Consider the following 72089-nt stretch of genomic DNA (forward strand, 5'->3'; position numbering starts at 1 on the left):
CAGCCCTAGATCTCGGGACGAGATCCTCTCGTAGTGGTGGAGTGTTGTAACACCCCGGATGTAACTTTCCATATTTGTAACTCCAACTCTTGCCATTTTCGGCTATGTGTTATGATATTCCCTCCGTGGTTGGGTTTTGTCTTTCGTTTTGCATTTTTTTCATGTCATGCATCTCATATCATGTCATCATGTGCATCTCATTTGCATACATGTTCGTCTCTTGCATCCGAGCATTTTCCCCGTTGTCCGTTTTGCAATCCGACACTCCCACATGCACCGGCGCACCCCTCTTGTCTCTTTTCGTGAGCGGGTGTTAAACGTTCTCGGAATGGACCGAGGTTTGTCAAGTGGCCTTGGTACACCACCGGTAGACCACCTGTCAAGTTTCGTCCCATTTGGAGGTCGTTTGATGCTCCAACGGTTAACCGGGTAACCGCAAGGTCCTTTTGTGTGTTGCAGCAAAACCCCCTCCAAACAGTCCAATAACCCCTCTAAGTCCCCTCCATGCTCTCCGTCGTCGGATCACGATCGTGTGGGCGAAAACCGCACTCTATTTGGAGTCTCCTAGCTCCCTCTACCTATAAATATGTGCTTCCTCCTCCAAATTCCGGGTCCCGAAACCCTAGCCTCGTTCCCTCCGCGCACCGGACACGTCCGCCCGGCGCCGAACGAAACCCGCCGCCGCGCCCGACCAACCAGGAGCCGCCACGTGGCGCGCCACCGTTCCCCGCGTCACCGGCCCGCTCGGCCCGCGCTCGGCCCCCCGAGCCCATCTTCGCCGCCTCCACCCGCAGGAGCCGGCGCCAGAGCGCGCCTCGGCCCCGCCGCCTGCCGGACCCCGCCACCGAAGCTCCCGCCGTCCGCCGCTCTGGCGACCTCGCCCGGCGCGCCGCCGCCCGTCCGCCTCCACGCCCGCGCCTCCGCCTCCCTCTCCGGTCGCCGGATCCGCCTCCCTCCTCTCCAACTCCGCCGACCGCCGCCGCCCTCTTCCGCCTCTTCTCCGGCGAGCAGCAGCTCCCTCTCCGGCGAGCCGCGCCAGATCTCGATCTGGATCCGCGAGGTTGACCTCTCCCCTCCCCTCGATTTTCTCCGTCCTAAAAATATTGCACTCTGTTGCCATGTTCTCTACATCATAACTCCTTGTACATAGCTCCGTTTTGTGTGTGTAATATATCGAAATGTTCACTACGAGATGCTCTTCATTTTGTTCCATTGTGTCATGCTCGTTTGAGTCCATCTTGATGCCCAAATCTCTGGTGCAAGAGTGCTATGTGATGTTTACTGCTGTTACTTATCAGAACTTGGTGATTTGTTATTTTTGTTGCAATTGATATGTGCATCTTATGAGCATGAGCTCTACAGGTGTTTTGATCTATGCTATGCCATCTTTACAGAGGTGTATGCCATGTATTTTTGTGATCTATGTGGTGACTAGCACAAGCATGCAAACTAGGCTTCGTGATGTTTCTGTTTTCAGGGACTTAGGATTTTCACCAAGTCTGTTACTGCTGTTATTTTGTTGCCATGTATCCATGTGGCTACAGTGAGGTCCATTCTTCTTTTGGGCATGTTAAGTAAGGATGTTTTGTAGATATAGTTGTGCGCTATCCATCCATGCCCCTGTTTGCAATTATGGAGTCCCATAGCATGTCTTAATCTTGCTCTACTTTTGCTATAAAATATTTCTGGCAGAATGTCAACATGATATTCAATTTTGCCAAGGTTGTTGTAGTTGATCCATACATGCTATGAACTTGCTCTTTCCATGGATAGCTTCATAAACATGCCATCTTGCTGTAGGTATGCTTTTTTTGTCATGCATTGCTTTGTGTTGACTGAATCAAGCTCACCAAGATGCCTTCATAATTCTGTTTACTGCCATGCTCTGTTTTCTGCCAAGTCTGAAACCTGTTAACGAAACTTGCTATGTTTACTTGGGTGTCATCATATCTTCTGGTCCTTTTTGGCTCATGATCAGTAAGGGATTTTTGTTCTATGCATTTAGTAGAGTCATGCCATGCCTTGTTTTGCTATGATAAGTTCGTGTAGCATGTGTTTTGCTTGCTCTGAACATTGCTACCTGATGTTGTTTATGCCATGTCCAGTAATTTCACTGTCTGTGATCCTGATATCTTTTGCACTTTTGCCATGCTTGTTTGAACCTGTTATTGTGTGATCTAGCCGTAGCTCAGTGTTCATCTTTTGTCAAGCATCTCCTGTAGATTACTGCCATATGCTTTGTTGCTATGTTGGGGTGCTGTATGGTTACTTGATGTATTCTAAGTGCTATCATGGTGTTAATCGCAGAATCGTGTCATTCTTGTTTTGCTCGCCATTTGCAAACCGTGCATCCGTTTCCGGTGATCTTTATATCGATTTCGACCGAAATCATCTCATATTTCCAGTGGCATACTTGGTTTTCCAAGCTACTGCCTTGTTCATCCTTTTTCTTCCGAAGCACGCATACGCATTGAATATCATGTCTCGCATATCATGCATGTAGTGCATCATGTTGCTTGTACTTTTCCCGTGATTGATTGTGGTTCCATTACTTGTTTTCTTGTTGTGGGTAGAGCCGGGAGACGAGTTCGTGAACGAGGTACCTGTTGAGTACGCTTATGAGGATCAAGCTTTCGACAACTCTGAGAACCTTGCAGGCAAGATGACCATACCCTCGAAATCACTTCTATCTTTGCTTTGCTAGTTGTTCGTTCTATTGCCATGCTGCGCTACCTACCACTTGCTATATCATGCCTCCCATATTGCCATGTCAAGCCTCTAACCATCCTTTCCTAGCAAACCGTTGTTTGGCTAAGTTACCGCTTTTGCTCAGCCCTTCTTATAGCGTTGCTAGTTGCAGGTGAAGTTGAAGTTGGTTCCATGTTGGAACATGGATATTTTGGAATATCACAATATATCTTATTTTAATTAATGCATCTATATATTTGGTAAAAGGTGGAAGGCTCGGCCTTATGCCTGGTGTTTTGTTCCACTCTTGCCGCCCTAGTTTTCCGTCATACCGGTATTATGTTCCTTGAGTTTGCGTTCCTTACGCGGTTGGGTGATTTATGGGACCCCCTTGACAGTTCGCCTTGAATAAAACTCCTCCAGCAAGGCCCAAACTTGGTTTTACCATTTGCCACCTAAGCCTTCTTCCCTCGGGTTTTCGCGAGCCCGAGGGTCATCTTTATTTTAACCCCCGGGCCAGTGCTCCTCTGAGTGCTGGTCCAAACTAGAGCCACTTGCAGCGCCACCTCGGGGAAACTCGAGGGCTGGTTTTAGTTGTACGTAGTGTTCATCCGGTGTGCCCTGAGAACGAGATATGTGCAGCTCCTATCGGGATTTGTCGGCACATCTGGCGGCTTTGCTGGTCTTGTTTTACCATTGTCGAAATGTCTTGTAAACCGGGATTCCGAGACTGATCGGGTCTTCCCGGGAGAAGGTTTATCCTTTGTTGACCGTGAGAGCTTATAATGGGCTAAGTTGGGACACCCCTGCAGGGTATTATCTTTCGAAAGCCGTGCCCGCGGTTATGAGGCAGATGGGAATTTGTTAATGTCCGGTTGTAGAGAACTTGACACTTGACTTATTTAAAATACATCAACCGTGTGTGTAGCCGTGATGGTCTCTTCTCGGCGGAGTCCGGGAAGTGAACACGGTTTGAGTTATGAATGAACATAAGTAGTTTCAGGATCACTTCTTGATCATTTCTAGCTTCGCGACCGTTGCGTTGCTTCTCTTCTCGCTCTCATTTGCGTATGTTAGCCACCATATATGCTTAGTGCTTGCTGCAGCTCCACCTTTACACCATCCTTTCCTATAAGCTTAAATAGTCCTGATCTCGCGGGTGTGAGATTGCTGAGTCCTCGTGACTCACAGATTCTACCAAAACAGTTGCAGGTGCCGACGATACCAGTGCAGATGATGCAACCGAGCTCAAGTGGGAGTTCGACGACGAACGTGGTCGTTACTATGTTTCTTTTCCGGATGATCAGTAGTGGAGCCCAGTTGGGACGATCGGGGATCTAGCATTTGGGGTTATCTTATTTTCATTTGGATTTGACCGTAGTTGGTCCATGTGTGGATTTTGGATGATGTATGAATTAATTTATGTATTGTGTGAAGTGGCAATTGTAAGCCAATTCTCATTATCCCATTCTTGTTCATTACATGGGATTGTGTGAAGATGACCCTTCTTGCGACAATACCTACAATGCGGTTATGCCTCTAAGTCGTGCCTCGACACGTGGGAGATATAGCCGCATCGTGGGCGTTACAGATGCTAGTGCTCATCCAAGGCCCTAAGCAACCCGACAACGACATTAGTTGAAGAACTCTTACAACTGTGGAATGGAACAGGTGTACGTACGTGGGATGAGCACGGATAGCAAGTATTTGACCTAAAGGTGTTGCTGTTCGTGACCATCAATGATTGGCCTGCTCTCAGTAACCTTTCAGGACAGACAAACAAGGGATACCGCGCATGCACGCACTGTTTGGATGATACCGACAGTATATATTTGGATAATTGTAGGAAGAATGTGTACCTGGGACATCGTCGATTTCTTCCGAGCAGGCATCCCGTAAGAAAGAAAGGCAAGAATTTCAAAGGTGAGGCGGATCACCGGACGAAGCCTCGCCACCGTACTGGTGCTGATGTACATGATATGGTCAAGGATTTGAAGGTAGTCTTTGGAAAGGGTCCTGGCGGACAACCTGTTCCGAATGACGCTGACGGACGCGCACCCATGTGGAAGAAGAAATCTATATTTTGGGACCTGCCCTATTGGAAATACCTAGAGGTCCGCTCCGCAATCGACGTGATGCACGTGACGAAGAATCTTTGCGTGACCCTGCTTGGCTTCTTGGGCATGTATGGGAAGACAAAAGATACACAAGAGGCACAGGAGGACCAGCAACGTATGCACGGAAAAGACGGCATACATCAGGGTCATGCCAGCTACGCTCTAACCAAAGAAGAGAAGGAAATCTTCTTTGAATGCCTGCTCAGTATTAAGGTACCGTCTGGCTTCTCGTCGAATATAAAGGGAATAGTAAATATGGTAGAGAAAAAGTTCCAGAACCTAAAGTCTCATGACTTCCACGTCATTATGACGCAACTGCTTCCGGTTGCATTGAGGGGGCTTCTACCGGAAAACATTCGATTAGCCATTGTGAAGCTATGTGCATTCCTCAATATAATCTCTCAGAACGTAATCAATCCAGAAATCATACCAAGGTTAGAAATGATTTGGTGCAATGTCTTATCAGTTTCGAGTTGGTGTTTCCACCATCCTTCTTCAACATCATGACGCACGTCCTAGTTCACCTATGCGAAGAGATTAACGTTTTGGGTCCTGTATTTCTACACAACATGTTCCCCTTTCAGAGGTTCATGGGAGTCTTAAAGAAATATGTTCATAACCGTGCTAGGCCAGAAGGAAGCATCTCCAAGGGCCATGAAAATGAGGAGGTCATTGAGTTTTGTATTGACTTTATTGCTGACCTTAAGCCGATTGGTGTTCCTGAATCGCGGCATAAGGGTAGACTGGCTGGAAAAGGCACGCTAGGAGGGGATCAAATAATATGTATGGACGGACATTCTCTCACTCAAGCACACTACACAGTTTTACAGAATTCCGCCTTGGTGGCTCCGTATATGGACGAACACAAGAATTTTCTACGCTCCAAACACCCGGGGCGGTCTGATGACTGGATTACACGTGAACAAACGGGGACTTTCGCCGGCTAGTTGCAGACACGTGCCATGCATGACGCCGCTATTGAAGATGAACTGTAATCACTATCCCAGTTACCATCTTCGAATATAATGACTTTCAAAGGGTACGAGATAAATGGAAATACATTTTACACGATCGCCCAAGATAAGAAGAGCACCAACTAAAACAGTGGTGTCCGCTTTGATGCAGCGACCAAGACGGGAAAGGAAACATATTATGGTTACATAGAGGACATATGGGAACTTGACTATGGACGTGGTTTGAAGGTCCCTTTGTTTCGGTGCAAATGGGTCAATATGACACGAGGCGGGGTAACGGAAGCCCCGCAGTACGGAATGACAACAATGGATCTCAACAATCTTGCTTATGCAGATGAACCATTCGTCCTAGCCAATGATGTGGCACAGGTTTTCTATGTGAAGGACATGTCTACCAAGCCGAGAAAAAGAAAATATAAGGAAGCGAATGCATCATACGATGAGCCAAAGCGCCACATAGTTTTTTCTGGGAAGAGAAACATCATGGTAGTGGATGACAAGACAGACATGTCAGAAGATTATGAAAAGTTTGATGAAATTGCTCCATTCACAGTGAATATTGACCCGAGCATCCAGTTAAATGATGAAGATTTTCCATGGTTACGGCACAAAGGGACACACACGAAGAAAAAGTTTCACACCCAAAGATCTGGGATGTGATCGGCTTCACTATCATCACTTTCTTCTGTGTTTCAAACCCAGGAGGGAATCCCTGTAATAGTTAGGGTAGTTATGTGTTTTGGCATTTGAAACGCAAAGAAATTTTATTTGCAAACAAATTCTTTCATGCATTTACTGATTTTTTCAGCTAAATGACCCTGAAATTGAAAAACACTTCAAATGAACTCCGAAAAGGTTGAAAGTTGGCATGGTATCATAATTTCACCCACATAGCTTGTGCAAAAAAGTAGAGAGGGTTACGGCAAAAACTGGATGCACTTCGTGTACAAAATGGGCAATCTCTTTCGAAGTATGAGGGTTTCGAACGAAAACTCATCTGTTACAAAGGCATTTCATTTTTTAAATAACCTAAGTATTACCAAATTGAATATAATGATAAAACACACTAATATTAAACATAAGAAAAAAGAATCACTGGAAAATCTATTTTTAAAGTTAAGTTATTCACAAACTAGTGATTCACACAAATTTCAAATAATTCAAAATTTAAACTATTCAAATTTAAAAACTACCAGCACTAATAGAAAGTTTGTAATTTTTTGTACCTAAAGCAAAAATATTCACAAAGAAACTCTAAATACAGCAAAAAACAACTAAAAAATAAATAAAACAAAATAAATAAAGCAGAAAAGAAAAAAGAAAAAAACTAAATAAAGAAATCCCACCTACTGGGCCACAGCGGCCTGCATACGACTAGAAACCCATATTCTACTTGGGCCAGGATGCAGGCCCGCTAGACCAGTAGGCCCAACAGGGCATCGCAACAAAGGTAGGCCTAGAAGGCCTGCTTTAGAGAGGAGCTCGAGACAGCAGCGGCGACGGGGCTTATAAGCAAGTGCGAGCACCCCTCGGCTAGCGAGGTGGGACTAAACTTCTGCGCCCCTCGCCTGGCAGCGCACCCCTTTTAGTATCGGGTCGTGGCTCCAACCGGTACTAAAGGGGGGTCTTTAGTACCGGTTGGAGCCACCACCCGGTACTAAAGGCCTGCCCTTCCCGCCGCTTGGCCTGGCCAAAACAGGCCTTTAGTACCGGTTGGTGGCTCCAACCGGTACTAAAGGTGCCTCCTATATAAGAAACAGTTCGAAAAATTTCAGTTTCTCATCTCCCACTTCTCTCGGCCGCCGCCCCGTCCCGCGTCGTCGCTGCCCCTGTCGCGCCGCCCCCGTCCTCATCGCGTCGTCCCCGTCGCCGGCCTGTCCCGTCGCCGCCCCCTCACCTCGCCGTCGCCTTGGACCGACCTCGCCTCGCCGTCGCCTCGACCTTGCCCGCGCGCACTGTGAGCCCCTCCCCCGGCCCCTCTCCTCCCTCCAATCGATCTAAGCCACCGCGCCGCCGGCGCCGGCCGTAGCTCTGCACACACGCGCGCACACACACACTACACACACGCGCGCGCACACACACAATTTTTTAGTTTTTAGTTTTTAGTTTTTTCTGTTTTTCTGTTTTGCATACAAAGTTTTAGATGAATTAATTAATTAGATTAGATTAATGTCAAATAGTATATAGAAATGTTAGTTATAATATATATAATGTCAAAGGTTTTTCTGTTTTTTATACAAATATTATAAATGTTATAGAAATGTTAGTTATATAGAAATGTTAGAAATTTTAGAAGTGTTAGTTTTAGCTAGATGAATTAGATTAATTTCAAATTGTTAGACGATGATCGATGTTTTTTTAGTTTCTTATAATTTTAGTTATAGAAATTTAGAATTTGTATATAAGAAATCACAATCCAATAATTTAAAAAATGTTACATTTGCATATAGTATTTGTTTTCGACGATGCCCAGCCCACATCCTCGTCGTCGACCCGTTCGTGACGACGTCCTGCTTCAGAGGACCCATGTCCGGGACTGGGCTCCGCCGGGCTGGCACTGGTAGCTGCTACCTTCAGGGGCGCGCCGCTTGGTGAGGAACCCGGCCCCGGGTCCCGTCGTCGACCCTGATCTCCTTTGGTGGCGTTCGCGTGGGCCACGTTCAGTGCAGAGGGAGCCGGCCCCGCCGGAGGTGGTGTGTCGCCGTGTCAGGGAGGAGGACGAGCATGTCCGTCGCTACATGGCTGCTATGGACGTCAGGTTCTCCAATACCTGGCAGGTTCTTTGGGAAGATGACCGGAGCTATGATCCTGTGATGGTTCCTTCTCTTTGGGTGTCCACCACCCGCGCCTTAGGAACCGCGAGTGGCCTAGATTCTTCTGTAGTATTTGATCTTTATTAGCTAGCTAGCTAGTGATGTATTCGATATATAATATTCGAGACGATGTATTCGAGATTATATATTATTGGAGACGATGTATTCGAGATTATATATTATTCGAGACGATGCATATTATGTACTATGATTCAGTTTTTCCTTATTGATTGCATCCATGCATTGTAATCTGAATACTAAATTGTTTCATATTTCTTCTGGATTAGTTAAATAAAAGCTATGGCGGACAATACCGGCAGAGAGGGAGAAGAGACCCTATTCGAGATCATACGCAGCCCTCGCGGGCCAGATGATCAGAATGAAGAAGATGACGGCTCCCAATATCTGAACAATACCGGGGAGGGTGATGATATGATATTCGATCGCGACGACCGAATTGATGAAGTCATGAACTATGATTATGATTATGATGACGCCAACAATGTTGATCTTGAAATAATAGAGACCGGCGAGATATATTTATATAAGCAGGCATCTCGTGATCATCACATGTTTTTTTATTTGAAGATATATTAAGGAATCGATCTTTCTTCTTTCAGCCCTCCGGATCGAGCAAATCTGCATCTACAGGCAGCAGGACAGTGCGAGGCCTGAGCAAAAAGTTGGAGGGCGTGAAGTACAACATCAATGCCATCAAAACTAATGGCGAACCACTAGCGCCTAAGAACATTGCGAACAAGTTTGTTCGTCAGTGCGGAGTTCTTGTGAAGGACCAACTCCCGATCTCCCTTCAAGAATGGAAAGAGCCAGCAAAGAAACGTCCAGATCTTACTTGGGTCGACGACAGAGCAAAAAAACGCTTTGGGAATCTCTCATGGAACATTTCACCCTACCAGATCATTTCACTGATGCAGATGTGGAGAAAGTCAAGGACGCTGCTCTTAGGAAGATGGCAATTGCATTCAACACCCACAATAAAACTATATGGGCCAAGTACGTCGAAGGAGGAAAGAAGACTCTAGAATTCAAGGGAACACTGGAGAAGCAAAGAGAACACTGGCCCGCTTTCGTGAAATTCAAGGAATCAGAATTATCTAAGGAACGGTCGAGAAAAAACAAGGCCAATGCCACAAAAAAGGAGCAGTTCCATAGGCTGGGGCCAGGTGGCTATGCGGTAGCAATGCCTAAGTGGGATAAGTCTGAGCAAGGATGCTGGATGCAGAGGTCACTCCAGTTACTAGGAGCTGGCCCCTAGGTGCAGAACTTGGTTCTATGCGCATGGGGGCGTTGGACCCGAAGATAGACCTGGTTTCGAAGAAGGCAAGTCTATAAGGAGCCGAAGATAAGTTACTTCAAGCAATAGAAGATGCTCGAAAGGGGGTGTTCACACCCAACAGAGAGAACGACGAGCTTACGCGCGCCCTGGGAAATCCTGAACACGCGGGAAGAACACGAGGCAAGGGCGTTGTTCCGTGGTATGAGGGCTTTTCGGACTGGAACGCCGACTACAGAAGCCGTGCAAGAAGGAAGATGGAGGAGGAGGAGGAGAAGAAGCTGGAGGAAGAGCACAGGAAGCAGGAAGCAGAACGCCTTCAAGGCCTAGAATCAGCGCACGCGGACTTGGCACTCAAATTCCAGCTGCAGCAGCAGCAGATCGACTCACTTAGCCAGGAAAGGGGGTCTCAGCAGTGGCAGCAGCTAGCGGATGATCCAGCATTGGATAGCACCGTCCCATCCATGCCGAGAAGCAGTGTTGGTTCCGCCCCGGACGACGCACTGCTGGATAGATACCCTGTGGATGACATCATGGAGAGCACTAACTGTGAGCTACACTTGTAAATGAAGAACATATCCATGAAGGTGGCGGACGCCATTGCTTATACAAATTCCCCCGATGCAACCTTCCATTGCAACCCAATTCCAGCCGGCTATGCTCGTGTCGTGGTTGATGAGGTGGCGGACCAATATTCGGGGCTAGAGCTTGACATTCCTGGAGGTGACGAGGAGCACACACTGGGAGAGGCCAAACATCGTATCATCCTATGGAGAAAGGATTGCATCATATTTCGAAGGCCACCGACACCGCGTCAGCCGACTCCTCCTCGAAGTCCGCCACCGCGTCAGCAGACTCCCGCTCCTCCAAGTCCACCAATGCGTCAGGCCACTCCTCCTCCTCCAAGTCCGACACAGCGTCAGGCCACTCCTCCTGCTTCAAGTCCGGCACAGCGTCAGACCACTCCTCCTACTTCAAGTCCGGCACAGCGTCAGACCACTCCTCCTGCTTCAAGTCCGGCACACCGTCAGGCCACTCCTCCTGCTCCAACTCAGCCACGTCAGCTGTCTCCGCCGCCTCAGCAATTGGGGAAGAGAGCCGTCGCAGCTATGGTGCGTAGCGGTACGAGGTGAGGTAGTACATGAGGTACAGGCGGAGGCAAGCGATATAAATATGGTCCAAGCCTCGCTCCTCTTCCTCAGAGGCCTTATGACATGACCAAGGAGCAAAACGCAGCCATAGTGAAGGCCCATTTTGGACCGAAACCGGCACCGCCGCCAAGGGAGAAAGTGCCTGAGGAAAAGATTGACCACTTTATTTGTATGGCTAGACCACCAGCTCCTAAGCCTGTTGACTCAGACTATGAGCGCCAAATCAGGAAGGCACATCGAGCACGAGTACAGAAGGAGTCGAGCTCGAGCTCGAGCCAAGCAGCTGGCAAAAAATGCGGGAAAACCGTTCCCCAGCTAGGAGAACAGGCGGCGCAATCGATCCCCCGCTTGTTGTGCCAACACATGAGAGTACCGGCGCCCTATATATATGTGGGCAAACCGTTCCTCAGCTGGGCAATCTGGTAATAACCGAGGAGCATATAAGGCATGCTGAAATGCTCGGTATCACTGTTGGACAACTCCTCGAGATCGAGCCCATGTCTTCGCTTAGAGAGGAGGAAATAAAACGGAAATATGTCCGCGGCCAACCTTTGGTCGAGCCCGAGGAGGTCAAGAACCTCGCAACGAGAATGTATGAATTGCATGATTGGTACATGAAAATTACCAAGAGTTCCAATCGAGAGTCCCTCATGGTGAATGTCAAGTAAGAGCATTACTTTCATAAGCTAGCACTGTCCGTTGAGTATTCGGAACTATTTCAGTTATTCAATCAAGATGCACTCGACAAATCTCTCGTCAGTTGCTATTGTCTGTAAGTGATTTCTTTCTGTAATTTAAGTCTCAAGCTAGCTTTAGTGCTCATTGATCGATCATTACCTGTAATTATCCTCACTATATTCTTTTTTGTGGTATTATGCAGGATGAAGATGTATAAAATGAAAAAAGCTGGACGCTATGGCATTGGGTTCATCCCAAATACCATTAATGAACACACATGGAAATTGAAATGGTATAAACAAGATGTAGAGAATAAAATGCTAGAGTTCTTGAAGCGCCTCAATACCAATGAAGATATACTACTTTCTTACAACTTCCTGTGAGTCACACTGTCTTGTACTACAAATTCTGTTTTTGCTTACTAGCTAGCAAGGTGTTAATAATTAAGTGTATAGGGTTTAGGGTAGTTGATTAGTGTTATGCACATGCCCGCTTAATTAAGACATGCAAACGTGTGCGCATGCAGTTACCATTGGATCTTATTAGTCATTAGAGTTGAAGAAGGAAAAGTTGAAGTACTGGACTCACTACTTAAAAAAAAGTGACTTCACCATCTTGAAGGGGATAGTCGACAGGTAATTTCAATCATTATTAACTATATCTCGGCCTATTTAGTTCGTCATTTCCTGATATCAACTATTTAATAACCTCTTTATTAATTTTCTTTGCCGGCGGGCAGGACTTGGGCAAAGTTCATCAAGGTGACTCCAGACAAATGGCGACAAAAGTTGTTTTGCTATCGACCCAAGGTAAGTAATTAAGTAGTACTAGCTAGCTACCATCTCTTTAATTCTTGTTTCAATACCATTAATTAATTATCATGCTTGATTAATTATTATCTGATTAAATTCTATTCTCGTAAAGGCCTTGAAGTAGGCGCCGGGGACTGAAGTGTGTGCATACTACATTTGCGACAACATTCGCATGATGGCGTCCGAAAGGAGCAAATCTGATAGACAGCAATGGGTACGTTTGCCAAAACACTATTCACAAATTTTACATGATTATCGATATCTAGTCACACAACTAATACACATGCATATTGATCTCCTTCTTAACAGTTCAAAGACGTGCGGGACCAGCTCCTACCAACAGAGCGCATACGAGCACTTCAAGAGGAAATAGCGGGATTTTTGCTCGACCAGGTAATAGATCCCAAAGGAGAATACTATTACCCGCTACCGCCCCCATGAACCACTCCCAATTGTCATCGTGCTTCGAAGGCACCAAGGCAACATGTAGGAGAAATTGTATATATACCTAATTGTATATATATATATATATATGTGTGTGTGTGTGTGTGTGTGTGTGAATAATGGTGGTTGTGAGACATTCGATAATATATATATATATATATATATATATATGTGTGGTGGGTCTATTATGACAACACCCTTAAGAGTCTTATTCTGCTAACAAATTCGTTATTCTGCTAACACCCCAGGTAACCCAGTCAACCGACCCGACGCGAACTGCACGCACCAAAAAAAACCAACCCCACCAGCCCATCTCTCCCACTTCACCCTCGATCCCTCCACCTCCCTCCCACTCCCCGTGCCCACGCCCCACCTCCAACCTTCTTCCTCCCCCGACGCGAACTGCAACCACCGTCCCCTCCTGTCACCTTCCTCCGCGCCCGGAGCCACCCCGCCGCCGGCCATCGCTCCCCAGCCTACCTCGCGCCGTCCTCGCCCCACCCGCGCCGTCCCACCCTCCCCTTCACCAGATTCGACGTGGCCGCGGCCCCTCTCGCGCCGTCCCACGCCCCCTTTGCCAGATCCGACGCGGCCGCGGCCCCTTCCGTGCCGCCCACCCTCCCTACGCCGGATCCGACGCGGCCACGACCCCTCCCCGCCGGATGTGAGCGCCGCAACCTCCGACGAGGTCCCTCTCAATCCCACCAAACCACCGGATCGGTGCAAGGATCCAGCCCCGTTTGACCAAATCCGCCTCGATCCGCGGTCGTGTGGAAGGCAGAGGGGCTCGCCGGAGTTGCCTCCCCGCGAAAGATGGTAGCCTCGCGCCCCACGCACGTCCTTGGCCCATGGTCGACGTGCTCCTCCTCCTTGCTCACCAAGTGACCCCGTCCTCCTCTGCTCCTATAGGCACCAGGCCAGCCCCGCCCTCCTGATGCGCTGGCACCCCAATTGCTCTTCTACTTCCCTCGATCTGCAGCGTCGGCGAACCGGAGTCCGGTGGCGCATGGCGTGCGGTCCAGTGCGTTCGGCTTTGCAGTATATTCTCTTTCCCAATGGTGACCGCCCCCTTCAGCTCCTCTAATCTCCCGCCGTGCCTCCCCTTGCCCACCACATCACGCCGCTGCTTCTCGAAGCCCCGACATGCCACCACTCGCTTTTCCAAAGGATCCGCCGTGCCTACCCTTTTTTCTGGTGTGTTTAGTTTTACAGTGTGGTGCAGCTCACTCTTTTTGTTTTTGCAGCTCACTCTTTTCTTGTTTTGCAGCTCACTCTTTTTATCTTCTGGAAATCATTTGCAGTGCACTCAGTAAGAAAAAGAAGAGAACGTCGATGTTCATTTGAAGTTTGTTTTGTTGTTTATGGGAAACGCAGAGAGAAAAGGGTAGTAAGAATGGATGGTCACTATAAGCAAGTCATTGCCTAGTGCAGTTCTGTTGGGTACCGCATCGTTGATTCTGCTGTGTTCTAGATGGCCGTGTGGCTCAATTTGTTCTCTCACATAGTTTACTATAAAACTCCTTTATGGTTCACTTGGTAATCCAAAAAAACAGCTCGAAAAGCAGTTTACTTGTCATTACATGTGGTCTCACTTGCTCAATCTCTGCGGTCCACTCGCCCGGTCTACACAAGTAAAAAAATACTGAGTTTGAAAAAAACTCACACGGTTTACTTTTACTAGTGTCGCGGCCCGTTTACGATAGTCTCGAGGTTCACTTTTCATATTATTGTGGTTCACCAACGCTTGACATGAAGTGCACTCCACCTTTTTTGGCAAAATCTATGTCCCACAGAAAAAAAAATCATGCAGTGCACTTGTCCGTCTGATGAGGTTCACTTTTCATAATATTGCGGTTGACCGGTTGACCAACACTCGACATGAAGTGCACTCCAATTCGTTTGGAAAAATTTACGTCCCATAAAAAAAATCATGCAGTGCACTTGTCTGTCCGATGAAGTGCGCTTTTTAGTGTGAAGCAGTGTGCTTCACCTCGTTTGGGAAAATTTATGTCCCACAAAAAAGAAATCATGCAGTGCACTTGTCTGTCCAATGAAGTACGGTTTTTAGTCTAAATAAGTGCGGTTTTCTGTCTGATGCAGTACGGCCCGTTTATAGTAGTCTCGAGGTTCACTTTTCATAGTATTGTGGTTCACCAACGCTTGACATGGAGTGCACTCCACCTCGTTTGGGAAAATTTACGTCCCACAAAAAAGAAATCATGCAGTGCACTTGTCCGTCTGATGAAGTGCGGGTTTTAGACTAAAGAAGTGCAGTTTGCTACCTCGTTTGGGAAATTTATGTCCCACAAAAAAGAAATCATGCAGTGCACTTGTCCGTCTGATGAAGTGCGGGTTTTGGTCTAAAGAAGTGCGGTTTGCTACCTCGTTTGGGAAAATTTACGTCCCACAAAAAATAAATCATGCAGTGCACTTGTCGACCGGATGAAGTACGGTTTTAGTCTGAAAGCAGTGCGGTTTTCTGTCAGATGCAGTACATATGACGATTTTGGGTCGCGAAAAAACTGAGTGTCTGCATTTTGTTAAAATCAAAATTGCTCTTCAACCGTAAAGAATTAGAGAGAGTGTTCTACATGAAAAAGTTGCGCCTCATCGATATTTTTTCAATGGTGTATAATTTGAATCATTTCGACCAGCGGTTTGCAAAAATTTCGCAAAAACGGTCGCTGACTCCCATCGTCAACCGCACGATTTTCAAAATTAACTAAAAACCGTAAGGAAATTCAAAAATATTCCAACATACGAAAGTTGCGCCTTGTCCATAGCTTTCCAACGGCGTATCATACTCCTCGTTTCGGCAAACGGTTCAAAAACCGAAGCTAAAACAGTACCGAAAATTGAAAAATATTCAAAAAAAACGTAATTCCGCGATTTAGTAAATTTGAAACTGCTCTTAAACCGTAACAAATTAGAAAAAATAATAGATATGACAAAGATGCGCCTATCTTTCCAACGGCGTATCATTTGCTTTATTCCGACAAGCGGTTTAGAAAAAATCGCGAAAATACGCTTGCTGCCACTCGTCGTTCGCAACACCATTTTTGAAACTGCTCTTAAACCGCGAGGAATCTCGAAAAGTGTTCAACATGAAGAAGTGCGCCTAATCCATAGCTTTCCAACGGTATATTATACGCCTCGTTCCGATTGCAGTTTTTTACGCACGAAGTTCACTAGTGTGTATTGCAGTGCCCTTGCTACAGAAAGTGCAGTGCACTTGCGTTGAGCGTGCAGTGCGGAAGTGTTATTAGAATAGTTATTCTGCTAATATTAGCATAATAGACCGGCTGTACAATATATATAATCGGTTCTATGAGAAATTCTATTTTTATATATGCATAATGTGTACAATATGTAGTATCGTAAAATACCAGCAAACGAAAAAGAATTAAATGGAAAATACAAAATTAAAGAAAAAAGAAATCATGAAACCAAAACCCCCCAAATATTTTAGTACCGGTTGGTGTTACCAACCGGTACTAAAGGGCTCCCCGCCCTCGGCGATGGCTCGTGCCACGTGGTGGCCCTTTAGCGGCGGTTCGTGTAGAACCAATACTAAAGGGGGGACCTTTAGTCCCCACCCTTTAGTGCCGGTTGCAGAACCAGCACTAAAGGCCCTTACGAACCGGTGCTATAGCCCAGTTGCGCACTAGTGTGGCAGCCACAATCAACAAACTATGTGTATGTTGCTCTCTACCATGCTACAGAGTTTGATGCTTATATTTTGCATACATTGGGAGACTCAGAAAGCGGCAAGTGTTCCAGCTATCTTACAAGGAAATAAGGGGAAGAAAAACTGGGCACACCCCACTTATAACCGATCTTATGGGGCTGATTCAAACCAAACAGTTTGTGAGAACAAGTTGTTCTTGCTACATCAAATTTCTTCCTCCTGGTATATTTGAAAGATAAAAAGCAGACAAGATGAGCAGCGCTTGAATTGAATGAAGATTTTAGTGTGCTGGGTGAAATACTCGAAAGGTAAACTGGATCAATTCTAGTATTTCTTCTAAACATTGGGTCCTTGAAAAGTGTCGTTCCTCGAAAGTAATTGTTGTGACCTAGCATTTTCATGATTTCGGGAGGCCTAAAATAACAATTTGTTTAATGTCTAAAATAGCATTGGATGCATAAGCTATGTGAAAGATTCTTTTTTCTCCTCAGATTCTCTCCAGAAGGCGATTGGAACAAACAAAACAACAACCACAACTATGATCTTGTGCTTGATAAGATTCCCACAAGCATAAAAAGAACGACTAGTTGCAATAATGAAACATTAAGCATTAGACAAAGTTGTGTGCTAACTATGAAGGGAAAGACATATATAGCTAGGATGCAATAGAAAGTTTACCATTTCATATTGTCGGTACAGACAAGGATGGTGGGAAGTTGGTATATATGTGCGTCCCGTTCCTGGCGAACTGGAAAGGTTTTGCAGTAACCCTCTCAAGGTGCATCCGCTTGACATCAATTGAAAAATATTCCTCTTCTGGCACCCCCAAAACTCCCCAATCTTTGCTAGGAGCAAGTACCTCCCGGTTGCAGCTTTGATAAGATGATGGTTCCGAGGAAGTGGGATTGCCTTCTCCAATTGCCACTGGCTAGAGCTATCACTTTCGTTTCCCCTAATGTAATAACACATATCACCTCCGATTTCGGGGATAGCAAACATACCCAGTCTGCCTTCTCCCGCCTCCACAAAGGCTACAACTTCCTCTCTCCATTCTCTGGGTGGAAGGTCAACAATGGAGAACTCCATGCTCCCGGTGTTAAGCATGAGCAAATCTTTGTTGATGGTGTTGAGCTCCCAGTAGAAACAGCCATAAGCATAATGGCGCCTAGAAAAGGCATAGTCGATGAGTGAGATCATGGTGAACTCACCCGCAGTTTGCCATCGTCCAGTGCTCGAAGATAAGACAAAGGCGGCCACCCTACTTAGGCAATGTACCATCCAGATCACTCCGAACGCCATCGCCGCGTCCTCCTTCTCCTCCTCCTCATCGAGGGGAAGGAGGAAAGGGTGGCACCAGGGATTGTACACCACGTCCGGGTCCGCCACCAAAGCGGCAAGCTCTTGAGGTACTGCAGGAAGCAGGATGTATCGCCGGTGCAACGGGTTACACACCGCGAGCTCTGTGAATTTTAGGCGATGATCATCGTTGGGTAGTGGCGGAGGAGGACGCGGCCGTCGCGACGGCCCAACGGCCGGCTCGGCGGCGGCGGGGGGAGGCGAGGAACCGCGGGGCGCGGCGGAGGCGGAGGTGGCCGTGCCGAATGTCCTGAACGGACCAACAACCGGCCGAGCGGCCGGTCCAGCGACGATGGGGTGATGGGACGAAAGAGAAGGTGAAGTCAGCTTTTAGGGTGAGCCTGTAGGCGGCGGGCGCGGAGGGATGGGGTGAGAGGGCTTCGTGGAACCGGCCGTGGGCGAGGAAGCCGAGGAATGGTGGGGCGTGGAGGCGGCGGAAGCGGCGGAGGAAGGATATGTCGGCCACGAGGCGGCGGAAGGTGGCACAGGTGGCGGAGGCGCGGGCGAGGTCTTCCGGTGCGGGCAGGCGGAGGAAGATTTCGACCTGAAGGAGGTGCTCGGGGATATCCAGCAGCTGCGTGGCCATTTCTTGGCCCGCGAGCGAGGTGGGCGAGGGAGGGTGGTGAGGAGTAGCGAGTCAACGGCCGGTGAGGCGCGGAAGATCCGCTGGTAAGATATCGGAGGAGCCGCCACCGGGAACCTTCGACGGCGACGCGTTGGCAAGGGGATGAGACTGAGATCGAGTTGGCTGTGTTTGGAATTTAAAAAATCTGGAAAAAATCATGCATGTTCACAGCACATATTAAAATAATCCTAAAAAATTCAGATCAAAATTCAAAACATACATCAAGAAGCAAAAAAGAGAAACTCATATGTGAATAGTATACAGAGAACCATTCGCAATTATTCATGACAGATTTCTCTTTTTTGCTTCTTGATGTATGTTTCGAATTTTGATCTAAATTTTTTCAGGGATTATCTTAATATGTGCTGTGAACATGCATGATTTTTTTCAGATTTTTTCGCAATGTTTAAATTTGAATTTGAGCCGCAAATCACACGGTGACATGCAAATCCCTGTCCTTCTTTTGGGGACAGCGATTTCCTCATGAACTGTCCAAATGGGCCTTGTCCACTGGGTCCAGGCCGACCATCTGCGTGGCCACTTTGCTTTCTCAAAAAATATCTTCGTGGCTACTTTGCAGGCCCGGCATTTTAGTTTCTTTCTGTGTTTTTTTATGATAATATGTGTCTCATTCATATCATAAAAAACAAAGTACAAATCACGTAAAGACCGACATGACAAAACTGAAAAGATAGTAGAACATCTCTGAGCTTGACACCAACGCTCGTCAACTGCCTCTGGCACCACCACAACAGCCACCGAAGAAAAGAATGACGAATCACCATCTCACCCGAGCTCGACGCGGCTACATCGCTGATATGCAGCTTTGCAGACCTCCAAGGTGGCTCACCAAAAGTGAAGCCATTGCCGTTGAACGAATCAGACCGGGGCAACACCCCGGACATGCCATCGAACTCCAGATCTGGCACCTCACCACGACTAAGACGCCGAAGGAGGACACCATACCTGCCATCCACGAACCACGAGCCCAGCAGATATTCCGTCTTCCAGATGTCGTCGATGCAGACCACAATCTGCATCGGCCCCTGGACTACCTCCCAAGCTCCGGCATTTTAGTTTCTTTTTGTGTTGTGTCTAGAAAAAGGCTTCTTTTTCTGCAGGGAAAGCTGTTGAAACCCTTAAAAAACTTGGGAATAAAATATCAGCTTAATTTACTGAATATATATGGGGACACAAATCACAGATTAATTTACTGCATAAACTAATGGAAGCTTCCGTCGCAGCTGACTATGGATCACAAGCGAGAGTTCAATGTGATGATGGAAGTGACAATCATGCCTTTCTATGGTGTCTCCAAGCTTTGCCACCAAACACTGTAGTACTTGAGGAGTTAAACATGTCACTCTGCTCGGGGCGACATGGGAGCCGACGCAACCCTAGCCACGAGCTCCCTTTCCCCGCCCTTCCTCCTCGTCGCCGCCAGAGAGGCCGCCAGCGAAGACCAAGCGACCGCTAAGGACGGCGGCGACGAGGTATGGCTACTTCATCTTCGTGTCAAGGGCTGCAGATGTCAAGGCGGCGGCCTCGGTGGTGCAGGGGTGTCGGCTCTGTGGCGTACGACGCTCACGGGTGCTCCTACTCCTTGGTCATGTGGGCAACGAGTGGTTGCAGTCATTGGTCACGACGGGTGGCCTAGTATCCCTGGGTGCGCCAAATCCAAAGGTCACCATCCCCACTCCCAACCCCCTACTCCTCGCCGGGTATGGTCCTCGACGGCCGTCGATCGTAGGATCCACTGATGGTGGGGATGCTGGAGGTGTATACTCTAACCAAGAGAAATCTTTGGTTGGCTACTCTAGTCATGACGGCGTCGACACCTGCTGGTGTCATCCCCATTCTCTGAAGCATCGTAGAGGTTCAAACGCCCTTCCCTCCAACGCGCATACTCGGGTGAAAACCCTAGTTTGATCCGTAGTAGGTGGCACCGACGTGGCATGCGTCATCATTTCCTTGAAGGTGCCGTCGTGTGTGAGTCGGGGTTTGTGTTGGCTTTGTGGTGTGATTGTCTAGCGTATGACAGAATCGCAATTGACGGTGGTGCTGGGGTGCTCTATATCGCTAGATCAATAGTCTTTTGCAGCTCCTTGTGGTTTTTAGGAGCCCGATCTGTGTTGCTGATGCTCACGATTTCGATAGTCATACTGGTGATTTGGAGGAGATTTCTCGAAAAGTCTTTAGTGCTCATTTCGGCCAACTTTCCATTATCTTTCTTTGGTTGAGTGGCATGTACTTTCATGGCGCCCGTTTTTTCAATTATGAAGCATGGCTAAGTGATCCTACTCACATTGGACCCAGTGCTCAGGTAGTTTGGCGTATAGTAGGGCAAGAAATATTGAATGGTTCCACTGCCTCGTTCGCAACAACAAGGTGTGGGTGCTTGTACATGGTGCCAATTACTACGCTATGATATTCTTTCAGCACTGGTCAATCCAACTCCTTTGATGTATATGTTTCTTCAACGAACTCACCCAATAGCGGTTTTGTTTCTTAGTCGGTAGATGAATGAGCTTTGTTGTGGCTTTGGTCGATGATCTTTACATAGTGGGTTTATCAGGCTGATAATTTCTCATGGGGCTCCAGAATCATTACCGATCTTTGATCTAGAGTGAGCCTCTCCATCTTTCGATGGTCTGACATCGTTCAATCCAAAGCGAGGGGCAGGGGTCCCCTTTAGAATTGGAGAAGGCAGGTATGGTGACGATGTTCACCTTTAGGGGTAGGTAAGGGTTTGTCCATCGTCCTTGGGTGGTCTCTCCACCTGAAGTTCGCGTCAGTGCTCTAGAAGCATGTCGATGGGCTCCGTCAACATCAAGCTAGCTTCTCAGTTGTTTATATCATGTGTGCTTGTTGTTTTGGTGTATGCATGATGTTTTGGCATCATCTTGTATCTACTGTTTTCGTTATCATCGTTTTCTCTTCTTTTGTTATGAATCAATATGATGTAATTCCTAGCTGGTCGATGTAATTCAAAGCCAGGATCATCTTGAAGCCTTGTTCTAAAAAAAATGTAATATTTATAGGCAATCTTTTTTTTTGAAGCATATATTTATAGGCAATCTTAGCTCTAGGCCAGGCCCCATATCCGGGTAAAAAAATCAGCATGATTTCTCTATCATTGTCATGGTATCTCTCCCTCTCTTACTTTTATTCCTTAGAGATAGTCTCCAAGTGATGTGAAATCACACTTTTTTTAGAGCAAAGCATAGCTTTATTACTTAACTGTGCTTAGGCAGATCGCCCAAAACACAAACGACCACGTGGGCAGGTACATCAGACTCCTACTCCATGAAGTGGTTTGGTTCACACATATGGCCAACAATGGCAAGTTCATGAGCTACTGAACTTGCATTACGTCTACAAGCATGAATAGTAAACTTGGAAAACCAGAGCTTCAGCCGATATTTCATGTCCTCGATGACCACTGCATACGGTCCACCTCTTGGGCATGTCCAGCGCCTCCGCCACCAGCTGCGAATCAGTCTCAAGCTCAACACGGAGAATCCCCAGGTCTGCAACAGTGTGAATAGCATGTGACATGGCTATAACCTCCGCAGCGAATCATACAAGACTGCCATCTGCCGTTCTCACAAGAACACCCCATCCGGCATGATGTTGGCCAGGTACAAAGGACCCGTCCGCATTCATTTTGTAGTCAGCTTCCATCGGGGGGGCCGCCACTTGTCTGGCTGCGGTTTATCAGAAGGTTTGCCGAAGATCTCCAAGTATTCCAGCACATTGCCCCTCGTACAACGGGCCACATCATTGGCCGTCAGCGGCATCTTCCCCTCCCAGAGTTTATTTCTGTTGGACCACCGCTGCCACCAAAAGGTGAGAACATGCAGTCGCTTTTTCTCATCTAGGCCTCAAAGAAAGTCGAACATTGCATGCACGGACCCGATCTTCTCCAGCTAAAGTCTCACTTTCTACCTCTAAAGCTCATGTGCAATGGGCCATTGTGTCTCTTAAACCTAATTAAGAGGCATTTATGGAGGAATTTTTCTTAAGGCCATGGATATTATTAGGGAGGCCACTGAATTAGATGATCTAGAGGATGCAGTGACAATCTAGAGGAAGAGTTGTTTGTTTGCCAGCATCGGCAGCTGATTCCTCACTATTCTCTCTTGAACAACAGTTTCAACAAAACAACACAACAGGTAAGCAGTTATATTCTGGAGCTTGATAAGTTTCCCACAAGCACAAGAAAAACCAACCACTACTAAGCCATGTGAACAAGAATGGCAGATGACCAGTACTACCAAGTGTAGCACCGCGCAGATTCTCATCTTGTAGGCAAGACCACCTGGCTTCTGGGAGAAATCCACGCTACTGAAATACATTCACTTTGAGCTTTGAGAACATGAATGTTAATCCGACTCATTAGGTCTGAACAAAACCGACCAAAAACGTCAGAAGGTAGAGATGGATTTTAAGCTCAAATTGCATATCTCAAGAGCTTATAAGCAAAACAGAACAAAACATCAGTCTTTTATTGGCCAGAAATAATAGGCATCCAAGGCAGAATGTCCAATTGGTAATATTTGATCTCAACTGAATTTGGAATATGCAACTGGCCAACTGGAAACACTCGCATTCATGTGTTCATCATTACTATAATTCAGCAATACTTGTAAACTGGAACATATATTTCAACAAAAATGGAACATATAGCTAGACAAAGGCATGTATATACATAAAGAAATGAGCCCTGGACATCCCAAGCAACGCAAAACTATCATATTAATTACTAAAACAAGAGGCAAAAAAGCCATTACAATCATCCACACAAGCTAAACTATTCAGACTTAAAATAAAATATAAAGAACATCAGTTAGCTGCAATCCGGGTTGTGCATGTGATGGCTTCACCCATGATGTCAGCAAAGCAACATATTCATGTTTTAATTGTTCGCTTCACAGTTTCTCATCTAGAGTTGGGCAAAGCCATATACCCGTTTCGACTGGCTCAATAAGCCTGATGTGATGGTGAACTTCAATAAAACAAAAGACAAAGGAGGCATCATGTTCTTCCACGTCGATAAAAATTTCTAACCCATTGATCGTTAATTTTAACAGTGAAGATTTAGGTATTATTGCAAAATAAAGTTGTTCTGGCATGTATGCATATATGCATATATACGTACATAGAATTGGGCGACCAATGAGAGGATCGAACCAATGTGCTATGAGTGCGCGCAGCTAGCATGAAATAACGAAGGGAACAGAACAATTTGTGGGTGCAAAAGTAAAGTTTGGAAGCAACAAATCATATATAAGTGTAACAAGTCATTTCAAATTTGTAGAAGAAAATATGCACAATATTAAGAGCATGCTTTGACTAGAGTGGGTGAGAATGTTGTATCAGTGTACTTACATGGTCTTAATTAGATAGCCAAGGGACAAATACAATTAAAGTATGATAGGCATGGGTGTAAGCAAGCATATCTAGTCATGACATTGTACAAATAAAAAGAATATAACTGCAATATAGCAAACAGTGAGGTAGGTGGAAGAAGGGAACACAAAGTTTGTAGATACAATACATGTTTCGATTTATATTGATGAAACTTTTCCAAAAGATTATTGATGGTAGGAATTAATATAACAAAACAGTTTTGCATGGCAAGCTATGTACGACAATGCCTTGATCTTTTGTTTTCACACACAGAGTATCTTACCAACAATATAGTTCACTAAATAGAAGAAATTTACACCAAAGTTCGATGTAGTTCTCATATTGGCTCTTTTTTACATATTGAATTATTTAACAATCTAATAATGTATAGGGAACTGAATTACATAAAAAAATTGTGTGGCGGCAAACAATTGGCTGTCAAAAGATTAAGCACAAGTTTTGGTCTAATGTATTTTGGCTACGATCTTTTCTCTGTCTACCTAATGGCTTCCCAAGACATCTTAGACCTCATATAACAAATACGCATCAAGAGTATCATTTATAGATTGTTCATTATTCATCTAATGATTAGGAAGTTACAAAACTAAGAAAGCATGTTCAGTTCACTCTCTGTCTAGTAATGTGCAGCGGTCCTATATTTCTAGACATAGAGTTGCACTTTTTTTTACAACTTGATCGATTAGAAAAAATAATTTGCTGCTAGACTTAAAATAGCAAACCTGCAAACAAAAACATATCATTTTCCTAACTCCTTGTTTCTGCCATCAGCATTCGATTCAACATTGCTGGCCAAAATTTGCTCCCCAAGCTTGGAGAATTTGCTTCATATAGTGTGTCTGGTTCCCAGTGCAGCCAGATGAAGTAGTACCAGCAGGGAGAGCATGGGCAGAGAGAATCTTCAGCATCAGTCAGCGAGCACAGGCAGCGAGAAGCTTTGGCGGCCCATAGCAAGCACAGGAAGCAAGCAACAGAGGATGGTCAGGAGCAAACACCAGTGCGAGTTTGGTGGCAAGCATGAAATAATTTCGGCGAGCACGGGCAACGAGAAGCTTTGGAGGCCCAGAGTTAGCATGGGAAGCAGCGGTAGAGGATGATCAGGAGCAAACGCCGGGTGCGAGCGTGGTGGCAAGCATGGAAATAATTCTGGGCTTCATGGAATTAAAGACGAGCAGCAAGCTCCTGGGTAATCCTAATTTGTGAACCAATGTTTCTTTTTCTAGCAATGAAATATCCGTGTATTGGACTGGGCCTGCTAAGCATCGAAGCACGCGGTAAGGTGTTTGAGATCAAAACCATCCAAATGGAAGGAAAGGCTGGGATGTACAACGGCACAATTATTCCTTTTCAATTGCCTCTTTCAAAAGTAAAATGGTTGTAGACTTATACGAAAGTGCCAATGTGAGCCCGAGCAGTGGTGCTCTCGTTATCTGCACCATCGGGTTCTCTCGTGATGTGCACCGCCGGTCGTATAGGCCCAGCAATTTCACATTTTATTATGGCCCATGGCCCACCAGTCAGATGCAGCTTTCGCTACGCCGTCAGACATGCCACACGCGGATCAGAAGGAGTCAGACGATATGAGCCGTCTCAACACAGATTCTGGACTAACATCGGCACCGAACTAATTTAATGCGTTCGCCCGTTGGTCCTACGAATCTTCTCAACCACGCTCGTCCTCTTCATAATCCTGTGGATCCACTCAAACCCCGCTCAGATCTGCTGTTGCATCCTAATCCACCGGAGCCAGTGCCACCAGCCCCATCCCTTCTCCACCATGTCTGCATCACCGTCCTCCGTCGGCCAGGAGGAGATTTCGCCCCTCATTCCAGGCCCTCACTGTGGCGCCCGGATCAGCACCTGGATTGTTCGCGGTGGAGCGAACGCTGGTCATCGATTCTACTACAAATAAAGAGGTCAGATTTCTCATCAACAATGAGATTAAAACTCCAGTGTTATACGCATGGTTCGGTTCTTTAATTTGTGTTATGCTTTTTCCGATTTGATACTGTAGATGGGGCTATGTGGAATACATGATCGAATGTGGAGTACCGTGCTCAGTTGATTAAGCATTTGGGCGTGGACCGTCACTCCGTCAGGCTGTGCGCGTCCCTCTCCAACCCGCAGCTTACCTGAATCGAAGAGCTCGTTCAGGCGAACCAGTCGAGCAATGGAGTTGTACCGCGGAGCTGGCACGAAATGGTCGAGCGGAGCCATAAGCATGCAATGGACCGGCTCGCTTGTAGTAGCAAGCAGGCAGGCTCATCGGTGGACACGTCATGACTGCTTGTTATATTAGTCGCTGCCAACCTGTTGGTCGCAGTGTTTATGTTAGTGGCCGGCTCTCATGATAGTAGTTCATCTGCTTAGCAGATAAGACCAATAGACGCAGAATAGTTAGAGGCTCTCACTATGCTTAGGGCTTGTCTGCTGTTTTGCCTGGTTTATCATGGACGTCAGATATGCGAATGATCTTAGGTTGAATCCTTTGTAATCAGTCATGTGTTCAGCAATAAATTATGCTTCCAGTATTACGATTTTAGTTGCTACAGCTATGAAAAAGAATTTTATACAGTGGACGTTGTACACGCGGCATATCAAATCGGCTAGGGCCTGCAATAAATCCCACTAGCAGGCGGAAAAGAAATACACACAGAAAATTTATTTTTTTCAAAAAAAAACCATGAACTCAATGTTGTCTGACACATTAGGCAGTACATTATCTGTTCAAAACATAGCGAGGAAAGAAATGCACGTTCTACCATTTAATAAACTCACGTTTCAGTATATTGAGACATAGATAGATGCGATATCCATGCATGATAAGTTTGTTCAGCACAAAAGTGTGGCCACACACCGCAAGAAGTCTGAAATTTTCATCATACAAGGTAGCTATCTACTTAATTAGTCCAGCAAAAAGACCGATAACTGCGATAACTGAAGCTTTAGCTACCCATTCAATCATACCAAGCAAAAAAAAGAAGCTTTAGCTACCCATTGAATCAGACCAAGCAAAAGACAAACAACTGAAAGAACTCCATCACTCCAAACCTGTGGAGATTACCTTCCATCCATGCTGCAACAAAACAAAAAAATTGGAAGTCAGATTGCGCTGCTGTTTAACAAAGAAGTACTAATTACAAATAGGTAGAGACTAGAGAGAAAATCATGACGTGAAAGCGATTACCGTTTATGTTAAACTGGAATGTAACATATACTGAATCCCCAAGTTTTTTCCTGTCCTACTTCCTTCACCCATGGCGTCAGTAATAGCCAGATATGTTTCAGAGTAGAATTGATTTTGATGAAGAAAATGAGAAGATAAACGACTGGCTTCAACGCAAGAGTACACATTAACTGAAGGCTGTTGACTTAATTGACCACAGCAAGTATATGGATTAGTCTCCCCTCTTCTATAATATAATGAAAATCATAAGCATTGAATTCCAGCTAGTAGTATCATATTTCATAGAAAAGCAAAATAACCATCCAAACCATCTATACATCAAAGATTCAAGGTTTTGGAAATCAATTGGCAGACTCCCTACAAATCAAATTGGCAGTAAGTAAATAACCCAAGCTGTATTTCTGGTTTACTGAACTAGGACCCGAGACCTGGGACTGGGACTTAAAGATACCACTGGATGATCTAGTTGACCAAACAGAAGTTACATACGAGCAAAACCAATTTTCAGAGCACTTATTTACTTTTGTTACTGCCTTATTTTGGTCCCGTCCATGGTAGAAAACAAATATTCCCCTTCCAAATGCATTCAAGTCAAAATTTAGGGACTGCCAAATTTCAGTCGATGTAAGTGCATAAATTTTACATTCTCGTTGCTCTTTTTGGATTATTTGGGGTCATCAAGTACAGTCTGCCTAAGCTACCAAGTCACCATGTGTATACTATATTATACTGTCCAAAGAATCTACGGGGAATCACCAAATGTATATTCTATATTCAAATGAAAAAATGGTAGTGATATGCAAAATTCTAAAGTTTCAAGAAATGGACTGTTTCCAGATTGCATTCGTCATTTTCGTAACGGGCCATGTTTTGGTGCCAACAACAAAATATGATTATGCTACCATAGACTACTGTGGTGCACTTGCCAACACAGAGACAATCTCACAATTCAATTGGTGCGAGTATGTGGTTGAGTGCCTCTTCTAGGCAGATCAACGGCTTAAGGACATGTTGGCAAACAACCCAAAAATAATTTAGTTGGTTGTCATTTGTTCTTGCAGGTCAGTTTCTTTAACATGTTATGTATCTCGTCAGGGGTTGTGGCTTTTATTGACGATAGATTTATTTATGTTTTCACTTTTCACATATTCTTTCTTGACAACATTGACTTGGGATGTTCAACAAGCAGCATGATGTCCTTCCTCGGATAAGCGTCTTCGATCAGACAAGCATCAGAAGGATGATAACTATGGCAACTGACATTGGGACGAGCGTCACGTCATAGTCGAATTGCACGGTAATTTTTAGTTTTCACGTCAGATGTGCCGTATTCGATGATCCATTTAATCTGGGTGTTCTAACTTCTAACCTTTTAAGTTTGCAAACGACAGTTCCGATCTGATGCAGATGTATGCTATGCCCCGCTGCAAGCACCCAGATTGCACTGAGAAAATAGATAACCAACCAACAGATGTCGCCAATCAAAATCAAAGTCACGGGGATCACCAGGATCCTCAGCAAACCCGCGGACTGATTTCTCCATTGCTGACATGCATTCTATTAGGGCACGGCCTAGTGCAGCAGCACCAATCCTGATCCTGAATGAACATAACAGTATTTACTACAGAAAACAGAGTCTTCCAACTTCAGCAAACACCCCAAAATACTTGATGACTGGGTAATTTCACATAAATCCATCGATTAACAGATGATGTATTACCATATAGGGGACAAAAATTACCAAACTGGATTCTACCATAAACGTTACAATCCCATTAACCTTCCCACATTTCCAGAATTATTGCACAGAACTCAATTTTGTAATAAAGCTTTTCATGCGACACACTTCAAGCATGAGAAACTACTCTCATTACCACAAGAAAATATACCTACGTACTAATTTCAACCCCAGATTCAGATGTCATCTAATCATAACAGGTAGCAGAGCAGAATTTCATTTCCAGCTAAAGATGTGGCAGTCAAAAATGCATACCTTGGCATCCACCCAGGAGTCTTGCGGTCAATCTGCTCTATGTAGTGTTCAGATGCTTGAGCTTTATCTGCCGTCCCTGCCTCCGCAGCACAGATTCGTCCGCACTAGAGGCGGTCGCCGCTGGCACCTCCCCGTCCGGCAGCGGCCTAACAGGATAGTGCAGAGGCTCCATGGGTATGTCGCTGTCGTTCACCTCCTCTAGCAGAGTTCTGCTGCATGAACAGAACGCCCGAATACAGGTTAGATCTTGAGGTCCCTGCCTCCGCAGCACAGATTCGTCCGCACTAGAGGCGGTCGCCGCTGGCACCTCCCCGTCCGGCAGCGGCCTAACAGGATAGTGCAGAGGCTCCATGGGTATGTCGCTGTCGTTCACCTCCTCTAGCAGAGTTCTGCTGCATGAACAGAACGCCCGAATACAGGTTAGATCTTGAGGAAATACGAACCCAAAACGCGGCTGAACAACCACACCCACTGCCAGATCCGTACCTGTTGATCGGCTGCATCAAAAAACTCCATGTTCACCGGAGCAGAGAGGCCCTAACCCTAAAGAGATGGTGGTTTCACCGGCTCGCTGCTCTCGACAGAACAAGAACAGGAGCCGCCAGGTAGAAGACAGCTGCTCCCATCGACCCATGGCTGCATTTACTCTATCCCACTGCCGTCGCTACCGGAAAGCATCACAACTGATCCACGGATCAGGACGTCAATGACGATTCGAGCCACGGCTCTGACCCGAACTCACGACGTCGTTTCAATTCCACGTTCTCTGGTGGGCCCTGCACCTGTCACGTGCATTCAGAAAAACGAATCACGAAGCCATACCGAACGGGATAGATTACGAGAGCCTGTGTGCTCGAGTGCACATACTCCGCGTCCTAGACTTATATTCCTTTTCAATCGCCTAGAGACCATAAAAACTAGTCCACAAAGATCTACCATTTTTGTGAATCTATGAGGCCTAAAATTACAAATGATGCATAATGTCACAGTTATTTTGTCATGTCAAATTATCGTAACGGTTATTGGAATAAAAAAGGCAAAGAATCGCAATTAAATCCCTGAGCTTGATTAGCTCTTTGACAAGGAAGAAAATAGCCACTACCCACTCGCATAAACAAGAATGACGAATTGTGATAATGAGTTATCACAATTCAAAAATTTGTGCGAAAACTATGAACGAAAGCAGATAAATGAGATAGAAAGTTTACCACTTCATATTGTTGGCGATAACAACGATGGTGGGAAGCTGGTGTACAAGTATGACCTTGACGTGCCAGACCAGACAGGTTTACCCGAAGCTCATTTATGCTCTATCACTTGTGCATTTTGTTTTTACCATCTCAGTGAAAAATCACTATTTCTGCAAAATTTCAGAAACATTTATTATTACATTCCATAGTTCGAGAGGTTAGTGCAAATATATACATGAATTACATTCTTAAAGATTTCTTTGCCTTCAAGCAATACATCAGTGAGCAGGCTTTCCAAATAGACCTGATCATGAAGGGAGAAGAATCGAAGGACAAGACATCAAATCAGAAAGAAAAAAATGAGCTCGGTTAAAAAATATCCTCAAGAAAATTCATTGAGGATCGCCATATAAAATGCTAGGGATCATATCAACAATGAAATAAAATCGTGAGAAAATAATATTATGGACAGAAGACAACAGTATGTATGGGGATACCGAAGCCGTTAACATAATTGTATTTGTATAAAGGGTAAGCATGGACAGAAGGGAAGTCATCATAAGTAAAAGTTATGTATGTGTGTCGATATAGCAATCATTCACTCAAAAATTAAATTTACGCATTGAGGACATTTTTGGAACACCAGATAAACCTGTATTCCCACTAATTTATCAATAGAAGTAGCCTCCACCAAGATTTTAAAGTCGTGCAAAAGGAGAAAGCTCAAAGATAAGCTTGGGTCACAGCAAAAGCTTAACATCTAAAAGGCACCAGGTTAATCAGCACACAGCATGAGCTAATTAGCACGTTAGTAGCAGCTTCTCAACCTCTCGGGTGCTCAAAATTTTAACCCCAACCAAATACACAAGCTTCCAGAGCCTGCTCCCCCGCCACTATTCTGCAATAGAGACCAAAAACAAATCTATAACAAAGTAAGGAACACAAAAACTGATTAGGAAGATAAAAGATTCCTTTTCAAAACAAGCAGTGTTTCTTATTTCCAAAATTGACCACCATATTAGGTGGCCGTCATAAAAAATAGGTGATCAACTTTCTCCTTTTTAGTACAAAAACAACACCTTGTATGCACAACTTGTGTATATAGATACCACATAATAAATTCACACCAATATATATTTCTGGGAGAATCTCATGTGGCCATTCCGTAAAATGAAACTAAATACATAAAGTAAACAGTAAACACCCCCGTTAGCATGTACTAAGCATAGCTTATGCCAAGAATCATTCAAGTTGACCAAACACACTTGACTATGACTGAATCCAAGACTTTAAATTCTAATTATGTACTTCTAATGAGAAGTCCAAGAAATCTGCTTCAACAATACCAGGCACAGACAATTACATTATAATTGGAAATTATACTAAATAATGACAAACACAAAGACTCATCTCCCATCCAGGGGTCAACAAAATATATAATCTAAGCAATCATACGCCGTAAAAACCTGGATGAACAAGGATAAGGTCTGGCAGTACACTTGAAGTAATTACCTGTCAGAGGCCATCGGAAATTATCAGTTGAAGAATTTCGGAAGTAAGAAAATGGGAGTACAAGCCTCCAAGATGCCCAAATAAATTGACCACAACCAGTATGAGCATCACCTGCACAAAATTTGGGATTGAGAGGATGTCAGGATAATGTAATTATTTGGTGTAAGAACGGGAAAGAAATATAGGGGAACCTAGCCGAGCGCCATGCTGATGAATGTTGTGTTGCCAGAGTGGAAAGAATTAGTGAAGAGTGGTAGGGGCATAAATACACGTACCTGTACCGAGGCAGCGGAAGGATGGGCACATCACCTGCCATGAATGCAGAGAAACCGAAGAATGATTGGTTCTTCAAATCCCAACGGAGCAGTTGTGCTCAACCAAACAGCCATAGTGTCGGCCTACATCTCCCGCACAGGCTCTCATTGCCCTAAACTGTGGGGCCGATCAATCCATCGCCTCCTCTCTCTAGCAGCGACCGTCCACATCAGCTCACTCCCCCCCCCCCCCCACCCCACCCCCCTCCGCCTAGTTTACCATAGGGCTTCAAATTTTCCTCTGGAAAAGCAGCCCTCTAGGACTTTTTGGCCCAGGAATCAGAATGTACGGTGAAAGCCGGAGTAGACAACAGACTAACGGCCAAGGTTGCCCAAGTCGCGAAAATGGATGGCCAGAAACGCGCAGGGCGTTAGATGGTTGGAAAGCTGCTCAGTATTACTGTCATAAAATGTGGCTAAATTTCCGTATATCAGAAACATAGCTAGTCGACACATAGTTCTTTGACCGTGAACCAAGGCCCAGATTTCGTTTGTTATTGTGTGAATCACTGAATCGAAAATGACCTGAGTGTGCTGCGATAACTCGGGTTGCCAATTTTGCTGTTTGTTAACAGAAGAAAATCCCGTCTTCTAACATTTTCCTAGAGTGTTTATAAAGCAACTGTTGAAAAAGCACAGTTCAACAACCACAAACCAGAGAATTTCTTGAACAGACGAGATAAGCAAATCTATAACAATATAAAAAAAACATGAGTTAGGATGAGGTTCTTTTGATCTAAGCTCTCCAAAAAATATATTTAAAATTTATAACTATCAATCCCATGGTTGTGGGCAAATATTATACCATCTCCTAATCATAGGATATGTATAGTTTGTTAATTCAACTTATTTATTCATGGTTACTTTCTGATTTTATTTTATGTACGTGGAAATTTATTTCTCATGCTTACAATTTTCCACGTGATATTTATGTAAAAGAAGCCAGTGTCATTACTATCGAGATGGACATGCTATTTCAAGCTTATAAACAAATTTTCAGTCTAACATTGAATTCTACACCGATATGCATGGCTTTAAAAAAGTATCTGTTTGGATAAAAATAATCTGGCGAGTATACAACTGCATCTCGACCATCGGAGTGCATAGATAAATAGGAAGGCTAACTTCTGTCCCACTGCTTTTTTTCGATGAAAATCTCATAGTAGCGCTTTTTCAAACTATATGGTTTCATCGGCATGGAAGGATGAACCCGCATCAGAAAATCCTGGTGCACCTTCTTCATCCTCATTCACCTCTTTGGCTCTCCCTTCACCACGGTTTCCTTATATTCTCTTGAGCTCATCTCCCACCTACATGCTAAGAGTCACCACCACGATGTGGGCTTCTAGGATCTCCTTCCTAGTAGTCGCCACCAGGATGTAGCGTCAGGATTCAAGTGCATGGATCCCTAACTCCAGCAAAGGAACATTCATATAAAAGTTTGAATCATCAATTTTGTCAAGGGATGTAATACAGTTTTGTATTGTTATTATTTTTGCTAGACACAACCTCAGCCTAAGGTTCACAAAGGGATAGAAATAGAAATATGTTCTCTCCAAAGGGCAATATATGGATCTCACAATTTCAATAGATGTTCCAACATCTTCTGCGCGCAAGAATTCTCCGCATCCTTTACCCTTGACATCTTATCACTTAAAGTTACCCAAATACCACCTTGGGCTTCTACCTGAACGGAGTAAACAAATGTCCTATCATGTGCCGGGCCATCTTCCTTCTCTAACCTGAAAAAAAAAACAATGAAGCAACTGTGTAGGGCTGATCTAGGCAAAATGTCAAGTTAGATAATGCAACAAGTGGTAAGCATTCAAAGGCGCTAAGCTTTCACTCGGCCCCTCCCACACACCTTGTCAAGGGTATTCGAGCCACTAGACCATCATGACAAAGGACCCACCACAACAAACCAAGGACTTGCGCTAGATAAAGATCAGGGCTTGCCACCCACGGCGACAGCTACGCAGGACCACCCGCTTCTACTCCCCTCACAGCCACGCCGACAAAGATAGCACCCAACACCACCGTTGCGACGCATGTCGAAGAGTCGACCGCATAGCCCACCATCCAAGGCCACCACCCGGGCGTTCAAACTCCACCGTACAGAACCACTGGTGTGACAGCAGCTGCAACTCATCCTAGCTCTTCGTGAACATGCAAGAAACCGCCGCGCCAGATGCACCGTATGAGCCACAGGACGAGGCCGCAGACCAACCCTCCCGGTTAGATTTAGCGGAGGGCGGCAACTCTATGCGTGGGCAAGCACCCTCCAGCCAAAGCACCGACGGACCAAGGTCGGAGGTCATGACTGCATCGTCCCCACGCGCCGACAATGGGAGAGAACAGCTCCACTGCAGAGGCCAACAAACGAGGCCATGGACTGCCCTTCTTGGACAGATCTAGCGATGCACATCACCTCCATGCCTCGGCGGGCATCTCCCATCCCAAGGCAACGACGGGCCGAGGCGGCGGCCAAGAACGTTTAGCCCGTGCGCGCAACAGCAGGGGAGTTGCACGCCACCATGCCCGAGTGGAACCCCATGGCTCTCGGAACCGCGTTGTTGATGACACCATGCGCGGAGGTACAGAGAGGAGGAGCAAGGGTAGAGGGAGGGAGGAGTGCCCCGCCGCCGTCGTGGGTCGGCCGATGGTCGGTGACCGCGATGCGGGAGGACACGAAGAGAGTGGTGGTGGCGATGGGAAAACCTAACCCGCAACCCACCCAGGAGGGCGATGCGAGGTCCTCACAAGGGGGTTTTTCGCATCATCGTTTACTAAAAAAGGGGGATAATGATACTACTATTGAGCAAGAACCATGAAGGATCAGGCCGCCAACAAATATGGAAGTTAGGATTTCCTTGATTTGTTCCATATATTGATCTCTACACGAACACGGTAAGGTAAAGACTAAAGATGAGGAAGGATGGTGATGGGTGGATGGAAAGAAAGATGTGTGAGTGGGTGGTTTCTGTGTATGGCGGGGAGCGGCATGAAGCAGGCTAGGCGCGCAAAAACAGATATGGGAGCGAGATAGGAGATGAATGTTACAGGAAGTGAGGAAGGGGAAATGTGGGCATGGGCTTCTAGGAAGGAACACGAAAGCGCTGGAGGGAGTGTGTCAATGCCCGAAGGACCATCGGCGGGCATGGGAGAGAATGGGATAAAGGAAAGATATATGCCCATCAAATTTTCTATTTTTCTGATTGGTTAAGATAGTAGATCACTGCAAGGTTGCTCAATGCATACATACAATAATCATGTCAAGTAGCTGCCGCTTTAGTCAAAATAACTTTGTGAAACACAAAGATGGGGGAAACTAAAAAAGTGCACAATTTTTACTTAAGGTGGTGCTTTAGACGGTTTTGGAGTTCTAGGTTGAAAAGACATACTCAAGCCATAGTTTAAGGTTGAAAAGTGTACACTTTTTTCATTTTAGAAATGCCTTAGCACTAACTAAGATGCTAAAATGTACAAAGAATGATGAATTGATTTTATGAGTTCCTGGGGGGGGGGGGGGGGGGGGGGGGTATAGTACAACCATGATTCAGACAAAATAAAGAAATCACTTTGGTTTGAGCATTAAATCAACATGAAAGCTTCCCCAACGGTATTAGCAGATAGTTTTTTAGTTTATGAAGCATGGCATTACTCTTTGCAATGTGAAGCTTGAATTCCCAGCAAATCAGGTCTGAAGAGAAACAAAACAAGTTTAATTTGGAGTACTTCTGTTTTCCACTTTTATACTTCTTTTAACATATGTTATTCAGAAATTCCTTTTTCTGGTAACAGAGAAGATATAACTAAACAAATTATGAATTAACTATGTAATCAATTTTTTTTTGGGTGGGGGGGGGGGGGGGGGGGTTCATGCTATAGTGTTTGGCAACCCAACCAAACTAGTGGTTTCCATACTGCGTCTGAGATGGTCTGGACAAGTATGTTCCAGACCTAGTGACCTACCGAGGTCAAAGTACTATTTACCTAGTAAGGTTCTGTAACAGAAATAGTAGTTCTGGACCAGACTTGTCCAGACAATCACTCAGATCAGGTATCTCTTTCCCACGTGTTCATGCTGTAGTGTTTGGCAATCAAACCAAACTAGTGGTTTCTATACTGCATCTGAGTGATTGTCTGGACAAGTCTGTTCCAGACCTACCGAGGTCAAAGTACTATTTACCTAGTAAGATTGTTTAACAGAAATGACCAAAAGTTACTACCCTAAGATAAATGGGAACAAGGGTGAAATTACAATAAAGAAACAAAATAAAATGTGCAGCAGTGAAACAGTTCTAAAGATGCCCAGAACAAAATATATGATCAACAAACAATTGTAGTGTAGGTGTGGGAAAGAGATGCCTCATCTGAGGAGCATTGCAGGAAAAGTTCAACTAATGAACAGGATATATAAAACTAAAAACTGACAGAGTAGTCAAGAATCTTACTTAAAGATGGGTTTTGGCCAATGCTTCCTGCTGCACTGCTCAATAAGCTTCTGCTTGCATTCCCTAAGCTCTCCAACCTCAACCCCCAATCCATGGCCAACTCCAGTTGTCAAGACTTGCTGATTGCCTCCACCAAGAAGCTTGCTTAATGCATCCCGTGTGGCATTGAGCTTAGCGATTACCATCTGCTCTGAGGACCCCATCCCAACAAGTGCCCCACCAACAAATACATTTACAACCGTTGTTCCACCCTTCTGCCAAGTCTTGAATTTTACATCTTTCCCATGTTTCTGGCACAGTTCATGCAACATAGACACAGGTTGCTCATCTATTGTTTCTGCCGTGACAATGGGCTCAAAGAGGAACCTTGTTACCTACATAATAAACAGTGATATCATTATCACCACCCATTATTCTAGTGAACTACTCTCTTCGTAAATAAATATGTCGTTTTAGCGAGCAGAGGTCCATTTTTTTTTAACTTTCACAAATATTATTGGTAAAGCTATTTTGGAGTGGTCATACCAAAATGAAATCATACGATTCTTCATAGAAAATTACATAGATTTTTATCAGCGTATTATGATTGGAATTATTAGTTAAGTTATTTTCTAGAAACCTCAGATCAACATATTAATGAATGGGAAATAACATGAAAGATGAATTACAAACCTTCCAGAGCTTCTCAAGATTAAAGTTGCAATCCACATAGACAGCAGCAGCAATGGCCTCAACCATATCAGCAAGCACCTTGGGAGCCTTAAATACACTGCCACCATAGGGCGTAGTGCCAAGGTCATCCTCTAACTCTTGTTTCACTGACTGGATAAACTGTCCTACCTGCATAAAGGTATACTCAGTAACATAACAATGGTAGCGAAAAACAGTTCATCTAATATCCACATCTCCAAGAGATAACATCAATCACTTAACAATTGAAATGTATTGTGCCTTATGAACCCGAATGGAGAGGCGGGAGTACTTACCAATTCCTGTTTCAGCATTGCTAAATACAGTAATAAACTTATTCTTGCATCACTAAATCAAAACTAAAATGTGGCGAGAGTTGCTATATATAGATGTTTAGCTCTATGTTTTACCCTCAAATTAAGCTCGTCGAAACGCTCGAGCGGACAGTAAAAAGTGGATGATTTATTTATATAACATCTATATATAAAAACAGAGTCCCCAAATATATGGCTTCTAACTCAGGGGAGGAGGATCCGAGGATGCTTAAGTGGCACATACCAACAGATCGAGGCGAGGGCAGTTGCGTCGGAGCAGCGGGTAGAGGTCGTGGCGCACGGCGACGCGCGCCAGCTTCTCGGTGGAGATGTTGGCAGCCCGGAGCGTGGAGAGCGCGCCGGGGCCGACGGTGGGGTTGGTGAGGTAGAGGAAGTTGGAGAAGGCGAGGCCAAGCGCCGCGTCCCCGACGAACTCGAGCCTCTGGTACGAGGCGGCGGCGAAGGACTGGTGGGTGAGCGCCTCCTCGAGCAGGGAGCGGTTGTTGAACTGGTACTGGAGAAGCCGCTCCACGCGGGCCGCCGCCTCCTCCCTGTCCGCCACGAAGCCCGGCGGCGGCAGCGTGACGGGGGCCGACGGCGCAGGCGGCGAGGCGCGGCGCTTGCGGGAGCCGGGCTTCATCATCTCTCCCTTGTGTGCCGGTGCGCGTGACGGCGTCTTGCTAGATCGGGAGGGGGAGATGAAATTTTGGAGAGGAGGCGCCAGCCGGAGTTTGGCGGCGTCCGCCGGAGTAGAGTGCCGGGCGGGCCTGTTGCTGCTGCTGGAGACCGGGGCGGGGGCGGGGCGGGTCACGCCAACGGGAGGAGCAGCGGAGGAGGAGGGACCCTACCCGCCCGCCATGTCGCCGGAAGGAGCTGCGCACAAGGGACCGGCGGCGGCCTGGAGGAAACCTAGCGAGGGTTTCGCGTCAGCGAGGGGGAGGAAAGGGGATCGAGGGTTGCGAGCGGGACTGGGCTGTTTTTTTTTTTTTTTGCGCGTGGGGGCTGCGGGCCTGCCAGTGGCATTTTTGTTGTAATATGCTCAAACAATAGTGCCATTTCCCCATACCCCTTCGGGTTTAAGTGAAAAGCTGCCGGAAGGACCCCTCCCCCATCATTTTTCTATTGTGAAGGGAGTGAGGGTGGAAATAAGTTAAGGAGGTGTTTGGTTTCAGGGACTTTTTTGTGTTGGGACTAGAAAAAGTTCCTAGTAAACCAAACAGGGTGGGACTTTTTTAGACTTTTTGTTAAAAGTCCTTAGAAGCACCTCCTTGAGAGTCTTTTTCAAAAAGTCCTAGGGACTAGAAAAAGTCCTAGGACTAGAGAACCAAACACCACCTAAGTTGACCTTTACCTTTACAAAACGAGTTCTTTTGCACTTTTGGCTTATTTTGACAATTAAGAACAGTAAAACTCAGCCTAAACCGAGCTCTTTCAGCAATTAGCGCTTTCCGCTGTCCGTTTTTCTGATCAAACTATTTTCGGTCGTCCGATCTAATCTGTACCCCACGTTTCACGCACGTCTCCACGCGCCTGGGCTACTCATGGGCCTACTGTTCTGTGGGCTGCTATTCCCGAAACTATTTTGGAGCCCTCTCGTTCTCCTACACAGTCTAGCATATGATCCTGAGCGAACGGTTGTGATACGCGCACCTCACCCCTCCCCTCCTGGCCTGCCTCTTCTCGCTCCCATTCGTTTCCCACGCAGATAACAATGGCGACGGCGGCGGCGGCGCCATCGGGGCGGGGAAGATGGCGGCGAGCTGAATAATGGCGAGTCCGACTTCTTCGTGTCCGTCTGGCGCTGGCTGCGGTGTTGGCGACAATCCGAGGGCGTTTGTGCGTTGCGGATCCGGGAGACCGGAGGCCCTTGCGGTGGGTCTCGCGTTCGAAAGCTTCGCCGGATGTGGTGATGGTGACCGGAGCGGAGTCGGAGTTGGGGCTACAGGCCCTGTTTTCGGATTATGGTTTGTGGTGGTTCATCTATCTTCGTGTCTTTGGTGTGTTGGAGCCATGATGAAGGTATGGAGCTGACTTTTCCGTGGGGATTGTCCCCGACCGATATGCCGGAATCTGACATCGGTTCCCGTTGGATGGGGAAGGACCTATTATGCGGCCTCAAAAGCCATAGATGGCGATGCGGGGAAATGGCTTCTTTCGGCTCGAGCAGACGACGAGCGGCCGGCCGGCAGGTGGTTAAGGCGAGCCTGGAGTTTAATGTTGTAAGGATCGTTGTGCTTAGGTTGCAGGGCTTGTGGTCTGTTTCCGTCTTTGTTTGTGTACGGAGTGCTTGTATTTGTTGTTGTCATGTACTGCGTATAAGAATATGAATACAAGCATCCTTTTCTAAACAAGAGACAATGGCAACCGGGGCGCATCAGCTTCCCATGCTTGTCGCAGCCTCCCCGCGTGGGACCCAATTGGGCATGCTGCTGCCTTCCAGTGGAGCGCCAGATTCGTGTGGAGCCGCAGCGAGCAGCATGGTCCTCCCGGAGTCATCCACAAGTGCGTGCAGCAGTAACGGTGGCAAATCCAATCCATATGTGCTTGTTTCAGGAGTGAGCACTAAGTCGGTGGCAAATCAAACCGATCTGCTTATTCTACTTCGCGAAGACTGCAAGGTGTGTACTGCCTTCTATACAGTCTGTAGGAACAATATAGATAAATTAATTTGAACTTTGGAAGGATTTTATGTGGTTTTGGTTCTAGCATCTTCCTGCAGGAGTTCTGAAACTGGAGACGTCTTGGGCGATGGAGGCCATGCATACAGTGGCGCTTAAGATCAGATTGTTTGCAGGTGAACTAGATGGTTGGCATCGGTTCGTAGTTGTACTGAGGTGTATATGACCTTTATTATCTTGAACCTAATAACCTATGATTATTATTTAATGCTAACTTTTGAACAAACAGCAGCAACATAGATTTAGTGATCTTCTTTAATCACAGAATATTGTATCACCTCTGTTTCAAAATATAAGATGTTTCGGTAGGCTAAACTAAGCATACCAAAACCTCTTATATTTTGGAACAGAGAGGAGTATTTGATCACTCAACTACATATCTCGAATGCAGTTTACCAGACCGAAGCTAGCAAATTATGGGCATGTACCTATTCGTTTTAAAACCCTTTCAATTATGCACAGACAACTAGCAAATTATGAGCAATCTATGTATTTATTTACCGAACCTTGCAACTATGAATGGACTAATCAATTGGAAGATAGTTTTGTTGGACCAACCATATGATTGCTCACTAAGCAGCATTTCAGCAAGTAGATAATAGTAATTCAGGTAAAGGTTCTTTTTGCTATGCAAAATATAAAATGGGCAAGTCACTTTCTCAAGTAGTTTGGGGATGTCCCTTGGGAAATAGTACTTGCTTACTCGATTTTGTGCGTAGTTCGAACATGGACCTTAGAAGGGTGATTTTGCTAGATTGGAGGTTAAATATATTTCTTTTTTGCAAACAAGTTATATATTCCTTGAACAAAAATCTACCTAAATTTATGTTGGATACCTTCATATATCTTCATATATTTGGCAAGATTGCTTTTTCATGCCAGATTCAGATTCAACCAAGTGACGATTCCAACTTGGTCACAGAATCAGAAAACGCCTTGCAGTCCTCTTCTACCACAAGCACATCACCTCTTCGGCTCTTCGTTGTTTCCCTGGTATAACAACACTGTTCAAACCATTTCCTTGGAGACAATACATTTTAATTTGTCTTACAATACCTACAATTTTCTTCATACAACAATTCCTTCACCTGCCATTGAACTCCACCAATGCTGGATCTACAACAAATAGACAAGGAACCAGAGGTTGACTCCCAATCTCTCTTTTTATGGAATTATGCTGCAAACTATGTACTATGTATCATGATTGGAATATACAGGAATCAAGGTGATAACGAGGAGATTTTACTTCATATGATGTTTTGGTGATATAAACCAGCAAGAAGATCTTCTTAGAGGTATATACAACTTTGTTTTCAGCTTCATTGAAGTCAGCTTTATTTAGACATGGAACACATTTGAAGGTAAACCTTTTCAAAATCCTCAATCGACCTGTTTTATATTGTACAGTTTGACATCTCTTGCACATGAATGACTATTCATTGATAGTGCCTGCAAAGATGTGGCTGTAGTTGTTTCTTTGTCTGCACGATCATTCTTAAATTTGTGACATATAGATTGGCTCTCACGCATACCATCATATATCTAAGAAAATAAATTCATATTACATTGAAGAAAGGGACGGGCGCGGCAACGCGCGCCATCAATGATCTAGTAAGCTACTAAAGCTAGAAAAGAACCTGCCTAAGAAACCGAAAGGAATCTGAGTAGAACACGGGTGCGGTAGCACTTGGAGGAGTGTCTCCAGCAGCAGAAAGAAAACGGAAAAGTAACTCGCGACCGTTCGCCAGGAGGCCAGTCCCGACGAACGCACTCTCTCCCGTCGGATTGGTATGCACGGATCTTGTCGCACCATCGGAGCCACATCAGTTTTTTTTAAACACATTCGCTATAAGATGAAAGACAGCGAACACATTACCATTGGAAACACTACAGCCCCGCAGTGGTTAGTGACTACCCCCCGAGACTTCGTATTGCACTCTAATCTCTCCTCTTTTTTTCATCAGATGGCAATTTAAAGAGGGCAGAAAAAGAGGCCCATCTTACGCACGCAAAGAAAAATGACATCCTTTTTAAATAAAACAACAACGTAGATATGAAATTGAAATTTCATATATATGCCATGGGAACTAAAATAGTGAAGTGCATTGTAGGTCCCTAAACTATTTTAGGGGTATCATGTAGATTCTCAAACTATGAAAATCGGCATCCAGGTTCTCGAAGTGCAGCGTGTCATTCAGAATCAAAATTTGTCAGACCATGCCTGACCGGCCAGCTGGCGCAGTTGACCCATGACACGTCGGACATGGGGCCCTGCAAGGTAAAGGTCGGTGATGAAAATATGCAAAAAAAAAACAAATAAATTCCAGGAATGATAAATGCACTTCACTCCAAATAGATTTAAATTCATGGTTTCAAAAAATGTTCGCGAATATGGAAAAAATGTTCACGGCTTTAAGAAATGTTCGCGAACGATAAATTTGAACAAAAAATTCACGAACATAATTCTAAAGTTGTGAATTTTCTTGAAACCATGAACATTTATATTAATTATTTTTTTGTAAATTCATAAACATATTTTAGAATTCATAAATATTTTCTTAACCTCAAACTTTTTAAAAAAAATCGTGAATATTTTAAAAATTCACAACTTTCTAAAAATCACTAATGTCTAAAAAAGATCATTTATGAAATTTGTGCAAAAACAAATACAAATACATCGTTCGTGACTTTTTTCATATTCGCGAACAATTTTGGGGGCTCACGAACATATTTACAAATTTATTGCTCACAGACAGTATTGGTGGTTTGTGAACATATTTTTTTTTCTTTTAAAATTTATCATTCGCAGATATGTTTATAAAGTTGTGAATATTTTTTTTCTATATTCATCGGATGCGAACTTATTTTCAAATTCATCGCTCGTGAACATTTTTTTTAGTCACGAACATTTTTTCCATATTCGCTAACAATATTCATGGTCCGTGAACATATTTTAAAATTTATCTTTCATGAATACTCTTTAAAGTTGCGAACATTTATTCCATATTCGCGAACATTTTTTCTGTTGTTCGCGAACATATTCCAAATTTATCGTTCGTGAAGATATCTTATTTTCTTTTAAATTTATCGTTCGTAATCACTTTTTTAACGTCACTCAAATTCATCGTTCGTGATCATTTTTCTGAAGTCGCGAACTTTTTGCAGTACTTGCCAACATTTTTATTATTTAATGAACATTTTTCCATATTCGAGAACATTTTTTGAAATAATGATTTTAGTTTATTTGCGCATTTTTGTCACCAGCCGTTACCTTGAGGGCCCCCCTGTCTGACGTGTTACGGGTCAACGACGCCAGCTGGCCGGTTAGGCAGGGTCGGACAATTTTTAGACTTGAATGACACACTTACTGCACTTCGAGAATTTGGATGACGATTTTCATATTTGAGGACTTACATGACACCCATGAAATAATTCAGGGACCTACAATGTACTTCACTCGAACTAAAACAATCATCTAATTTGACCATGGCCCCTACCACATCCAGGGCCATGTCTAACTCCTCTTAACCAGGTTGCTCACATATCCTTAAAGACAAGGGGCGGCGGGGGAAGGGGTGAATCCCATCGCCGTACTCTTTGTACATGTGACCAAGGTTTCAACACAACGAGCATCATTTTGGGAGTCGTTCATATTTTACGCGAAAGATCTAGCGCTTATTATTTGGGATAAGTGAAACAACATTCTTCGTATGTTTATTAACATTGATCTTAACTTCAGCTTTGGAAAAAATCCCTCAAAATCCTGCGACTTGGGCTCAACATAGATAAATTTGCTAACCTTCCCTGCTAGTGATTTCAGTAACAACACATACTCATCTGGTAGGTCATGGATTTAGGTCCATATCTTTAGAGAATCGAGCTTGATCGGCAAGAGTTATGTAAACCCTTCGTATGGCGCCAACACCACGAAAATTCCAAGGCCCTTCTTCCATAACCCGTTTCGAATCGTCAAGGCAATAGGACTCAAGGTGTAAAGGTTGTCGTTCAGGGGGCGAAAGGTCACCTCCTTGGCAAAATTCGACGCCACTCTCATGTTCTTCTAAAAACAGTATTGGTTGTTGGGCTTGTCCATATGGACTCAGGCAATGGCGGCTATCCATCATGTCAAATTAGCCGTCAGTGCTTCATCCTGTTCCACAAAAACATCATGGAGGTCGTCCTCTCTAAGCCCAAGTTACTTCATCAAAGCATCCACCTCGCTCATGTTAGTACCCAAGTCAGGAGCTTCGCTGTCGATGACGGAAACCTAGCCCGATGAGAAGAAATTGTCGGGCGTCGAACCCTAGGTCCTCTGAATCTACCGCGGGTCCGGCCAAGACCGGACAGTGATCTATAGGATCGCCTCATGATCAGTGTGAGTCGGTCCTTATGGGAGATTTAGAGGCATGGGAGGCAAAATCTCAACGATGGCATCAGCGCCGCTGAGAGGAAAAGCCAACCCTAGCGTGAGGGGGAAAAGAGGTCTTGATGATGTCCAATAGGTTTTTTTAGACAATGCTGGTGTCCAATAGGTGATCCGCATCGGAATTGCCCTAAGGCTTGGTTTACTGCGTGTGATGTTATTTCATGTAAACGAAATTTTAATGGTGTGGCCCATGAGTTGGCCCAAATAAGTGTGTGTGTGTGTGCACACGCGCAGGGTCCCGCTGTTATTGAGAGTATAATGTTCTAACATATATTGATAGGCAGATTCAAAAAAAAATTTGTTGATAGCCTTATAATAGCCGATTTGCCAACTATTATGCCATAATAAAGCTTGTGATTTTCCTTAAAAGAAATTGCCATTTCTTAATGTCCGGATGACCAAAAGGTCGAGTTATATTAAAATGACAGCAAATAAAGTAACATAGGAATAGCAGAGGCTGAAAAATGAAGGCTCTCAGCGAGTCGTTCTGACAACGGTGTAGTGACCGTTCGATGGCCCAATGACCTTGATGTATAAGTTTTATTATATTTGAAATATCTTCTACGCCAAAATTTTATAATAGAATGTTGGTATAAAAAAGGTGAAGGCTCAGAAAAAAAAAATCCCCGCAAAAAAAGGAAAAAAAAAGACTGACGTCAATCCGTACTTTTAGCCCCCCTCATGCTGAGTTAACAGCAACTTTAGGTGACAGGCCTGTGGCTTGGCCCAGCCAGAAATACGTGATGACTGCTTTTTGCCTCGGCAGACCCTGTACCAGCAAGCTGGTGTATATGCTTGCGTCGTCGGCAATACGTGGGTCACTACCAGGCTATTTAGACCGCGACGTAGGCTTCGTAGCGAGCGGTGTGGTATACACGCCCAACCTCGTTCACGGCCCAGCGAGCCACCTCGATCGTCTTCCGTCCAGCTAAGCTGTGCCTTTCCCTGGGAAAAAAAGTTACGTACTCCCTCCGTCCGGAAAAAGTTGTCCACAGCTTAGTTCATGTCAAATTTTACAAAATAATCCTTCCGCTTTTAAATCTAGTGCTAATCCCCCCTCGCCTCTACTTCTTCCTCCTTCGACCAAGCAGCCGTCGTAGCCACCCCCGGCAGGCACCGTAGAAAGAGCGGGCGACCACCTACGCCGACGCCCACCTGAGCCGTCGCCCACCTGCGGTTGCTCCGCCACTGCGAACATGGGCCGCCCGCACGGAGGCGAGCTGCCCCGCCGCCCAGGTGAGGCTGCTCCTCCAAGGCGACCACCTCGACGGGCGCCTCCTCCTCGTGGCCCTGCTCGCGTCCCTGGTCCGGCTCGTGGCCCTGCTCGCCGGTTCCTCACCCGCGCGGCAACCCCAGCCGCCGCTGCCGACCCGGTCGCCGCTCCCCTCTTGAAGAATTCAGCAGGCAGCCATGCAGGGCAAGGCGGATCTTCTCCGGCGGCGAGACGACCACGCAGACATGCTGATGCCACTGCCGCTGCCGCGTGCCCTCCACTGCTGATTGCCTCTGCCCTCAACCACCTCGACTGTTGATTGCCTCTGCTGCTGCTGTTGGCTGCAGGTACAGTGCCAATTGCAGTATCAATTTCAGTTTGTCAATGAAGTACTCCATCAGCGTCAATTGCAGTGTTAATTGGAGTATTAAAATTGTCAATTGCAGTGCTGATCTACTGCTGATGTTATCTGAAATTTACAGTGTTCTGTGTCTGTCAATCATACTCCATTCTTGTGTCTGAAATTTACAGATTTGAAACAAACAGTATCAAACTTCAAGAAACCTAGACAATATTCATGCCCATAATCATGGAAACCTCTATTCTGCTTTGCCAAATCATGGACAAGATTCAGTTAGCTATGTGTGTGATGACTTGTTGCTGCTAGCTTGAGAAAATTCAGTTAGCTTCAGAAACTAAATCATGTTGATGTTACTGTTAGCTTGTGAGCAGTGAGAACATAACAAATAACCATGTTGCTGTTACTGTTGCTACCTGAATTCCATGCTTGCATAATTACAGATATCTCAAAACTGATGCAGGTTAAGTGTTAACACAACACTGGCATACACAACATAATTCTGAACATTTATTAATTCTACACAGGAGAAGAAAAGACATGGCACACTAGAGAAAAAAGAAGAAGAAAAGTTGCTATACCCCTTTACTGAACATTACGTAGATCCATCCATTTTCTTTTGGCCACAACAAAAAAATTCAAATAAAAGAGCAATTTGGCCATAACAAGATCTCCTTTCATCTTTTGTACTCTTGGTCAGATTTAGGAACAGTTTCAGTTAACAAACATGTCGATCCATTTAATTCAAATATCATCAGATACAGTAGAGTACAATGGATCAATTTCCCAAGAGAAAAAATGTTCCAAGCAATCTGTATCATCTGAAACCATTGTACTGTACCATCCCAAAACTGACGGAGAGTGGATTCTTCTGCTTAATTAAGTTGATCCATTGTACTGTATCATCTGAAAAAAATGTTCCTAGCAATCTCTAGTAGTCATGGATTCTTCTTTCCGGCACTGGTGGAAGTTGTGTGTTCGACATGTTGTCGGCAAGAGTGGGCTTAGTCATGTGTGCTTGATTGTGTGGGAGTGGACTTGGCCCTTGTTGTATCGGTTTTCGCCCGGTTTTCCACTAATTAACTGGGCCATTCTCTTCTGCTTAATTAATAGATGAGGCAAAGCTTTTGCCTCTGTTTCGAAAAAAAAGATGGGGAGATGACATTTGATGGAAAGCTTGGCATTTGGCTGTTCGTGGTACAGACCGAGGCACAAAGAACCAGCCACAACAGAGTTAGAGGAAAAGGAAAAGGAAAAGTTGGAATTATTTGAATTAAGTTGGATTTAGTTGAATTAAGTTGGAATTATTTGAATTAGCTAGATTCTTCTTCTTCTTATTCTTCTTCTTCTTCTTCTTCTTCTTCTTTTCTTCTTCTTCTTTCAGAATTAGCTAGATTATTTGAATTATTTGAATATAGTAGAATTATTTCAAATTATTTGGATTATCTGGATTTATTTGAATATTATGATAAGATGTAAAGACAAAACTCCAGTTGAGAGAAATAATATCTTCAATAAATACTCCCTCTCTGTGAAGTTCACATGTACAGGGTCATTACAAGGATGGAGAAGAAGAATAATCTAAAGCATTAATGGCTAACTAATTTGGAGTACTGTCTTGGTTAGATTCTTCTTCTTCTTCTTCTTCTTCTTCTTCTTCTTAGAATGATGATTGTACCAAAAAGAATAAATCAAATTCAGTTAGATGATCATTGAAACTGAGAATGATGATGATCATTGAAAAAGTCAGTGAGAGAATTCAATCTGATGCAGTACTCCACTTTACAAATTGAGCTTGAGTAGTTAATTACAAAAGCAAATCCCCATGGAACTGAGTCTTTATTATCACAAAACGAGTAATTTCCATCAAATTTGCTTCAGGAGTATTTGGACACAGCAACTTACACTTTTAAGTTTCTCTTCTTCAGAATATTGTCTAACTTAGATGGGCTGTAGTCATGTCCAAATTTACATCAAAGTACATATTCAGAGTTAAACTGAATTTACTAAATTCTGATCTTTTAGTTGTCATGAACCAAGAGACTGTACTGTAACAACTAAAACGTTATAAAGCCAATGATTGAACTTGTGGAAGAATTTCAACCACACAAGACTGTGATTCTCACCAATATCGAGGACTAGCCACTGCAATTATATCTTCAATTAAAATAATATCAGTTTTCAGTTTTTAGTTTACCAAATTCAGTTAAAATGACAGCAATTTTCAGTTTTGGACACATTCTGTTTCTGTAAAATGGGAGAAACAAATTTGATCCTGCAGCAAAAAGAACTGAACTGAACATACTGAACTTGCACTAACTTTTGACAGCAGAGTTAAAATTATCATACTCTATATACATGCACAAATTTGATCTCTGTGACCACAACAACAACATATTCAGTCTATCTAGACTGAACCTTCTGCATCATGTGTTTGGCGAGCATGCAGTACAACCTTCCAGAGCATGCCACCCTGCTGCCCTTCTTCTGATGGATCTTCACTGCAGTTCAGGACATGCTTGGCGAGCATGCAGGGGAGCTTGCAGGGGAGGTGAGGCGTACTGCGCCAGCCACGACGCCTCCGAGGTCAGCCTCTTCTTGGTCCCGTCGGTGGCCTCGTCCTTGTACGCGTAGGGCTCCTCCTGCGTCTCCTGGCTCTGCAGCGACGCTGGCGTCTTGCCTCGTCGGAGGAGCACCGCCAGTAGGAGGAGGAGCACGTCAGAGGCCAGCGACACCGCCGTGTATCCGGAGGCACGGAGGGGGGCGTCGGAGGCCAGCGATCTGACGGCGGTCGCTAGCAGCAGCGCGCTCAGGTCCGCCCGGCCTCGGCGCACAGCATGTCGGAGCCGGCAAATCGAGAGCTTTGCAGAGAAGGGGATCCATTTCCTCTTGATCTCCCCTCCCCTCCCCCCTCGTCGGGATCAGGCAACGCGGACGAAGAAAGGCGGCGATATGAAGGGGAGAAGGCGGCCGGCGCGTGGCGAGGCGACGGAGCAGGCGGCCGGGGGTGAGGATGTCGCCGTCGCCGTCGCAAGATTGAGGAGGGGAGGATGGGGGGACGCGGTGCGGGCTGTGTCGTTTGTCGGATTAATGCGAGGGGGGTTTTCACAAATTGTCATCGCGGACAACTTTTATCGGACGGAGGGAGTACTACTGTATTATACACATGCAAATCGTCACGCATGCTCCATCTCGCCGACGACTGAGCACCATGCCGACCTCATACATCTCTGATTAGTTTCAAAGCTACGTACTATTGTATTATGCACACGTGCAAATTTTTATACTAGCCTGTTGTAACAAGATGTAGTAATAATCAATCGTCTAAAAATAGTTTCATGATGCAATTAACAATCTCGTTTCCAAGGACTGACGCATCTGGTTGGCTACAAAACTGAGCTAGCCAAGTCTGCATTTGCCATTGCATCCATTAAGTAATCTCGTTTCCAAGGACTGCTCGATCAACGCTCGTCGGTTCTCCTCACCTGCTCCGGCCCCAACGATCACGACAGCACGTGCTTAGCTAAGCTTCAACCTCAGCAAAATCATCACACAAACCATTGGCATTATATTACGCAACACGTACACGCATGTCCAATCCAGTCCAGGTCACTATGGCTTTCCATCGATACAATATCACGAGGAGCTCCAGCCTCCAGGTCTGGCCATGACAGCGGCGGTGGTGGAGAGGTGGGCGGGGCTTGGATCAGCGGTGGCGACCGTCATCTTCATCTGGTCCGTGGTGCAGAACTATGTGCCCCCCCACCTTCCGCCTCTACCTCACAACCTGGGTCGCCAAGCTCGCCGCCTGCTTCAAGCCTTCAACCCCTACCTCCAGATCACCATCTCGAAGTACGGCGCCGAGCGCTTCTAGCGCAGTGACTTCTTCCTCGTCGTTGAGGCCAACCTCAGCGACGCCTGCGCCCGCCGCGCGCGCAAGCTCAAGGCCGAGCTCGGCAAGGACAGCAAGAACCTCCGGGTCTCCGTGGACGACCACGAGGAGGTCACTGACGACTTCTGCGGGACCACCATCTGGTGGTACGTCTCCAAGAGGCAATCCAAGGCCAACGTCATCCATTTATACCCCGGCCAGGACGAGAGGCGCTTCTACCGGGTTGTCTTCCATCGACGGCACCGCGACCTTGTCGTTGACTCCTACCTTCCTTTCATACTCGGCGAGGGCCGCGCTGTCACTGTGAAGAACCGCCAACACCGCCTCTTCACCAACAATGCTAGCGGCAGCTGGAACCCCTACCAGGGCAAAAGCGTCTGGAGCTATGTTGTTAATGTATAACTTTGTATAGCTAATCTCGCGTATTCCGTTTGCATACGGTTGTACATATATGCGTATAGGCTTTATTTCTTGGTCTCCAAGATTTGTAACTCTGCTATAAATATATGGCCGATCGCCCCTTGAGAGGCGTCTTCCCTCAAACTGTTTCACGTTTATATGGTATCAGCCCTAGGTCCTAAAACCTAGCTTCCGCCGCCACCAAACCCTAAGCCGCCGCAGCCATCCTCCCTCCGCGCCGCCGCAGCTCCTTCCCCCTCCCCAGGCCGCCGCCATGTCGACCTCCTCCTCCACCTCCTCTGCACTCGGGGCCTCAACCTCATCCACGCTCGGGACGCAGACCGCCGGGGCCATGATCCCATCCATCGCGTCGCCGGCGTCCTAGGCCGTCCATGTCGCAAGCGTCAAGATGCATGTCCCCGTCGTCCTCGATCTCCAGAAGTCCAACTACGCCAAGTGGCGTATGCTCATCACCGTCCTCCTCGGGAAGTACGACCTCACCGGCCACATCTCCGTCGTCACGCCGCCGGATGCTCGCACGGCCGACTGGCAGTGTCAGGACTTCGTCGTGCGCTCGTGGATCTACGGCTCCATCAGCGAGGACATCCTTGACACAATCATGGCCCAAGATCAGACCGCGCACGAGGCCTACGCGCTGATCCGGAACCTCTTCCTCGACAATCAGCTCACCCGCGCCGTCTACCTCGAGGCGGAGTTCCGGGCCCTCGTCCAAGGCGACCTCACCATCACCGCCTACTGCCATCGCCTGAAGGCCCTTTCCGACGCGCTCGCGGACGTGGGGCAGCCCGTGACCGACCAAACCCTGGTCCTCACCTGTCTCCGGGGGCTCAACCCCCGCTTCTCCGACATCACTACCCTCGTCACGATGCAGGTTTCGGCTCCTACCTTCCTGCAGACGCGCTCCATCCTTCTACTACGCGAGAACCAGCTCGCCAACGCCGCCCCAGGAGGCCCCGTGCCGTCCCAAGTCGCCCTCTACGGCAACACCACCGGCTCCTCCACCGGTGGCAATGGCGGCCACGGCGGCCGCTGGTCGAAGAAGAACGGTGGCGAGGGCGCCGCCAACTCCAACCCTGCCTACCCCGCCGCCGTGCCCGGAACGTGGATCTGCTTCAACCCCTACACCGGGCAGACACAGCAGATGCAGCCCAACTGGCGCCCCTACGGCGCTCCGGCCGCTCCCGCCGGGGGCGCCGGCCTCCTCGGGCCGGCCCCGCGGTCCACCGCCCCGACACCGCCGTCTCGCCAGTCCACCTGGGTGCCCCCAGGCCAGGTCGCCTACATGACCCAGCTGGCGCCCCTGCATGGCCAGGCTTGGGGCACCAACCCGCCTCCACCCGCGGCACCCTACTACCCCGCCGGCTCTGTCCCGACTCCTGCATGGGACTGCTCCGCCCTCGTCGCCGCCCTCAACGCCATCGCCGGCCCTCTGCCGCCGGCTCCTCCACGCATGGCGCATGGGTGATGGATTCCGGCGCCACCTCACACATGGTCTCCGACCCTGGTATACTCTCCACTTCCTCCCATCCTCCTCCCTCTCTTCGAGTCACTGTCGGCAATGGTGTTCCCCTCCCGATCACCGCCATCGGCCACGTCACTCTCCACACACCTAGTCACACCTTTTACCTCAACAATGTTCTTGTTGTTCCAGATATTATCAAAAATCTCCTTTCTACTCGTCAATTTACCATTGATAATTCTGTTTCTGTCGAATATGACCCGTGTGGCTTTTCTATTAAGGATCTGCACACTCAGAGCGAGATCATTCGCTGCAGTAGCCCCGGACCGCTCTACGAGTTCAACGCCAACACCAACCCCACCGTCTCTCCGTTTGGACTCGTCGCCACCACCACCGCATCGGAGCTATGGCATCGTCGCTTAGGACATCCCGGTTGTGACTCTATGTCACATTTATCTTCAGCATTTGCTATTCCATGTAATAAAAGTACTCAAGTGTGTCATGCATGTCAACTTGGCAAGCACGTGTGTTTACCTTTTTCTAGATCATCAACAGTTTGTGCTGCTCCGTTCCAATTACTTCATTGCGATTTATGGACATTCTGTTGCTAGTAATTCTGGTTTCAAATATTACCTTGTCATTGTTGATGATTTTTCTCATTTTATGTGGACGTTTCCCCTTCACCGGAAATCCGACACATGTGATATTCTCGTCAACTTTGTCGCCTACGCACGCACACAATTCAACCTCCCTGTCATGTCCTTCCAGACCGACAATGGTACCGAGTTTGTTAACTCTACCTTCATCGAGTTTCTTGCACGCAACGGCATACATCTCCGCATGTCCTGCCCGTACACCTCCCCTCAAAACGGCAAGGCCGAACGTGCACTCCGCACGCTCAACGACATTACTCGCACCTTGCTGTTCCAAGCTTATATGCCTCCTGCGTACTGGGCCGAGGCCCTTGCCGTCGCAACCTTCCTGCTTAACTGCCGTCCAAGCCAAGACTTGGACTTCCGGATCCCGTATACCCTCCTCTACCAAAAACCGCCCTCCTTCTCCGACCTCCGTGTCTTCGGGTGCCTATGCTACCCTAACCAGTCCGCCATGGCACCTCACAAACTCGCCCCTCGCTCCACCGCATGCGTCTTTCTTGGGTATCCTGCATCGCATCGCGGCTATCGGTGCCTCGACTTAACGTCACGCTGCATCATCATCTCACGCCATGTCGTTTTTGATGAACACACCTTTCCATTCGCCACCACTCGCACCACTCAGTCTCCGGACGATCTCGATTTTCTCCTAGACTTGGTCGCCACGCAGCTGGCTCCCGCGTTCGTCGCGCCTCCTGCAGGCCAGCCCAACATGGCACCGGCCTCCTCGGCCCAGCCCTCCATGCATGGCTCGGGGCCTTCCACCCCGACGTCGATCGCCACAACGCCCGCCTCACCCGCGCCGCCCTCGTCTGCGTCTCCCACCTAGTCCCCTTCTCCACCACCACCACCACCCCCTCCCCCTCCTCGTCGCTCTCGCGACAACACCGCTTCCTCCACCAACACTCACACCATGCTCACTCGCGCCAAGCGTGGTATTTTTCAGCCCATTGATAAACTTAATCTCTCGGCTGAACACTCCTCTATCTCTCCTATTCCCAAAACATATCGCTCTGCTCTCCAGGATCCTCTTTGGCGTACTGCCATGATCGAGGAGTACGATGCTATCCTTCAGAACCGCACTTGGACTCTTGTTCCTCGACTGGTTGGTGCTAACATTGTTTCAGGGAAGTGGATCTTCAAGCACAAGTTTGGTGCTGGCGGTGCTCTCGCTCAGTACAAAGCACGATGGGTGGTCCGTGGATTCTCGCAGCAGCCTGGCATTGACTACGACGAGACCTTCAGTCCCGTCGTCAAGCCGGCCACGATCCGCGTTGTGCTCAGCATCGCCGTCTCACATGCTTGGCCGGTTCATCAGCTGGACGTCAAGAACGCCTTTCTCCATGGCGATCTCGACGAGGTGGTTCACTGTGAGCAGCCGCCCGGCTTCATCGACCCTACACGTCCTCACCATGTTTGCCTGCTCCACAAGTCCCTCTATGGACTCAAGCAGGCGCCCCGCGCGTGGTACCAGCGGTTCGCTCATCACGCTCATCGACTGGGCTTTGTGGCTTCCCAGAGCGATGTGTCTCTGTTCGTGCTTTGGCGCGACTCTGAGATGTCCTACCTGCTTCTCTACGTGGACGACATCATCCTCACCGCGTCCAGCGCTGAGCTTCTCCAGCACATCACCAACCAGCTTCACCGGGAGTTCTCCATGACCGATCTCGGGGACTTGACTTACTTCCTCGGGATCTCGGTCTGCTTCCGGGATGCTTCTCTCGCAGCGCCAGTATGCCATCGACCTTCTTCAGCGCGCTGGCATGATGGATTGCAACCCGTGTGTCACGCCCATTGACACCCGTTGCAAGCTCTCCGCCGACGAGGGTCCCCTCGTCACCGATGCCATGGAGTACCGGAGTTTTGCCGGGGCCCTTCAGTACCTGACGCTCACTCGCCCCGACATTGCACATGCTGTCCAGCAAGCGTGCCTCTACATGCACGCTCCCCGGGAACCTCATCTCAACCTCATCAAGCGGATTCTTCGCTATGTTCATGGCACCCTCGACCTCGGTCTACAGCTCCACTCCACACCGGCCGCCTCGCTCACTGCCTACTCTGACGCGGATTGGGCCGGCTGCCCCGACGCTCTACCTCTGGCTACTGTGTCTATCTCGGTGACAACCTGGTGTCTTGGTCCTCCAAACGCCAGGCCACGGTGTCTCGCTCCAGTGCCGAGGCCGAGTATAGAGCCGTGGCACATGTCGTGGCTGAGTGCTGCTGGCTTCGCCAACTTCTCCTTGAGCTTCATCGTCCTCTTCCGTCCGCCACCGTTGTCTTCTGTGATAACGTCAGTGCTGTTTACATGGCATGTAATCCGGTCCAGCATCGCCGCACGAAGCACATCGAGATTGACATCCACTTCGTCCACGAGAAGGTGTCTCTCGGTCAGATTCGGGTTCTTCATGTGCCATCCTCACAGCAGTTTGCCGATATCATGACGAAGGGCTTACCGACTCAGCTCTTCTTGGACTTTCGGTACAGTTTATGCGTTCGACCGACGCACAAACTGCGGGGGGATGTTAACGTATAACTTTGTATAGCTAATCTCGCGTATTCCGTTTGCATACGGTTGTACATATACGCGTATAGGGTTTATTTCTTGGTCTCCAAGACTTGTAACTCTGCTATAAATATATGAGCCGATCGCCCCTTGAGAGGCGTCTTCCCTCAAACCGTTTCACGTTTATACATGTCCCCTTCGAGAACCCCGCCACCTTTGACACGCTCGCCATGCACCCCGATGAGAAGGAAGCCGTCATCGACGACCTCATGGCCTTCCAGGAGAGCCAGGAATACTATGCCAAGGTCGGCAAGGCATGGAAGCGTGGGTACCTCCTTTATGGACCGCCCGGCACCGGCAAGTCTACCATGATCGCCGCCATGGCCAACTTCCTCGACTAAGACGTCTACGACCTCGAGCTCACGGCGGTCAAGAACAACACCGAGTTGCGAAAGCTCTTCATCGAGACAAGGGCAAGTCCCATCATCGTCATAGAGGACATCGACTGCTCTGTCGACCTCACGGGAAAACGCCGCAAGGACAAGAAGGCCTCAAGCAACAAGGAGTCCGACAACGATGACAAGCCCAAGCTACCGATAGAACCGAAGAAGGACGTGCTGCAAAGCTAACGCTCTCGAGCCTGCTTAACTTCATCGACGGGCTGTGGTCTGCTTGCGGAGGTGAGAGGATCATCATCTTCACAATCAACCACAAGGAGAAGCTAGACCCAATGTTGATCCAGCGGGGCAGGATGGACAAGCACATCGAAATGTCCTACTGCCGCTTCGAGGGCTTCAAAATGCTCGCAAAGAACTACCTAGATGTCATTGAGGACGAGCTGTTTGGGGAAGTTCAATGCCTGCTCGAGGAGAGTGACATGTCGCCCGTTGATGTTGCAGAGAACCTTATGCCCATGTCGAAGAAGAAAAGGAGGGACCCCAGCGTGTGCTTGATAGGCCTCATCGAGGCGCTCAAGCAGGCCAAGAAGGAAGCAGCGACTATCAAGGTGAAGGAGGCATAGGAGGCTCAAGTGAAGAAAGCCAAGGAGAAAGAGGAGACAGAGGCGAAGAAAGCCAAGGAGGAAGACAAAGAGAAGGACAAAGCACCCGAGACAGCCAATGGGGATATTAAGCAAAGTGACAAGTGAAGTGACATCACGCCAGGAAGCCAAGGAAAAAGAGTGAGCTTGTTCACTAGTGCTCCCTTACAAAACAAAAATGCAGTGTTTGGTGAGAGAAAAATAATGCACCTCTCAACTGAAACAATATTTCTTTCTTCTCTCACTTGTAATGCTGCTGCATATAAAGATGCAACAATACAAAATGTTACTGTAACAAGAAGCACACGCTTTACCTACACCAAAAGGCTAACAAGTTTTTTTTCAAGGAATTGAAAAATAAACATGGTATCATGCAGGCCTCCTTACTATTTCACCAACCCAATGTCGCCACTACGCATGACACTGACAGTGTGCAATTAGCAATCAGAATTTATCCTGCTCCTAGAGTAAGCAACCCAAATCTGAATTGGCCCATTCATTCATTAATTAACTAATTAAGCAACCCAATTCTGCATTCTTTCAGCCCTGACCAAATGAACAGAACAAGAACGGAGTGTCGTTTATAAAAAAAGAAGAAGACAGCAGTCTGGTGTATGTAACTCGCCTATAAAACTTCCTTGATCTGATGAAGTATACAAATGCTACAGCAGACCCAAATACACATACACATGCCAATGATCAGGAAAGAGAATGTGAAGCATTGCTTACCAGCGCACGCAAGCTCACCTTGTGGTCGCCGCGTTGAAGGTGGTGCCCTAACACTTCCGAGTTTTTTTTTGAGATTAACAGTACTTCATTGATTACTGAACATCACAGCAAAGATCGTCCCTGATACAATCTGGAACCACACCAAGATAAAAAAGATTAACAAGCTAGTTTGTGTGCCGCTACATTCATACCACGCCTGACATGTAAGAAAGAACATCGAGTAAACCCAGACGGAAGAGACTTGATGTCCGAGATAACAGTGCCCACTCTTGATCGATCTTGAGCCGTAGACTTGATTTTGTTCACCATGGAGAGGCAGTCAGATGCCAAAACAATTGACAAACAGCCTTCAGATCGACAAACCTCAAGAGCACGCCGGATGGCAAGCGCCTCAGCCAACTCCGGTTCAGAGAAGCCCTGAAGCTGCTCATTGCCAGCAAACATGCACTTCCCAAGATGATTCCTAGCCACAAAGCCCATGCCCATCCGTCGGATAGAAGGAAACAGCGCCGCATCAACATTCACAGCCACCACACCAGCAGGTGGCGGAGTCCAAATAAGAGTTGAAGAAGAAGACTCACGCCTGGGACTAGGTTTAGGCTTAGAACAATGCTGCAACACCATACGGACATAGGCACGAACTTTTAAAGCAGTTCTAGCAGGATGCACATCGGTACCATTATTACGTACCTCATTTCTAGCTTCCCAGATATGCCATAGAGTGATAGCCACAACAGTAGCTTGGAGCTTCGAAGCATGAGCCAGGAAATCGAACATCCATTGACGGCCATTAACCATGTCTTTTCTACACAGCCTGACACTGAACTCCTCTTTAACCCCTTTCCAAACGGAACGGGCGAAGGGACACAGCAGGAAGAGATGCTCCACACGCTCCGTCCGGTTGCAGAAAAAACAGCCATCCTCAGCTGGAATGTGACACCTCACCAGCTGGAAACCTGTAGGCAAACAATCATGCACGAAACGCCACAAAACAATCTTCATTTTGTTTGGACAATTGACTGACCAAAGGGCCTTCCACTCCTTTTCTTGCACCTGAATATTGGAAGCCAGACCCTTGCCCTTTTCACTTGTAGAGGAGAAGAAGTTCTCACTACGAGTAAGATTATAGCCAGACTTGACCGAGTAGGTGCCAAGCTTGTCATGAGGCCACGACAGGAAGTCATCTCCCCCAAACCGACTTATGGGAACTTGCAGAATTTGTTCTGCAATAGGATCAGCAAAGAAGCTTCGCACAAGGTTTTCGTCCCAAGTCACCAATGACTTGGCCAACAAGAACTGAACTGAAGTTTCAGCTGGAATAGGGAGAATCGAGTTGAAAGTTCCAGGAGGGAAACCTGGAATCCAATTGTCTTCCATAACTTTGATCCGGGTGCCATTTCCTACACCCCACCGAGCTCCCTTCTGAATCAGTTGACGCCCAAAAAGCAAAAATCGCCAGGTGAAGGAAGATGATCTTGGCTTGGTGGCGGTTCAAAAATCCCCATCAGGGAAGTAGCGTCCCTTTAAGACCCTCGCACACAAAGAGTCGGGTTCGGTCAGGAGACGCCAACACTGACGCGCAAGCATCGCCTGGTTGAAAAGTACCAAGTCGCGGAAGCCCATTCCACCGAGGAACTTTGGGGTAGAAAGCCACGCCCAAGAACACCAATGCATTTTTTGACGGCCGTCTTCGACACCCCACCAGTGGTTGGCGATGTAGGTCTTCATTTGCTCACAAATGGAGACAGACAATTGGAAGCAACTCATCACATAGTTAGGGATGGCCTGTGCCACAGATTTCAGAAAAATTTCCTTTCCAGCCCGCGACATCGGCCTAGCATTGCAGCCGTTGATCCTCTTCCAAACCCGGCCTGGTAAGAAAACGAAGGAGTTGGTGGCTGCATGACCAATCTCAGTGGGCATACCGAGATAAGAGTCGTGGAGAATTTCATTGTCTACCCCAGGGCACCCCTTTACAGTTCCCTTGACACCATCAGGGCAGTGCTTCCCAAAGAAGATCGAAGACTTTAGCAAGTTGATCCTCTGCCCAGAGGCCTCACAATATTGATGGAGAGCAGAATTCAGAGCCTTCTGTTAACACTGCGTGCGAAGAAGATGCTGTCATCTGCAAAAAGCAAGTGAGATATAGGAGGGCCTTGCATACCATTTCGAATCCCTTGTAGCTCGCCAAGGCTCTCCCTCCTTTGCAGTAATCCAGACAAACCTTCCGTACTTAGCAAGAACAGGTATTGGCTGATGGGGTCTCTGTGACGCCCCCGATTTGACCGTACACTAATCATGCACGCAAATGTGTACGACCAAGATCAGGGACTCACGGGAAGATATCACAACACAACTCTAAAACATAAATAAGTCATACAAGCATCATAATACAAGCCAGGGGCCTCGAGGGCTCGAATACAAGTGCTCGATCACAGTAGCGTCAGCGGAAGCAACAATATCTGAGTACAGACATAAGTTAAACAAGTTTGCCTTAAGAAGGCTAGCACAAACTGGGATACAGATCGAACGAGGCGCAGGCCTCCTGCCTGGGATCCTCCTAACTACTCCTGATCGTCGTCAGCGGGCTGCACGTAGTAGTAGGCACCTCCAGTGTCGTAAGTGTCGTCGTCGACGGTGGCGTCTGACTCCTGGACTCCAACATCTGGTTGCGACAACCAGATAGAAAGGAAAGGGGGAAAAGAGGGAGAGAAGCAATCGTGAGTACTCATCCAAAGTACTCGCAAGCAAGGAGCTATACTACATATGCATGGGTATATGTGTAAAGGGGCATATCAGTGGACTGAACTGCAGAATGCCAGAATAAAAGGGGGATAGCTAGTCCTGTCGAAGACTACGCTTCTGGCAGCCTCCATCTTGCAGCATGTAGAAGAGAGTAGATTGAAGTCCTCCAAGTAGCATCGCATAGCATAATCCTACCCGGCGATCCCCTCCTCGTCGCCCTGTTAGAGAGCGATCACCGGGTTGTATCTGGCACTTGGAAGGGTGTATTTTATTCAGTATCCAGTTCTAGTTGTCATAAGGTCAAGGTACAACTCCGGGTCGTCCTTTTACCGAGGGACACGGCTATTCGAATAGATAAACTTCCCTGCAGGGGTGCACCACATAACCCAACACGCTCGATCCCATTTGGCCGGATACACTTTTCTGGGTCATGCCCGGCCTCGTAAGATCAACGCGTCGCAGCCCCACCTAAGCACAACAGAGCGGTCAGCACGCCGGTCTACTCCTAAGCGCGCAGGGGTCTGGGCCCATCGCCCTATGCACACCTGCACGTTGCGTACGCGGCCGGAAGCAGACCTAGCCTAGTGGCGTCCCAGTCCAATCCGGCGCGCGCCACTCAGTCGCTGACGTCACGAAGGCTTCGGCTGATACCACGACGCCGGGATACCCATAACTACTCCTGCGTAGATGGTTAGTGCGTATAGACCAAATGGCCAGACTCAGATCAAATACCAAGAACTCGTTAAGCGTGTTATGTATCCGCGAACGCCGACCAGGGCCAGGCCCACCTCTCTCCCGGGTGGTCTCAACCTGCCCTGTCGCTCCGCCACAAAGCAACAGTCGGGGGGCCGTCAGGAACCCAGGCCCACCTCTACCGGGGTGGAGCCACCTGTCCTTTCAGCCCCCTCATCAGAATCACTTGCGGGTACTCCTCGAGCCGACCCGACTTTAGTCACCACATGTGTCATGTATATAATGTATATGGAATATACCCGTGATCACCGCCCAGGTGATCACGACCCGATAGTATAGCACGGCAGACGGACAAGAATGTAGGGCCACTGATGGAAAACTAGCATCCTATACTAAGCATGTAGGATTGCAGGTAAAGGTAACAACTGTAGCAACAATGACAGGCTATGCATCAGGATAGGATTAACGGAAAGCAGTAACATGCTACACTACTCTAATGCAAGCAGTATAGAGAAGAATAGGCGATATCTGGTGATCAAGGGGGGGGGGGCTTGCCTGGTTGCTCAGACAAGAGAGAGGGGTCGTCGGTGACGTAGTCGACCACAGGGGCATCAGCATCGTCACGGGGTCTACCGAAGAGAAGAGGGGGGAGAAACAGTAAATACATAGCAAGCAAATGCATAACAGGACAACAGGCAGAGCTAGACGTGTTCTAACGCGGTATGAGGTGATACCGGTGAAGGGGGGAAACATCCGGGAAGGTATTCCCGGGGTTTCGCGTTTTCGGTCAGATGAACCGGAGGTGAAATGTTACAGGTTCACTATGCTAGGGACGCGTGGCGGACGAACGGGCTGCGTATCTGGATTCGTCTCGTCGTTCTGAGCAACTTTCATGTAGAAAGTATTTTCATCTGAGCTACGGTTTAAAAGATATGATTTTCTAAAGATTTACTAATTTCTGGAATTTAATTAATCATTTAATTTAATTCGAAATTGTATTTACGACATCAGCATGATGTCATGCTGACATCAGCAGTCAGCAGGGGTTGACTAAGTCAAACTGACATGTGGGTCCAGTGGGACCCACCTGTCATTCACTGTTTAGGCTAATTAGGGTTTAGCTAAATAATTACTGTTTAAATAAATTAATTGTCTAACTAGATTAATTTAAATAAGATTAATTAACTTAATTAATTTAGTTAATTAATTATTTTTATTTTTATTTTATTTATTTATTAATTTTTATTAATTAATTTAATATTATTATTATTATTTAATATTATTATTTTATTTTTATTTTTTTAATTCTTTTTTTATATATAAAAATAAACGTTCTGGGGCTGGTGGGCCCCGTTCGTCAGCGACCCGGGGGCTTAACGGGCACAGGGCGCGGGTGTAAAGGGCGCCGGGTGCCCAGCCCATTTGGGCGTCTGCCCAGGCCACCAGGGGGGGCGCCGGCGACAGCAGGGCACGGCGAGGCCGGCCGCCGGAGGCGGCAGTGGCGAGGCCACGACGGGGCGGCGGCGGGACGCGGCAGCAGCAGCGGAGGGCGGCAAAGGGGCGCAGCGGCGTGGCCTCAACTGGGTGAGCGCGTGCGGGCTCGAGGGGCAGGGCCGTCGCAGGTGCGACGAGCTACGGCCGGACCGAGCGCGACCACGGCAGGGCAATGGACGCAGCCGGTGGGGCGCGAGCACGGGGCGGCCTGAGTGCGGGCTAGCGGGGCGCGGTCATCGCCGGCGAGGACGCCACGGGCGCGGGGTCAGAGAGGGGAGAGAGAGAGGAGGAGGGGGTTTCCTCACCCCACGTTGCAGGGGAACAAGCGGCGAGGCTCGAGGTGGTTGCTCGAGGGGGAGACGAGGGTGCATTCCGGCGAGGCAGATCGAGGACGGGGGCGAGCGCGACGCGGACGAGGTGGCGCGGGTCGGGCGGCGCCGGCGAGGCGACGGGTGGACGACGACCCGAGGCAGGGGCACGGCGTCGAGGTGGCGGGGGCGTCCAGCGATGGCGTCGAGCAGCACCGGGCGGCGAGGCGCGGTCGATCCCGATCTAGCTCGGGTCAAGGTGGGGCGGGCGCCATGCGGGGGAAGTCGGGGAGGCAGGCGCCGGTGAGGGGGTGGCCGGAGGCGCCGGGCGGCGGCAGCGTGGCGAAGGGTTCGGGGCCCTCTGCCCCGATCCAGGCGGGGAAAGGGGAGGGAGGCGTGCGGGGAGCGAGTGGGGGAGTGGGGATCAGGAGAGGTTAGGGTTCGGGGAGTGGGGTGGGGTTAGTAGGGGAGGTGGACCGGGGTGGGCCGGCCCGTTCGGGCGGCTGAGGCCAGCTGGGCCACTTGGCCCAGCAGGGGGGCAGTTGTTTTTCTTTTCCTTTTTTTGTTTGTTTTAGTTTTAGTTCTTTTTCCTTTTCTGTTTTATTTTAGTTACACTTTATTCTTAGTTTAGTAAAATATGACAATAGCTCCAAATTAGTGTTCCAAAACAACCCACTACCCTAAAAAGTTTTTACCTCAAGATAAAATAGTCTATGATTTTATAAAATATCAAAGGCATTTATTTAATAGTTTTACCTACTGTTTTAATCATTTAAGTGCATTTAAACTTTTTATAAAAATGTTGTTTCTTCACCATAACTACCTACGCAATATCTGTCACGATCCGAACATTTTAGTTTTAACATCTGAAAACTTTTGTTGTTTGCTTTTATTTAAATTTTGAATTTGTTTCGGTTCCGAACAATCGAGAGTTTATCAACAGCAACGGGGTGACGTGGCATCGTTAACGAGGGATTACTGTAGCTTAATTATCCGGGCGTCACAGTCTCCTTGGCGAAGCCCCCTGGACGGCACCACAGCAGAAGTGAGTTCACCATTCACCTTCAGTGCATATCTAGCCGAGGTAATGCAGCGCATCACAGTTTGTATCCAAGCAGGAGCAAAACCCAACTTCTGAAGGCACCCATGGAGGTATGCCCATTCAATGCGGTCATACGCCTTCATCATATCCACTTTGAGAGCAAAGAAAGGCCTCTTGGAATGTTGTTTCCGAACAGTGTGCAAACATTCGTAGGCAACAAGCACGCTGTCAGTGATCAAGCGGCCCGGCACGAAAGCACTCTGAAACTCCGAGACAATGTCATTCAGAAAAACCTTCAGTCTATTAGCAAGAACTTTAGATGCAAGTTTGTACAAGACATTGCACAGGCTGATGGGGCGAAATTTAGAGAGGTGTTGGGCATTTTGAACCTTTGGGATTAAGACAATGATTGAGTCGCAAAGCCCTTCGGGTAAAGCCTCGCCACTCAGGAAAGAGCGAATTGCATCGCAAATATCATGCTGGATCAGATCCCAGTGAGTTTGATAGAACATGGCCGGCAATCCATCTGGCCCAGGGGCCTTTGTAGGTCCCATTTGGAAGAGAGCTACCCTGATCTCCTCATTACTATATGGCTTGCACAACTCAGCATTCATGTTGTCATCCACCTTCCTCGGGATAGCATCCAACACCCTATCCATAGAGGTGCAGTCCTCAGCAGAGAAGAGATCCTCGTAAAAATCATGTACCATCTCTTTCAACCCATCCTGAGAAACACACTTAGAGCCGTCCTCCCGCACAAGAGCCTTGATACGGTTGGTGCGCCGTCGTGCAGAGGCCCGGGCGTGGAAGAACTCCGTATTGCGGTCTCCCGCGCAGAGCCAATCGATCCGAGACCGTTGTCGTGCCATGATTTCCTCACGCTCAAACAATTCACATAGCTGGCATTCTAGCTCGCGTTCCTCCTTCAGCCCAGCAGCATTTACAGGTGACATGCGCAGAGACTTGAGTCTCCTTTCGGTTCTCTGGATCTCACGTCGGACGGAACCAAAGGCCTCCTTGCTCCATTCCTTCAAAGCACCCGACACATGGTTCAAAACTGACCATGTTTCATGCAGCGAGCGAGTTCTAGTGGCATAGGCTTTCCAAGCATTCTCCACTACCCCAATGTAGCCCTCGGCACGGCGCCACATAGCTTCGTAGCGGAAATTGTGTTGTACAGGGGGCCGATCACCCATCATTTGCTGGGAGTCGAGGGAGATGGCCACCGCATAATGGTCAGAAGTGGTAGTAATTATGTTTTCCACATGATAGAACTCGAACATGGCGATAAAGTCACCGTTAGCCACAGCGCGGTCAAGTCTGACCCGCACATTGCATTGTGCGTCCTGCCGATTAGTCCAGAAAAACCAAGGTCCACCAGCCCGCAGTCATCAAGACAATTTCGGAAAAGCTCCATCTGGGCATCCGATCGGTCACGAGCCCCAAAGTGTTCATCATGGCAGAGAGCCTCGTTGAAATCGCCACAACAAATCCACGGGCCCCTCCACGACTGGGACAACCTTCTTATCAAGCTCCAAAATTCATGACGAAGCTCACACTTTGGTTCCCCATAAACAAAGGTCACTCGCCAGGGAGCCAGATCATCCGATGAGACCATCACATCAATGCAGTGCGAGTTAAAACCCTTCAGCAAAACTGAATGTGGCGAAGACCAGAAAAGGGCCAAGCCTCCACTAAGGCCTTCGGAGCTAACAGCGAAAGAACCGGAGTAGCCCAGAGACCACATAAAGTTCTTTGCTTTACGATCCACCATCTTGGTCCCCGACAAGAAGAGGATCGAGGGTCGATAAGTCTTCACTAACCAGCGAAGCTCGCCCACTGTCGCGTCCGACCCCAAGCCGCGACAGTTCCAACATAGGATACTCATTATGTCTGGCGGGGCTGCTCCGCAGCCGCCGCCGGATCCGCCGATCGAGAGAGTGTTGTTCTCAGTTTCTTGTTGGGGTCATTTCCTTGGTACTCCTCAGTATCAAGATTCCCATCGCTTGCATTGGCCGAGACCACCAGAGCAAGGGCATTCCCTGCATTAGGAAGTTGCTCATCTACCGTAGAAGTAGTAGCCTGGTCCTTTGCCTTTTTTCTTTTCTGCCCACTCATCCCATTCTTGGATTTCTGAGCAGGAAACAATTCTTTTCCAGTGCCAGCAGAACGACGCGTCCGCGATTGGAGCGTCCCCTACCCTGGCTGGTCATCCGACCACCTTTGATGGGGGAGGAAACCTCCCCATCCACATCTCCAGCAGCAGCCATGCTGAAGTTCGGCGCCCTACTTCCAGCAGCAGATGACCGGGAGCCCCCAGAAGGAACCTTGTGACTAGGGGGTTGGGAATCATAGCCAGCAGACGACGAGGCATTGCCTGACTTTGTGCCGTTTGACCTTCGTAGCTGGTCAACGATAGCACATACTTTCTTCGCCGCATAGGGCAAATCATCATTAACATCGCGTTCCGCCGGGGCAGGGCACAAGATTGAGGAGTGTCCGAGAAGCCCACAGGAAAAGCAATAGAGAGGGAGGCGCTCATACATCACGGAATAAGTTTCAGTGGTCTTGAGCTTAGCTGAGGTCACCGTCACATAGCGCACCAAAGGTTCCTGCACCGCAATTTCTGCTGACACGCATAAAGGCTCCCCAGCAGCGCCCTCCTGAGTCAGCCTCCACCCGGAGAATTGTTCCGATTGGCTTGGCAACCTCCGTGCCCAACTTTGAGTTCATCAGCCTTGGTGGGAGTGCCATAATCTTGGCCCATATGGCCAGCCGGTCAAAATTAACCTGCATCGGCTGGATGTCCGCATTGTGATTCTTGAGCAGGACGGCGTGCTTGCCGACCACCCATGGTGAGTTTTCCATCACACGCACACGGTCCTCTCTTGTACCAAATTCGGCAACGAATAGATTGTCCCCCGCAGGGTGGAATAGCAGTCCTTTCGGATTGCCCCAAGCTGGCTTCATCGCGGACGAGATCGTCTGAATATGAAGAACGCCAGGGGAAAGTACCTTCCCCGCCAACGCACAATCGGGGTCGACCAGATCGGCGTCGTCTTCATCGTCCAGCAACACAGGTTGCGCCTCGACTGCAGTCAGCCGCAAGCGTTCCAACAGGTCTTCTACAGGTGCAGCAGAGCCGGAGCCACCCGTCTCCCGCACTGGATCGGAGGCTGCCGCCGCCTTACCCGAGCTGAGAAGCAGCGACCCTGACGGGGCGCCGCCGCTGCACGGGGTCAAACGGGTGGCCGCCTCACCGCTCATCCCCTTCTCCCCTGTAGTCTCCGCCATGAGCACGCCGACAGATCCTAGTCAACAATGGCCAAGGGTGGGCAGCAATGCAAGGATTGCCCCGTAATCACCCCGAACCACGGCCAACTAGAAATCCAGCCGGCGGCGCCGACCAGCGAGAGAAAGAACAGGGAAAGGTGGGGGAGCAAAGAGAGAGATTGCAGGCTATGTGCAATCCCAGACGGAGATCACCTCCCAGAGGCCGCTAATCGCCGGCGCGCAACGCCTCTAGGGGAGCCATCAGATCCGTCCGCCGCCCAAGCACGAACGCCGGCGGGGATCGGAGATTCGCCCCCGAAATCGCCTCACGGTACTGTAGCGAGGGGAACCCGCCCTTGTCACGCTAGGTTGTCTAACACTTCCGAGTTATGATGAGCATGTTTTGATGGATCTATAGATGGGCAAGAGATATTAATAATTTGTAAGATGAGCATGTGCAGAAGAGGCATGATTTTGCACCAAATTTAAGCATAACTACATTACGATCAATGATGAGACGGATTGAGGAAACTAAAATAAGATTAGATGTAAGCCATCAATACTAATGTTTAATCATCATTGGACAATTTCTAAACTCTTTAGTTTAGATATACACTTATGACCAAATAAGAAGGAATAAAGACAAAGTCAAACGGTGCAAATTTCGACCGAATTTCTAGAAAAAATAATCCAGAATTTGAATGCCAAATTAGTATCAGTAAATACATAATATTTTCTTTAATATTACTATTTTAGGGTAAATATATTTTTTAGTATTGTAGTTATCGATAGTTTTTCGAACAAAGGAGGTCCAGTTTACACCGCTTGACTATAGACAAACTTTATGGGCCTTCTTCTTTTGGAGACAGAGGGAGAATTTTGCCACCATGTCTGTTAGCTATATTTAATTATTATTTTTTGTGGTATAGAACTAGGGCTATACAAAAATTAATCAGATAAAACTTAGTGTGCAGGAGAATAATTGGCTGAGGTCGAGGAACACTAAAAAATCATTCTAGGTCGTTAAATAGTTTCTTTTTTGCTATAAACATTTCTGTAACCTATGTGAATATAATGGTATCTAAACATATTAACTTTGAAAAAATTAATATGTAAACATTATTTTTATAACAGTAAAACAAATTTAGTCACACAAAAGCATAGGTTACCCCTAGGGATGTAAATGGTACATATAATTCCTATCCGGATCAGTATTCGCATCCATTTCTAAGGATATGGTCTGCACTTGCACAAATCCGTCGGATATTGATACAGATACAGATTTTGGTCAACTGGAGATACGGATTTTGGTCAACTAGATATCCGGAGTATCCATCCGATGTGGATTATCCTGTACTTTTTACGGATTATCTGAGGTTGTGAAATATCATTAACTGGTAAGTTCAGCCCTATCGGCAGGCCTGATATATAATTAGTCCACCAATTAGAATCACCGGATAAAAAACTGTTGATGTATTGGTGTGAGTTTTTTTTGCAGAAATATCAGAACTATTATAGAGATTCATCAGAAGTACAAAGCATAATAAAAATTACATCGAAAGTACAGTTCCTCCTGCCCAACGACAACGACAACACGTGCTTAGTTTCAACCTCAGCAAAATCACCACACGAACAATTGGCATTATATACGCAACACGTACACGCATGTCATTAAGGCAGGCATATGGAAGCATTGTCAATATGCTCAAGCTAATTTGATTAGGAACTTGAAGTTCAACCATTTAAAAGAGAAGGGAAGGCTTACGTAAGAGATGGGAAGTTGGCGTTTCAGTGGGTCGTTCGGTGGTCCAAAGACCTTAATGTAATACTTATTACGCTTGAGATACTTTGTACTTTTAATGAATTTTTATAGGAAAATATTTGTATATGGCCGACCGGCCCAACTTAGCGCCGACTGCTCGATCCGAACTAATCATGCGTCTCACAACTACTACCTTATCTCCACAGCCGATCAGCGTCATCTTTCTCACCCGCATCTCTATCTTCCGCGCGCCGACGAGCGCCCACCTGCTCACCCGTGTCGACGGCCGCCCACTTCTTGCTCCCTAGTGTCAATGGCCCCACCTCCTGCTCTCCCGTGTCGCACCCACGGAGCCGCCACTGCGCGTTGGATTTGCTGTGACCAGCCCCACGATCGCTGCGTGCTACCCCGACCTTGTCGAGAGCACAACAAACACAAACGAGCTCGAGGCCACAGGTTACGAGCTACGACCCCGAGACGCTGCTGCGTGCTACAACCTTGACAACCGTCGTTGCTGGAGATGGCAGTCACAGGAGCTGCAACCGGCAGCAGCCGACACTGGAGCGAGGTGCGTTTCTGGTGGCGTGGAGTCGACATGCTACAACCGGCACGATTTTGACCTACAACCGACTTTTCCTTTTGCGGGAACCGACGAGTTTTTTTATTGTGACCGGCGACGGCGAGGCAATTTTGCTGTAATTGCCTTTTTTTCCCTCGAACCGACAGAACTTTTTGCTTCAACCCGACAATGCCAATGGAATTGTTTGCTTCAACCCGGCGACGGCGAGGCAATTTTTGCTGGAATTGCCTTTTTCTGCTGCAACCGGCTACTATTTTTGTTACTACCTCGACCGGCAGGTGCAACAGAGTGGAACCAGTGACCGTGGCAAGCTTTGTCAGGTCACCATGGAGAGCTGGAACCGTGGCAGCTGTTGGTGCTCGTAGCAGAAATTTAAAATTTTCTACGCATCACCAAGATCAATCTATGGAGTCATCTAGCAACTAGAGAGAGGAGTGCATCTACATACCCTTGTAGATCGCGAGCGGAAGCGTTCAAGTGAACGGGGTTGATGGAGTCGTACTCGTCGTGATCCAAATCACCGATGACCGAGCGCCGAACGGACGGCACCTCCGCGTTCAACACACGTATGGTTGGGAAGACGTCTCCTCCTTCTTGATCCAGCAAGGGGGAAGGAGAGGTTGATGGAGATCCAGCAGCACGACGGCGTGGTGGTGGAAGTAGCGGGATCCCGGCAGGGCTTCGCCAAGCGCAAGCGGGAGGGAGAGGTGTCACGGGAGGGAGAGGGAGGCGCCAGGGGCTAGGGTGCTGCTGCCCTCCCCCCCCACTATATATAGGGGCCCTGGGGGGCGCCGGCCCCTGGGAGATCCAATCTCCAGGGGGGCGGCGTCCAAGGGGGGTGGCTTGCCCCCCAAGCCAAGTGGGGCGCCCCCCACCCCTAGGGTTTCCAACCCTAGGCGCAGGGGGAGGCCCAAGGGGGGCGCCCCAGCCCAATAGGGGCTGGTTCCCTTCCCACTTCAGCCCATGGGGCCCTCCGGGATAGGTGGCCCCACACGATGGACCCCCGGGACCCTTCCGGTGGTCCCGGTACAATACGGGTGATCCCCGAAACTTTCCCGGTGGCCGAAACTGGACTTCCTATATACAATTCTTTACCTCCGGACCATTCCGGAACTCCTCGTGATGTCCGGGATCTCATCCGGGACTCCGAACAACTTTCGTGTTACCGCATACTAATATCTCTACAACCCTAGCGTCACCGAACCTTAAGTGTGTAGACCCAACGGGTTCGGGAGACATGCAGACAGGACCGAGACGACTCTCCGGTCAATAACCAACAGCGGGATCTAGATACCCATGTTGGCTCCCACATGTTCCACGATGATCTCATCGGATGAACCACGATGTCAAGGATTCAATCAATCCCGTATACAATTCCCTTTGTCAATCAGTATGTTACTTGCCCGAGATTCGATCGTCGGTATCCCAATACCTTGTTCAATCTTGTTACCGGCAAGTCTCTTTACTCGTATCGTAATGCATGATCCCGTGGCTAACTCCTTAGTCACATTGAGCTCATTATGATGATGCATCACCGAGTGGGCCCAGAGATACCTCTCCGTCATACGGAGTGACAAATCCCAGTCTCGATCCGCGTCAACCCAACAGACACTTTCGGAGATACCTGTAGTGTACCTTTATAGTCACCCAGTTACGTTGTGACGTTTGGTACACCCAAAGCACTCCTACGACATCCGGGAGTTACACGATCTCATGGTCTAAGGAAAAGATACTTGACATTGGAAAAGCTCTAGCAGACGAACTACACGATCTTTGCGCTATGCTTAGGATTGGGTCTTGTCCATCACATCATTCTCCTAATGATGTGATCCCGTTATCAATGACATCCAATGTCCATAGTCAGGAAACCATGACTATCTGTTGATCAACGAGCTAGTCAACTAGAGGCTCACTAGGGATATGTTGTGGTCTATGTATTCACACATGTATTACGATTTTCGGATAACACAATTATAGCATGAACAATAGACAATTATCATGAACAAGGAAATATAATAATAACCATTTTATTATTGCCTCTAGGGCATATTTCCAACAGTCTCCCACTTGCACTAGAGTCAATAATCTAGTTACATTGTGATGAATCAAACACCCATAGAGTTCTGGTGTTGATCATGTTTTGCTCTAGGGAGAGGTTTAGTCAACGGATCTGCTATATTCAGGTTCGTATGTACTTTACAAATATCTATGTCTCCATTTTGAACATTTTCACGAATGGAGTTGAAGAGACGCTTGATATGCCTGGTCTTCCTGTGAAACCTGGGCTCCTTGGCAAGGGCAATAGCTCCAGTGTTGTCACAGAAGAGAGTCATCAGGCCCGACGCATTGGGAATCACCCCTAGGTCGGTAATGAACTCCTTTATCCAGATTGCTTCTTGTGCTGCCCCTGAGGCCGCCATGTACTCCGCTTCACATGTAGATCCCGCCACGACGCTTTGCTTGCAACTGCACCAGCTTACTGCCCCTCCATTCAAAATATACACGTATCCGGTTTGTGACTTAGAGTCATCCAGATCTGTGTCGAAGCTAGCATCGACGTAACCCTTTACGACGAGCTCTTCGTCACCTCCATACACGAGAAACATATCCTTAGTCCTTTTCAGGTACTTCAGGATATTCTTGACCGCTGTCCAGTGTTCCATGTCGGGATTACTTTGGTACCTACCTACCAAACTTACGGCAAGGTTTACATCAGGTCTGGTACATAGCATGGCATACATAATAGACCCTATGGCCGAGGTATAGGGGATGACACTCATCTTTTCTCTATCTTCTGCCGTGGTCGGGCATTGAGCCGTGCTCAATTGCACACCTTGCAATACAGGCAAAAACCCCTTCTTGGACTGATCCATATTGAACTTCTTCAATATCTTGTCAAGGTACGTACTCTGTGAAAGACCAATGATGCGTCTTGATCTATCTCTATAGATCTTGATGCCTAATATATAAGCAGCTTCTCCAAGGTCCTTCATTGAAAAACACTTATTCAAATAGGCCTTTATACTTTCCAAGAATTCTATATCATTTCCCATCAATAGTATGTCATCCACATATAAAATGAGAAATGCTACAGAGCT

General features: G+C 47.2%; 2 protein-coding genes, 1 long non-coding RNA gene and 1 pseudogene across 24 annotated transcripts; 2 read left to right on the forward strand and 2 right to left on the reverse strand.

The window, feature by feature from the left end:
• Positions 1-26812: 26812 nt before the first annotated feature.
• LOC109748040 (ribonuclease 3-like protein 2) lies at positions 26813-38730 on the reverse strand. 22 transcript variants are annotated; one of them, XR_012189511.1, is made up of 13 exons: positions 37969-38730; positions 37393-37560; positions 36721-37094; positions 33847-34008; positions 32228-32955; positions 31953-32063; positions 30685-31338; positions 30459-30610; positions 29737-30032; positions 29251-29639; positions 28627-28855; positions 27258-27441; positions 26813-27146 (listed from the first exon to the last, which is right to left on the reverse strand). XR_012189511.1 is itself a non-coding variant. In XM_020307099.4 (5 exons), exons 1-5 carry the CDS (start codon positions 38365-38367, stop codon positions 33659-33661), a joined length of 1119 nt encoding a protein of 372 aa, XP_020162688.1. In that variant the 5' UTR covers positions 38368-38730; the 3' UTR covers positions 33218-33658. The 22 variants fall into 22 exon arrangements, 2 of the variants coding, with proteins under 2 accessions (XP_020162688.1, XP_020162689.1); XR_012189500.1 differs by having other exon boundaries at positions 27258-27483; positions 29251-29642; XR_012189514.1 differs by lacking the exons at positions 27258-27441; positions 28627-28855 and having other exon boundaries at positions 29251-29642; positions 30685-30744; positions 31268-31338.
• A 633-nt stretch (positions 38731-39363) lies between these two features.
• On the forward strand, positions 39364-40075 carry LOC120969511 (uncharacterized). Its single transcript, XR_005763790.3, has 2 exons — positions 39364-39743; positions 39824-40075. It is a non-coding gene; the product is annotated as an uncharacterized lncRNA (long non-coding RNA).
• A 9525-nt stretch (positions 40076-49600) lies between these two features.
• LOC109748042 (AAA-ATPase ASD, mitochondrial-like) lies at positions 49601-56484 on the forward strand (annotated as a pseudogene).
• A 658-nt stretch (positions 56485-57142) lies between these two features.
• On the reverse strand, positions 57143-59350 carry LOC120968063 (uncharacterized). The gene is made up of 2 exons (XM_040394461.2): positions 57785-59350; positions 57143-57706 (listed from the first exon to the last, which is right to left on the reverse strand). The coding sequence occupies exons 1-2, from the start codon at positions 58469-58471 to the stop codon at positions 57251-57253; spliced, it is 1143 nt and encodes a 380-aa protein (XP_040250395.1). The 5' UTR covers positions 58472-59350; the 3' UTR covers positions 57143-57250.
• Between the last annotated feature and the right edge of the window lie 12739 nt (positions 59351-72089).

Source organism: Aegilops tauschii, chromosome 7 (assembly GCF_002575655.3).
Source record: "Aegilops tauschii subsp. strangulata cultivar AL8/78 chromosome 7, Aet v6.0, whole genome shotgun sequence".
Taxonomy (NCBI): Eukaryota; Viridiplantae; Streptophyta; class Magnoliopsida; order Poales; family Poaceae; genus Aegilops; species Aegilops tauschii.

Excerpts from the sequence above, each read along its gene's own strand:
- LOC120968063 (XM_040394461.2), bottom strand. The coding sequence starts at position 58,471 with ATGGAAGACAATTGGATTCCAGGTTTCCCTCCTGGAACTTTCAACTCG. Across the intron at positions 57,707-57,784 it reads TCTGGGAAGCTAGAAATGAG|CATTGTTCTAAGCCTAAACC; the intron begins GTACGTAATAAT and ends ATGGTGTTGCAG.
- LOC109748040 (XM_020307099.4), bottom strand. The coding sequence starts at position 38,367 with ATGATGAAGCCCGGCTCCCGCAAGCGCCGCGCCTCGCCGCCTGCGCCG. Across the intron at positions 37,561-37,968 it reads GCCCTCGCCTCGATCTGTTG|GTAGGACAGTTTATCCAGTC; the intron begins GTATGTGCCACT and ends ACCTTTATGCAG. Across the intron at positions 34,009-36,720 it reads TGGCCAAAACCCATCTTTAA|GTTAGAGAAGGAAGATGGCC; the intron begins GTAAGATTCTTG and ends TTTTTTTTTCAG.